Below are 60,948 nucleotides of genomic sequence, written 5' to 3' on the forward strand. Positions count from 1 at the left end.
TCAACTCCTAAGAATGCCTGAGAATTTACATGGTGAGGGGTCCTAAAATGGAATATGTGGTCAGGAAAGAACAGATTTCAAGAGATCAACTAGCCATTTTTTGGCTTTCAGGTAGGCCAATGGTCTAGAAGCTGAGTGTTAGTTAGGAAAGTACTTGAATTTGGAGTCAAAAGACCTCAGATGTAAGTCCTGGGTCTGCCATTTACTGAATGGATGATTTGGAGCAAGTCACCTAACACTTAGCCTTCTATAAGATAGGGACAAGAAGTCTGTGGGCTTTTTGTTTTTTGTTTTTTGTTTTTACTTTACATGCCTATTGTGAAAATTAAGTGAGATGATGTATGTGAAGCTATAAAGTTCTAGGCAAGTGTTAATTTTAATGTCAGCTGAATTTGCATCTTTGGAGACTGTTTATGTAAAATATAAATAGTAATATCTGTGTTCATAACAAAGTTTTATAAAAATAGGAGTTCTGGTCTGGTGTCAGGCTGCCTGAATAACCTTGGGCATGCTATTTCTTTCTGATACCTCATTAAAGTGGAATAATACCCATCTCATAGATGTGGTCATGAGCATTAAATAAATGAATGTATAAACAGTACTTAACATGTAGTTGGCATAGAGAAAGAAACTCAATGAATGTTAGCTGCTACCATTACCGATTTTATTAATGGAGAGGTGAGGCAGGGCAGTCCAGTAAGATCCGATAGAGATCTGAGCTAGAAATCGAAAGGACTCACCTTTTTGGGTCTCAGTTTTTCTACTTGCTCTATAACAAAAATCTATGGTTTTCTTCTTCCAGATTGTCATGAGAATTAAAAAAAAAAGTATATGAAGACTTTGAACTAATTGGACTTGAGGAACATTATAAATTGCAAGATTTTTTGTTTTAAGAAACTAAGTTTGTAAAGACTCTGGACTTTTTTTTTTTTTAAGATGTTATTTATTTATTTGAGAGAGAGAGCATGAGCAAAGAGAGAGGCAGAGGGAGAGGGAGAAGCGGGCTCTCTGCTGAGCAGGAAGCCCGACTCAGGGCTTGATCCCAGGACCCCAGGATCATGCCCTGAGCCTAAGGCAGACCCTCAACCAAATGAGCCACCCAACTGCCCCAAGACTCTGACTTCTTATCAGTTCATCAGTTTTTGTTCATCCCTGTCTGTCTGTGGTAAAGTTGTCCTCTTCATGAAAAAGGAATATAGCATTTCCCAGCCAATAAAAAATATTTCAAATTCAGATCTTTTTTCTTTTTAGAAGATTTTATTTATTTATCTGATAGAGCACGAATGCACAAGCAGGAGGAGTGGCAGAGGGAGAGGGGGAAGCAGTCTTCCCACTGAGCAGGATCCCAGGACCCTGGCATCATGACCTGAGTGGAAGGCAGACACTTAACCAACTGAGCCACCCAGGCCCCCCTCAAATGTTAGATCTTGACCTAAATCCCTCAAATATGCTAGAGTACACACACTCTTTGCAAAGAAAACCATTCTTTAGGATGTTCCATTGCCTCAATTTGTTCTGTGTATGTAGGGTGATTTTAATATTCAACCAACTCTTGAATTTCCACTTTGGGTATTATCTGCTTTCAATACGTAATCACAGAATGACCTCTCTTAGCCTTGGAGGATGCTCCCAGATTGCCTCCTTTTCTCTGATTAGCTAGTATGGCTTCAGGGAATACCTTCATTTTAACATTAAAGTGGGCAAAAACAGAAATAGAAAGATAAATCTGAAGCAAGATCAAAAATAGAATTCATAGCTAAATATAAATCTGGAGGGAATTATCCAATTATTTGTATGGTCCCTTATCGCAGACAATCCAGGGTTGATTGCCTTCTGCTTTTTCCTTATATGGAACAAAATGGTTAATAAATACCAAGTAATAATTTTTTTCTTTTGAAGAGTAATAGTTTTTAATAGTAACTTAAATGCTGTTTTCCTTCCCTAATGTTAGCATGTGATTTTTACAACTACATGTATTTTCTTTGGGGACCATCTCATCTCATTTTGACTTATATGTCAGAGAGCATTGAATTGGGAAGACCAGGATTTGCTAATGGAATTACTGTACAAATTTGGGCAAGTTTCTCAGTCACTTTGTTCCTTCCACTCTGCTGAGCTAGACTTGGAATGGACGGCTCTGAAGGGAAATTCCCTGCTCCTTTTCAGTCTCAATATAATTTACAGGCTAGCAGCTGGGTGGTTTTTTTTTTGGGGGGGGGGGGGGTTGGACCCACACCAGCTAGGGACTTGGAAACGTGGATAAAGACAAACGTGGGTGTCACATGAGGCACGGTAGCCATTAACTGCACGAATATAATGCAAATCGCATGCAAATATATGCAAACTTTGCATTAATTTATAGAATCTTAACTTTGGAGCTTGCAAACAGCACTGAGATCCTATGAAGATTCACAACTAATATTTTTAGGTTAAACCAAAAGTAATGCTTTATGAAGTTATCGCTTTCTCGGTGCTCGCCGGGTTCAACTATTGAAAGTTTGATACTCCTCCCTACCCCCCACAATGATTTCACTAGTGCTTGATTCCATCTTACTCCCGGCCCCACCCCCGCTTAGCCTGACGTCACGTGACAGCGTATTTGCATACTACCTGGGACTGGGTGTGACGCTCCCCTTTTCCGTGTCATCTCATTGGCGACACCGAAGAACCAGCCCCCTTCCAGGCAGACCAATCAGCGGCCCCTCGGACGGAGGAAAGCGGGAGGGGGCGGGATGAGGGCGGAGTCTTGGGTTGGATCGCTAGGCATCTAGACCAATCATCCTCTGGAATGGGAAGAACAAGCCACGGATTGGTTGGGGGGAGGGGTCTGGGGCTCTGTAGGCCAATGAGAGTTCTGGGCTGAGGGGGCCGGTCTCCGCCCCGCAGAGCAGATAAGCAGCCGCAGCGGGGGTTGGGGGGCTGTGTGGGGCTCGCTGTGGGGCCGAGGCGGGCAGGCGGTCGGGCGGGCGATGGCGGGGGCCGCAGCGGGCGGCAGAGGCGGAGGTCCCTGGGGGCCGGGGCGCGGAGGGGCCGGAGGGCTCCGGCGGGGCTGCTCTCCCCCAGCCCCCGCCGGCTCCCCCCGGGCTGGGCTGCAGCCGCTCAGGGCCACGGTCCCCTTCCAGCTGCAGCAGCCGCACCAGCGCCGGGACGGGGGTGGCCGTGCAGGTGAGCCGGGCCTGGAGCGGGTACCGGGGGGAGGGGGGAGAGGAGCCGTTGGGGGAGGGGGGGCGCGTGACGGGGGGAGGGGTAGGGGGAGAAGCGTGAGGGGGAAGTGGATGGGGGCGAAGGGAGAGAAAGGGGGTCGCGCAGAGTCAGCGAGGGCGGAGGGGGAGAGAGCGAGGAGCGGTGAGCGCTGCGTGCGCCGCTGGGACAGTGTGCAGGGAGTCGGGGCCGGGAGGTGAGGGGAGGGACATGGCAGATGGAGGCTGGCTTTGGGGGCGTAACCGAAAAGTGGGCAGAGGTGTCGTATGGGGGTGAGTGGAAGATGCAGGGGTGGCAGCGAGGTGTGAGGAAGGAGTGAGTGTCGCATGATGGGGGCGCCCTGTGCAGGCTGGCGCTGGAGTGGGGAGCCGGTGGGCGCTGGACGCCTGCACGGGGAGGGGGAGGGGCATGGAGGAGAGCCCCGTAGAGCCATGTGTTACTTCTCCAACTTGAGTTTGGCCCCAGCATCCCGCTCTCCGGCTCAGGAGTTCCTCCCCCCACCCTCCACCCCACTTCACGTGCACTTCCCTTTATGCCACATCCCGGAGCTGATTTCATCCGAACCGAGCCGTTGGAATAAGTTAGTTTAACGGCTTTTACTACGGTACAAACGCTCCGCTCTGATTCCCTACATTCCTCTTGGTGCAGCGCAGAAGTTGTATGTTCCCAGATCATTGACCTGCTTAATATGGCTGTCTCATTCCAACCATCGTGTGCGTGTGTGTATAGTGCCCGGGCAGTTTGCCCCCTGCCTTTCCCTTCTACCCCCACCAAGGCTTTTTGTCCATGGCCTTGCCAGCCAACGTGGCAGTGGGGTGAGGGCCACAATCAAGTACACTGTGGCAAATACCCCCACTTTCTGAACAGCACTGAAGCCGTGTCTTAATAGCAGCTTGATGTAGTGGGTGTGGGGAAACTAGGGAGGAGCAAGATTAACCTTGCTTTCACACTCAAAGCTCTGATAGATCCCCCACAAAGGCAGGCAGTTCAGAATGGGAAAAAGAACCTACTTGCATGAGGAGGTTGGCAATAAGTTGAAAGTGAGGCTTGCATTTGATTCACACCAGATGTGAAAAAGATCATTGCACACTTCCAAAGCCTCAGAGTCTACCAAATGTACAAAAGTCATGGTCCCCGCCGTCTAATGGTTAACGACGTTCTCTGCATCAGAGTTGCTTGAGCTTTTTGCAATTACCAGGCTTGGTTGCTGCATACTCCCCTCCTGAAGTTAGAGCAGCTAAAGTGCCTTTCTAGGTAGGAGAGTCCCTGAAGCAGAAGGTCCAAGTCTATCTGGATGGACCTCATTGTAAATGTTAACATTGCATCTTGGAACACAGAAATGGCCAAATCTGGTAGCAAGATGGAGACCAACTAGGAAAAGTATGCCTAGAATCTGGTGGTATAGAGCAGAGCAGTGCCCAGGCTCGTGCCTATCATGAGCTATAAAGCAAACCACAAGATTATAAACCTGTTGGTTTTGTTTGGACTTCCTTGGAGTCCAGGGAAGTTAATAGAACAGCAAGCACCAGGACCTTAGTCACTTTAAGTAGAAATCAGCAGAAAGCCTGCCTATGCAGTAGCTGGAAATCTATTACTAGTCATCTTTTAAGAGCAGTTATTTTAGGTCTACTATAGAACTAAGTGATGGGTGCTGTGGAATGGAGAAACCTGTAGGTTTGGATAACTGGGTTCTCTACATGGCCTCTTCCTTTTTTATAGGATCAGGGGCCCGAGGATAACTGGTAAAAACCATAGGATGCTAGAGGTCTGCATACCTTGTTGGATGATTTAGGGCAAGTGGAGTGGTCTCTTGTAGGGATTGGTCTGATGGGTCATCCCTCCACATTTTAGTATCCTAGAGGCATTAGTGAGGTCCTTCTCTGGTGTATAGTGGGATTATCTATAGCTTTTCAGTGAGGCAGGAGAGAGGAAAGACAGAAGGAAAGAGTGGTCTGAGCCTGTGGGCTTCCTTGTGAGCAGACATTAAGGGAATGTACCTGGCCTTTGGTTTGGGAGCATGTTGGCTCTTCTGTGTGTTAACTTTACCGTCTACGTGTGTTCAGATTGTTTCCATTCTTTGCACTTGAGAAGTGGCAGAAGTGGTTTCCTCTAAACCAGTGGGGTATGTGCCGTAGGAGGAAACACCTTGGGTTCATAAACCCTTAAGAGAATCCTCCTGGCTTTGGGTGCCAGGATTCCTGAATTTTGAATCCAGGCCCTGCCATTTACTAGCAGTGTGGTGTGGAGGAGGTTTCTTAACTTCTGTGCCTCAGTTTCCTATCTGTTAAAATGTGAATCATAACTATATCATGAGTGAGCAGATAGAAAGTGTCGAGGCACCTAGTAGGTGCCATCAGTGTTTGCCACTGCTTATATCATTACTTTTCCTCCACCTAGCCAAGATGAGAGCACTGTTGGCCAAAACCCATTGCCTTTCAGGCTTCAAAGAGCAAACCTATATTGGTCTGAAACCAGTACTGCAGGTTTCAGAATCTCAAGGCCTCCTCTTGCAGTTTTATTCCCTCATCTTTTAAAATGAGCTTTTCTAAACAGGGCTCCAGAACCCAGCTGTTTAAAAAGGCATGTGAGCTGGGACTGGGTTTCAGGGACAATTAGGTGTCATCACTGTTTCTTTCCCATCCCGAAGTGACATGATGCTCAGGGCTATGCAGTTATTTCTCTACTCCACACCCTTTTGTGTTCCTGACAAGATATATTAGACCTTGTAAAAACAGGGTGATGGTGTAAAGAACAGGATTTACTTTCTGTGGCCATTCATCCATGAGGGGTGTCTTCATAAAGTGAGGAATGGCTTCATTTTTCTGAGCCGGGGCTAGGGGTGTGGAAAGCAATGAGAAAAATAAAGGTCAAGTCTAAGAAAGCTGAGATCCACCCATGGGGAATAGCAACCCAAGATAAATTTCTTATGGCAGGTCCCTTTTTAATTAAATTCTCATTTGTGTCTTATGTCAGTATGTCAATTGGAGGCTGCTAATTTTTATGTTCTTCCAGAACTACTGATGGACAAAATGGGACTAGGAGGTGAATTGTTCTGGGTTCCAGTCTTACCTATCCTGTTTAGTGTCTCTGTCTTCACATCTCTAGAATGAAGATAATGTTTAATACAACTTTACAGATTCCCCTCTAGTGGACCAGCCCCACTGGGGTCAGCTGGGTGCTGGGGGGAGCCACATGTTGCCTCTGTACCTCCTCTGTTCACTAGAACCTTCTTTTTTTTTTTTTTTTTAAATATTTTTTTATTATTTATTTACAATAGTCACAGAGAGAGAGAGAGAGGGAGAGGCAGAGACACAGGCAGAGAGAGAAGCAGGCTCCATGCACCGGGAGCCCGATGTGGGATTCGATCCCGGGTCTCCAGGATCGCGCCCTGAGCCAAAGGCAGGCGCCAAACCGCTGCGCCACCCAGGGATCCCTACTAGAACCTTCTTAAACCAAGGGTTGGCAATTATGGCCTGCAGGCCAAATCTAAGCCTCTCCCTGCTTTTATAAATAAAGTTTTATTGGAACACAGCCATGCTCCTTCATTTAGTATTATCTGTGGCTGCTTTTGCACTACAGTAACAGAGTTGAGTAGTTGTAATAGAGACTGTGAGGCCCACAAAGCTTAAAATATCTAGTAACATGGCACTTTACAGGAAAAGTTAGCCTACCCTTCCTTGTCTTAAACAACGTTCCTTACCATTCATTATTCCTGTATAAAGATCAGTTTTATTTTTTTATTTTTATTTATTTATTTATTTTTTTAAAGATCAGTTTTAATGCATGTGGTGTACATCTCCTCAGAACATCCTAACAGGGTAAAGAAAAGTAACAAGCCTGTATCCCCACTCATGTTTTAGGTGAAAAAAAAAGAGGGGGGTCATCAGCTTCCAGGCAGTTCTCAGTATTTGTGGAAGACCAGCACATGTGAGTGGAGGTGCCCCCCCTCCCTGCCCCCACCCTGGCGGGCCGTTGTCAGGTGGCATGTGTTCAGTAGACAAACTAATTTGGATTTACATAAAAGCTTGACTGTTAGGCAAATGTGCATCCCCTCCCCTTAAGCCCCCTCCCAAACCACCCACAACTGCAGTGAACACATCTCAAATCAGTTGGAAATGGCTTTAGGTTTATCCCCTGTTTGGGATTTTTCTCGCTACCTTTTATTTTTTCAAACAGATCACTGACAGCTGGCAGTAGTTGTGGCTGCCTTAAAATACTAGCTTCCCCACAGGGACATAGGATAGGTTTATTTCATACATAAATTCGGTTCTCCAGGATAGCTGTTTTAGTGAATATAAGGCAGCATTGTTATTAACAATGCTATTGGTAATTATTAAACTTCTTTCCTTGCAATGGTTTGAAAACTTAGTTCTTGGGGGATGGGTGTTTAGATAGGTCTGGAACCACATAAAGGAGGTCCCTTATTGTAGAGACCTTGAAAAAAAGTCCTCATTAAATCATGGTCCCCCTGGACCCTGATGCCAGGAGCAGTCCAACTTCTCAACACCAAGGAGCCATCTTGCTGTAATGAAGCCAGGGTAGGGCAGTTAAAATCCTTTTAAGAGCTACAATCATTTTTGAAAACTCTGTGATTGAGGCAGCTTCTGTTTGGGAAGCATTAAACACTGCTTAGCCTGATGTTGCCAATTTGCTTTTGACAGCTTTGCTTGTGCCAGGCACATGGTCCCCAAAATGCACTGCTGAAGTCCATCTTAAATGTTACCACCAGTGACCACATCCTTGAAATTTCCGGGCCAAAGGAGTGTGGGTCCACATGTTCTTTCATGTTTTGGATAGCAAAGGATTATATATATATGGGAAGTTCTCCACTCATGTAACCCAGAGCTAGGATATTTTAAACCATTTGAGGTCAGCGGAGGAGGGGTGAGAACAAAAGTGGGTGTGGTGGTAAGAGAACATCATTCTCTCTGGTTCCAAATATAGTTATATCTCCAAAAAATTGGGGGCAGGATCGCAAAACTTCCAGTTATGGTGGCCATGTGAGTGTTGCCAAAGTGGTTGGTGGGCTTTAATGGCAGAGAATGCTTTATTTATATTTTTGGCTAGTTTAGAACTGAATGGTGTGATGGCCAGCAAGGCCACACTATTCTTGGTCTTGTTCTCTTTTTAATTAAAGTGTAATTAACATACAGTGTTTTTTTTTTTATTATTTATTTATGATAGTCATACAGAGAGAGAGAGAGAGGCAGAGACACAGGCAGAGAGAGAAGCAGGCTCCATGCACCAGGAGCCTGACGTGGGATTCGATCCCGGGTCTCCAGGATCGTGCCCTGGGCCAAAGGCAGGCGCCAAACCGCTGCGCCACCCAGGGATCCCGCATACAGTGTTATATTAGTTTCAGTTGTACCACATAATGATTCAACAGTTCTGTACATTACTGTGTATTCCTCGATCTTGTTGAAACTGTAAGAAATCAAACGTCCTTGGGGTGCCTGGCTGGCTCAGTTGGGAGAGCACGCGAGTCTTGATCTCTAGGTTGTGAGTTCAAGCCCCATGTTGGGTGTAGAGATTACTTAAAAAAAAAAAAAAAGAAATCAAGCATCATCCTCTGGATTTTTATACCTCTCCCACAGAGCCTTTGTGCCATAAGATTTCACACTTTAGGATGTGACATGTTCTGGAGGCAGGTCTGGTTTTGAAATCTTACACTATCACATTTAATCAAACTATTTGACACTAGCTCCAGTGCTTTCCTAGTCTTGCCTGGGCTTACCCTTATTCTACAGGCAGTTTGGAGCCCTTTCAAGGGATTGGGAGGAAAACCTTGCATTTCCTTCCCAGTTCAGAGTGAAGGTGGGTGCCCACTAGCATTTAATTGAGTGCGAGTGGACAATCTCTTCGTGGGTTAATACGTTTTGCCCCACCTGGAAGTGGATAGAAGAGGAGCCAGGGAGAGTGGAAGCAGACAAAAGATGAGTAAGAAATCTGGCCAAACCTGCGTGTGTGTCGTCTCCCTGCCTCCCCTTCCCCCCCTCGGGCTGAGGGCTGAGTTGAGTCTTCATAGAGGGCTCCATTATTTGGTTTGCAGGGTTATGAATTAACCAAACACAAGCCGAATCTATTCACATTGTTAGGTCAAAACCAAATCCTGATCTCTGAGAGAAAAGAGTTTTGGATTATATTCGAAGTTATAAATTATCTGTGCTCCAGTTCCTCTCCAGCGGTGTAGAGCTTGTGAAGGGGCCGTTGTTCTTAGGAACAGCTGGATGGAGGGAGTTTCTCTACAGCTGGCTGCCCACACTCAGGCCTTCAGCTCTGGGTCCCCACCAAACCTCCTGGTTTTGAAAACTCTTCCTGGCACTTTGCTCTTCTCCCCCATGATTTTTTTCTCAGGGTCACTACAAAGCTGCATGCTCAGCTTGGAGTCATTTAAATGTTTATCCTCAGGCCCAAATAAGCCTCAGTTGACTTTTACTGTGTCAGAAAACCACAGCCAATCAAGGGTGACTTTAATGAACTTAAGAGAATGCTATCAAAGTATTTCATAACGGGGAATCTCTTAGCTCCAGCCCTTGGGGAACCTGGAACTGAAGTTGGGGCTCTGGACACCTACCCTGCCCTGCTCATGAGCCCCAGCCAGCTGACACTGGGGGTGGATGGAGTGCCTTGGGCTCAGCACTGCCTGCACATGAGCAGTTTCTGTTTCCAACTCCCTAATAAAAAGGGGTGGAGGTTGGGGGAGGCCTGGGAAGATTCCTCTGAGGGCTTTGGTTGATCTGAAGCAGCAGGCCTGTGATCAGGGATGATGAAGTTTTCTCTGAGGGTGCCTGAACGTGGCTCCTTAGAGGGTGGATAGTTATTTGGCAGGGCAGAACTGTAAGTCTGGGATGCCTCTTCTCAGACCCTGAGCTCCCTATCTCGTGAATGGAGGGTGGCTTTTCAAGGTGGAGAGAACTATGTTAATAAGCATAGGTCTAGTCTGTCCCCAGCCCTGTCACCTGAATCCCCTGTCATCTGATCCTCAATGAAACCATGTAGGGGAGCACTGAGGTCTCACCTCCTTAAGAGGGAAAGGTAGGATTAAACATAGGACTCTTAAAAGCAAATGTCTAACTCGTCCACAAGAGAATAAAATATAAAATCAAACGGGAGGAGGCATAGAATAAAGGAACATTGGAGAATTAACAGGGATGTTTGCAGTAAGCTTTTTTTTTTTTTTTTTAATTGGCCAATGTATCATTCTTCCTAAAGCTTAAATTAAGGTTTTGCTCTTCTCTTTTCCCTTCCCTTTCAAAAGTGGCATTGGCATGGCCCTGTCTGGTCAGCTGTGTATCTTCACTTTCTCAGATTTGTTTAGCCCCTTCAGCTCCATGCTGCAAATTGTGTGCCTGCCTTTTTAAAAGGTAGGCACCTCATGTTTCAAGTTCAAGTGCAATGGAACTCACCCTGCAGCTTGAACAGATTTGAGTGTTTTTGCAGAGGGAGGGCCAGGGCAGATGGGGAGTGTCGTGCTCAATAAATACTTGTTGGATTGAGTTGCTGGAAAGGCAGCCAGGGTGGGGAGAGTGAGCCACACTTCCCCCAGGCTCACTTGAAATGGTTTTTCCCACTTCTGGTCCCCACACACTGTGCCCCCTTTATAATACCTCTCTGCAGCTACTTCCAAGGCAACCTACCCCCCTCCCCCGCTGAAGTGTTAGTGTTCTCTCTCTCTTTAAATCACTGGTCTCCTATTCATCCTGGTCATTGGGCTTGAAGCCCAGCTGGTGGCAAAGACGTGGCATTTCCATGGATGTCATTGCTAGGCCTGTAGGTTCCCTTCCTCTCGCTTAAAGCCAGAGGGTGAGCTTGGGCAGTTAGTTACCAGGTTGATCCATGGAAACAGCCAACATTTAGGATTTTGTTAGGCTTTTGTTAAACAAACAAACAAAAAAGTCAGACTACCTGGCTTTTAGGCTTAGAAGCAGGTATGGGTGACAGGCCAAGGAAACTGAGAGGAGTAGTGGGTATCCTTTCACTCCAGGTAGATTTACACCAAATTCCTCATAGTGTTATAATGGCAGAAAAATCAAATCTGAATCAGTGACTTTTCTAGACTGGGGGTGCTTCAGGCTTCACCTAGAGGTGTGATCAGGCTGGAAGCCCCCCCTCCCAAGCCAGGCACCATCTTGTTCTCCTTCTCTCCCCAACCCTGCCACGAGTTGGGAAATGCTACCAAGAAATGCTCTCATTCCCCACACCCTGGCCGCATACATTGTCATCCATGGAGCCCATGTTCCCCAGCTGTTCAAGTTGTCAACCATGGACCTGGTGGCTTAGGCAAATGATTTTATAAACCTGCCCAGCTGTGGGTAACTTTGAACAGAGTAAAATTGCAATTGAGAGGAAACAAAGACAGCATCTTTTACCTCGCCCTCCCTTCTCCTTTTCCCTACCCCACACTGCTGTTCCTGTATGAGTTTTCTGTGCTAGGTGCATGTTTGATCGCCCACATGGCTTTGAGAGAACCACCGCTGATAACACGTGCGCTCCCTGCCCCACACCTGCAAGCTGGCTGAAAACCTGCTGCCTCCATTTGGGGATTGTCTTTGTAACTCATACCCATCAGATATGACAGACAAACTGGGGTTGAGGGTGGAGCTGGATGGCATTTGGCGAGACGGAGGGGATGCAGGCAGAGAGCCTTTGCAGCATGACATAGCCTGATGCTAAGATTGGGAAGAAGGTGGGGCAAGTCACACCCATATGGTATGTGCACTTCCTACTGCCCAGAGCAGTCCCTGGACTGTCTACTGGAACTGCAGTCCTGGGTAGTTCTGTGTTCACACGAGAAGGCAAAAACAGCTGCTTCTGTGGAAGAGTCTGGGAATCTCAAATCAATTTTTGTATTTTTCATGGAAGTTGAGTGTCTAGATGGCTCTAGTTTTAACCGTGTGTTCCGTTCATTTAGCTCTTTGTTGCTCCTGGTCAGTACTCTAGAATGTTTCCCATTCATCCTCATGATACTCCTGCAGGTGCAGGTGGCATTGACTTGTTTTCGCAGATAAGTTAAATGAGGCCCGGAAAGGAAGTGACTTGCCCAAGACCATGTGACTATAAAGCCGTTTTGCTCCTGATCCCAGGGTTCTTCCCACATGTGTGTGGTGAGTCCATTGTGAATTTCCTTGCAAGTTGGCATCCTCTCTGCTGCCTGCCTAGCACACGCCCAGCCTGTGTTTCCCTTCTGCTTGTATGCCTGTATTCCAGGAGCAAACATTCATATGTTCAGTTGGCCCAAAGTGAATTGGAAAGGAAAGTGGGCTGGAAAGAAGTCTCTTGTTCCTTCAGCACCCCATAAGTGACTATTCACTTGGTGTGGCTATTTGGAAGGTGATGGCTATTACATTAAATGTGTGATACTTGTGTGGCTTTTGGGTGTCTCCGACTGGTTTGAGATAAGCAATTTCCATGTAGCATGAGAAGCTAACCAGGGACAGTTAGGCCTAGGAGGCAGGCAGGCTTTTCTTGTTCTTGTGGGGTCATGGTCATAGTAACTGAGCTTGGGGCTGTGTCAGGGAGACACCTCTAAGATGGAGCTTACAGGAAAGAGGGTGTCTTTCTTATGTGTGACTACATGAAACCCCGAGAAGCACTTGGGAATAGATGTGGGTGGTGCATTCTTCTGATGGGGCGTAGGTTCAGGTGTCATTACGTCACAATGACAACTTAGTCTTCCATGTAGGGAACTCCTGGTGCAAACCATCCCTGTGGTCTATTTGAGTATGTTCCCTTCTTCTGGCTTTAGGTTAAGTGGGAGTGGTGTCATTGCAATACATGATAGTGCCTTTATGAGACAAGTGTGTGCCCAGTAAAGGAGAATAGCAGGGACTTGACTTCAGGAGAAAGCTCCATCTAGGGACTTGGTATCATGAATTGCCCAGCCTGCTTCATGGAGGTTACCTAGCCCTCCTGACAGGGCAGGGTAGGTCTTATCCCCTTACCTCTTACGAAACCAGATTTTGTATGGAATTCTTGAATGTCCTGATAACCATATACTTATGTGCAACCTTTCTTTGCCTGTTACTTCTCAACTTCATAAGATAAAATCTCCTTATAATGAACATTCTAAAAAATAATTCTGTATAATAAAGTTATATCCATGGTTCATATAAATGCTTTGTTGTTTTTTTGTGTGGTTTTTGTTGTTTAAAGAAAAGAGTACACAGCCTCTTCTTCTGTATCAGGTACTTTTTCTGGTCCCTGTCCATGTAATGGTTCGTCCCTAAGCCAGGGCCCCTGAGTACTAGCTGTCCGCCTTGGCTGCAGGGAGGAGAGAGAAGAGCAATGGAGCCATCACCAAGTACCAAGGCCCTCTTGTTTTCATTTCATCTCGAACCTCTCACCCTCCTATACTCCCTGTTTTCGAGCAGGACAAGCGTACAAAAACCCAACAGTGTTTTATCTGAGTGTGTGTGAGTCTTGAGCATGTAGGTGCTGAGTGTAAGCATGTGTGTGTGTGCAAATGTGTGAAAAAGTACATGTGAAAGAAAGCAAATGACAAAGCAGGTGGGGCAAATGCTTCCCTGAGGGAGAACATGGGTGAAGGTTATACGGATGTTGTATGTACTGCTCTTGTTCTACTTGTATCTGTAAGTTTGAAATTACTTCCAAATAAAAAGTTAAAAAAATGAGTACATGCTAGACTAATTTGACGGTACCAGGAGTTCTTGAGAGTGGAAGTTTTCTTCATCTTACAACATCTCTTATTCTCCCCATTTAACAGACAGCAAAACTGAAGCCCAGAGAAGTCAAGTGACCTGAATTCACATAGCATACTGGGCCCGGGGCAGGATGTGGGCCTAAGTATTGACCACTGTAGTAGGCCACTCAGGAGACTAGACTGCGGCTTGTCCTTACTACCTGAGCTGGACAAGGCAGGCATCAGATTCCAGGAATGATCAGGTGCCTGCTGCGGTGTGCCCACGCCCTGTCCATGCCCCTAGCAGGGCCTCCGCGGGGTTGCTGCAGTCTGCTCAAGTGCACTGAGCACACTCAGGATGTCCAGGTACCTTCTCGGGACAACTGCTTACTTTTTCTAAGAAACACTCTTTCTCTGCTCTTAACTGTTTATGTTTCTTAAAGAGCCTGAGATCAGAAGCCATGGAGTAATTCTTGTGCCGGAGCCATGGAGTAATTCTACTTCGAGTTTTTATGTCAGAGATCTGAGGGTAAAAGCAGTCGGCTTCAGCATGGAGAGCAATGCCAGAGCATGGGCCTGGGCCAGACAGCTTTCTCAGCTGTGCACCCTAGTCGGTTTGTGAAGGCATAGGAGCCCAAGGGAGGACATTTGTGTGGTTTGTGCAGCATGTCTGACCAAGTGGACAGGAATTACAACTCTGTACACAAATTGGGGGCTCACTGTCCATCAGTGAGAACCTACCGACCACAGGGCCCAAGGAGGGGTATATCTGATCATCTTAGGGAGCCAGGTGGAGGGAGAGGTTCAGACACTGCTGTTTGCTTCCTGGCTCCTCTAACACCAAACCACATACTCTACATCCCTCTGTGCTCCTTGAAGGCACTAGAATCATTCCTGACTGTTTTGCTTACTGATTATTTCCTGTATTCTCCCTCCACCCCCAGCAGCTTCCAGAATTAGGATAAGTGAATGAGATATACTCCAGTTCATAACATTAGAACAGTTTTGAAAATCTTTAGTTTTAGCATGTGTCCTTCATCTGCAGTGCCTCCTGGCAGCCACCCTAGAGCCATGAGATTGAGGTTAAGTTGGCATCAAAAGATTTTTTTTTCATGGGCTCCAGCCAGTTATGTGAAATAGACCTGTGAACATTTACTATATTATTACCCCAGCTTATATATACTTAGATTGCTGGTCTTTAGGCAGTTATAGTTATCCCCGCTATTCTCTGATTCTTCTTGGCTCTGTCCTACCCCAAAATAAGTGCTGGGTGAATGACATCCCTGGTCAGAACAAAATGTAGGAGGATGAGGAAAGGCTGCCGCCTGCTCCGATTCCTGTTGAGTTGTGTGCAGCATGGAGGTGTGCAAATGGCCAAAGGGTCTCCTTAAGACAGCAGTAATGGATGGAGCCTTTGTGTTTCAATTCTTAAATGTATAGATAGGATGTCTTGGTAATTAACATCCCGAACTATTTTCCTGGATCAAATTCTCCTTTATTTCGGGAAGCTAAGCCTTTTCTTTGCCTGACTTATAAAAGAAGACACTAGACCTTGATTCTAAGAGCAGACACAAAGCTCTTCGGGGGTGGGGTGGGGGTGGTGGTTGATCACCAGTGCTGTGTTGCCCTGTCCATCTCTGCCTCTGGAAGCACATGTAGCGAGGTGACCTGACAAGTGTCCTTCTGCTCTGAAGTCATCAGTGGTCTCGGGCATACACTGATGGTAGAGAAAATCTTCCCAATATTATACCTTTCAAGGCTGTTTCTGGAGGGGCCATCTGATCTTGCTTTTCAGACTAGGTTTACCCTGGAGGCACTGCCTAACCTTTGAGCCTCCCTTAGGAGATCTGAACAACTGGCAAGACAAAAGCTGCAGCACAGGGGTTGCCCTGGAATGTTGCCCAGCACACTTTGGGGTTTTTCCACCAGTAGGGCAACAACCTGGGAATTTGCCTGGGACTTGGGGTCAGGCTGGATTAGGTCCAAGATGTCAGAGTCCAGGGGGGGAACCACTGGGTGGGATATAGTGGACTCTTGGGTATCTCCCCTTTGCAGCTGGGGACACAGTAGAACTTGCAGAAGGAGATGGAGGTAACCAGAGAAGACTTTCTGCAAGTGGGACAGTGTGGTCCATGCAGTTTTGTGAGGCTGCCAGGGACAGGCAGAGTGACCCTAGTAGGATTTCAGACCCTGAAGGCAAAGCAAATCCTGTGACTGGAACTTCCTGGTCCTGAATAATTGAGCAATTGCTTTTTAGGAGCCCCCCTCCCCACTCTTCAGCCCCAAGCAAAATGAGCCTGACAGGTTCCAACCTAGTGAGGTGTAGCCAGTGAGCAAACCTGCCCTCTGAGCTCTGATGTTGGCTTGCCTCGTCATGTGATCAGACTTTCTGCCTGTGGCTAGCCACAGGTAAATTGAGTGCTGTTTATACCCTCTTGCTTGGTCTGGGAGCCTGGAGCACAGCTGTCTGATCAGGCTAGGTAAGGCAAATCTCCCTTTGAATGTGCGCCTCCCCCGCTTCCCCCTTAACTTATCTCGCCCCAGATAATAGCATGGGCTCTGAGCTTTCCATTTAGCTGAATTGGTCAGTGCCATCTCTTATTTACCCTTTAATAGTTGGGGAATTCTAGAACTAGTCAGGCTCAGACTCCTCTGCTGTACTTCCCTGCCTTCCAGGGAGAGAGGGGTGCTGGGGGGAACTACTGAGATGTCTGGGGGCATGTAATTCTCTCTTCTCAGAGCTGTTCAGGGGCAGACTCCATAGTCTTCCTCCTCCAACTGTGATGAGCAAGGTCTTCCTTTCACCTAGCTGGACTCTTTCCTATTCTCACTCAAGTCTGTTGACTTCCCTTCATTTTTGCATCCACATAGAAGAAGACTGATAAATTCTAAATCTTTTTGCCATTCCCTGGGACCTACCTACCTTCCTGTCAGCCATTTTTATCCTCCCATAAGATCTCCCTGGTTTCAGTGTTCCCGTGGAGGAGCAATAATGGCAGATGGATGCCCAGCACTAACATTGCTGGGCATAGCCGAGGTTCTGTCCAATTCCAGCTGTGTTTCTGGACCAGTAGGAGCCCCTTCATTCTGCCCACAGTCTTGGCCTTGCTCCTGGGATGATGTGACCTTTCTTAATTTAACATTGCCTCCTTCACTCAGTATCTTTATTCTACTTTGTATGATTTACATCTTTCAATTCCTTGCTACAGATTAAGCCTCATTCAGTGTTTTGTTTCTTCTTGCCCACCTTCCCGTTCCCCAAATTAGAAGTCCAGAGCAGTGACCCAATTGAATTTGACTACAGCCTGCCAAGATGGAAATGCTGAAGGGTTTAGATCCTTGCTGAGGAGTGAATTGAATTTCCGTTTTCCCAAATTAAGCCAGTTCTTCCCCTCCTCCCCGACTTTATTTTGGAAGAATTTCAAACCTACAGAAAAGTTATAAGCACAATGTTCACCCACTTATCTTTCACCTAGACTCACTGAAAATTTTTTGCTACAATTGTCAAATCTCTCTTCTCTCCTGTGTATTACATCTGTGTGTCTAGATTTATATGTACATCTGTATGTGTTTGTTTTGAACTGTCTGAAAATAAGTTGTAAATATGACACATTTTGCCCTTAACTGCAGTGGTATCTCCTGAGAATAAGGCCATTCTTCTATGTAATCACGATATCATTATTACCCTTAAAGAGATTATCTATAATCCTGTATATCTAGTATCCAGTCCATTTTCAAATTTCACCTCTGATTGCTCTTCTTCTTTTTTTTTTTTTTTTAATTTTTTAAGTAATCTCTACACCCAACATGGGGCTGGAACTTACAACCTTGAAATCAAGAGTCCCATGCTCTACCAATTGAGTCAGCCAGGCGCCCCTTGTTTTGTCTTTGGGCCAGAATCCAGTCAAGATTCTTATTTGGTTAAAAAAAAAAAAAAAGAAAAAAAGAAAGAAAGAAAAAAGAATAAGAAAAAATTCTTACTTGTTTTTTTAAAGAGTTTATCTAGAATTCCTCTCCCACTCATGTTTTTGGTTTTTGGTTTTGAGTGACTTTGAAAAATGTGGACCAGTTCTGCCTTCTAGTTATCTCACATTCTGGATTTTTTCTGTTTTTTCATGGTGGCAATGAACTTGTTCCTCTATCCTCTCTATTTCCTGCAAATGGAAAGTTAGGTCCTAGGGCCTGATTTGATTCAGGTAAAACACTTTTAGTAAAAACATTTCATGAGTGAAGTTGTATACTTTATAATATATCACTTTAGGAGGCATATAAGGTCAGAGCATCCATTACTAGTAATGGCTAAATGATCACTTGAGGTGGTGGCCACCAGACTCCTCACTGTAAAAATACATTATTCTTTTAATAAGTGGTTTATGGGGTGATACTTTGGCATTAGTTAAATATTCTGTTCCCCACAATATTTCTTCCAGTGGTTTGGCACCCACTAATGACTCTTCTAAGAGATTACTTTGGGAGTTTCATAAAGCTAATTCTGAATGAACACTTATGGATGTGAGTATGGACATGAGAAGCTCAAAGGAGATATAAAAATATTTTTCTTTTGGTTTTTGAAATCATCGGTGTGGGGGGAAAGCAACAAAATGGGGTCAAATTCTGTCAAAGACTAGGTATTTTGTATGAGTTGGTATTGATATTAAATTGAGTAGTAGTTGCTTACTCTGGCAGTTTGCTTCAGGTCAGGGGAAGGCAGGTTGGCTGGAGCTAAAAATAAGTCCTAATTGGTTCACAAAGCAGAAATTATTTTGATTGGAAGTTCTTCGTAATTCTGTTCCTATTTCCTTTTCTTTCTTTCAGACAGTTTCTGCTCTCCTTACTAGAAAAGGAATCTCTCATTTTTCATTTGTCTTCTCACCCTTGACCCACCCAAGATACCCAGTGAGTAAAACAGTGTTCCTGAGATCCAGGTATGATCACCCTGGTTCCTAGCAAGGGAAAAAAGTAGAACCCTTCCAACCTGTGGACTAGTTCCTGAACCAAAGCAGCCAGGCAGTCAAGACAGTTGAATCTGACGATGGAACACAGGGATCCAGGTCTTCTGGGGAGAAAAGATCTGAATCTCAGTTTCCTCTGTGACACTGCAGAAATCAGTTCACCTCACCTGTGACCCATCCCCGCACTCCCCCGCCCAGAAGCTCTGCATCCTTTTCCATAGATGAGTTCACGAGAGTATAGGGTGCACACCTTCAGAGCAGAAATCGGCAAGTTTCAATCACAGATGCGCTCTCACAGGGTTCATTATAGATGAACCTCCTCGATCTCTGGTTCTTCCTCTTCCTCACTTATCTTACAAGACTACCTGAGAGATGACTTGGATGTCATGATTTCTTCTTGACTTGATAGGAATCAAATTGTTATAAGAAGTGAAGATATAGAAGGGTTTATGCCTGTCCTCTGAGTTTATGGGCTACCCAGAGATTTGTCACTCCCAAATAACCATGGGTGGGGATTTTTTTCTTTTCTTTTTTTTAAGAAGAAGAGGGCAAGGCTATGTGCTATTTATGCTATTCTTTCAGAGGCCAAGTGGATCCCAAAGGAAAAAGCATGCTCCAATCACTAACTGCTAGTATTTTGTTTTGCTTTAAGAATGTTGAAATCCTACAGAAGTCTTCAGAGAATTCAGATAAAAGGTGAAAAGTTCACACCACTTCCTTTTCTTCTAACTGCAGCTTCTTGAGAATTGAACAACCGTCTAAATAACTGGTGTCTACTCTATTTAAATACACATACACACACGCACGCACACACTCACACTTGGGATCACCCTTTTTCCTCGCTGATACAAAGACGGTATTCCTTATTTTTTTCCCCCACAGTGACCTCTCTAGATGGGTTTCTCCTGGCGCTTCTTTCCAGCTTCCCATAGATGTGATCTGCGTGCTGGGAAGTCAGACACATAGCCAGAAAGAAATATTTTCATGTGAGCTGCACACTTAACCGTGGAATTAGTAATTAACAGAGGGCCTGGCCAGGTAGTTTTTTCATGCGTATACAAATATCATCACTTCTCCCTTTATTTTTTTTTTTTAATTTTTTTCTTATTTTATTTATTTATGATAGGCACACAGTGAGAGAGAGAGAGAGAGGCAGAGACACAGGCAGAGGGAGAAGCAGGCTCCATGAACCGGGAGCCCGACGTGGGATTCGATCCCGGGTCTCCAGGATCGCGCCCTGGGCCAAAGGCAGGCGCTAAACCACTGCGCCACCCAGGGATCCCACTTCTCCCTTTAGATATGCCTCCTTGGTAAGGGAAATGTGATGCTACTCTTCTTTCCTTCTTTCTTTTTTAAATTTTTATTTATTTATGATAGTCACACAGAGAGAGAGAGAGAGAGAGAGAGAGAGAGGCAGAGACACAGGCAGAGAGAGAAGCAGGCTCCATGAACCGGGAGCCCGACGTGGGATTCGATCCTGGGTCTCCAGGATCGCGCCCTGGGCCAAAGGCAGGCGCCAAACCGCTGCGCCACCCAGGGATCCCTCCTTCTTTCTTTTTCAATCTAGTTTCTGTAGCTTCTTCTCCCCATTGTGGCTGAAATGAGCTGCTTGCTTGGTATTGAATAAAGTGTTTTAAGCCCCAGCTTTATTCTTCCTGCCAGGATGGATGGGTTCTCCTTGGGCTTTCCAAGGAGGGCTTCTAACTCTTGTACAGTCATATTGGGAATTTCAGTTTGACCACAATTTCCCTCCAAAACCCACACACATCCCTGAGTTAAGCAGTTTAGCGGCGCTAGGCCACAGGTTGCTCAGAAGACTGCCTGCAGTGTTTAATCCCAACTCGCATACCGAAATGGAAAAAGAATCCCTATAAAGCTGCTGGAGGGGAACTTCCCCGACTTAACTGCCAATCTGTTATTGGGGAACTGTTTAGAAATTCTGATTCCCTGGTTTACTTTGCTCCTCTCCAGATTAGCATACTCCTCTCCTTCCCCACCCCCAGCAAAAGCGCTGTATCACAGCTGGTGGGGGGTGGGGGACAGGGCAGGACCTGCTCCCCTGATGGCCAGCCAGTCTGTGTGCCCGGCCTCACCTTCCTAGACTGCCTCACCCCTGCCTACTCCTCTTTCTGAAGGAGGATCAGTGAAGGAAATAAGCAGATTGTAGGAAAACGTGTCTAATATCTCATTAAAAAGACGCATACATGCATGCACGCAGAGAGATCAGGAAGGATGTGGATAGGTGGCAATCTCTGAGCCGGGGACCAGCACAGTTTTTATTTTTCAGTTTTTGCTCATCTGCATTTTCATGTTTCCTCTAAAAAGGTACAGCTTCTGCTATATTAAGCTATCTGTCTTTAAGAGGAGCAGTGAGAAGACTAGGGCTAATAATGCTTCAAAGCCCAACAACGTGAGAAAGTGTCTCATAGCTCATTTGTTAGACCAGCTAGTTGTTGAGTTTGGGCCACATGTATGATCTCATCGGCTGTCCTTCTGCCTTCTGCAGTCCTTCTTGGGTATTTTGGGATCACTGGGCCTCGTGTTAATGGAGGGTGGGGAGAATAGCCTTGTCTCACTCCCCAGGCTTCTCCTACATTGCTTCAAAGGTAGTAATGTGAGTGAAGCAGCTCCCCCTAGATGCCCAGCTGGGACCCTTTGGCCAGCCACTGGTTTCTCCTTGTGAGCTGCCAAACCTCCACCCCACACTATCTGGCCAAATTGAGAAAGGCAGCCACAAAAGCCTCACTTCCTGCATCATCTGCTGCCTTCCCCTGACCCCCTCTTGCTCTTCTTCTAAGTGCTGTCATCCTTCTCCTTTGGATTCCCAGGGTGGGGGGTTGCTGGTGTGGTCAGGCCTGAGCTGATTTCTAGCCAAGGAGAAGAGGGAGCTGCGGAGACAGTTTGGTGGTCCTTCTGAAGAGGCATTGGCTGGGGGGACCCCCAGGGGCTGTGCCTGGTAGCCTGGCCCTTAGGGATTATAGCAGCCTTGTGCACTTCACCCTTGTTGGTAGCTGCGTGCACTCCTCCCATATCACCGGTGCTCGTAGACTGGCTCATCATAGGCGCTCAAAATCTGCTCACTGGAGGAATTAGTCAGTATATGGTGGTGCACCAGGCCCCTCTTGGCTGTTCTCGGTCCAATGTCTTGTCTGCTCTCTGCTTTCTGCCCTCTGATCTAACCCTTAAGTGCTCAGACACCTGACTACTGGCGCTCTCTACTCAGAGCCCCTGTCCTCGAAGCCATACAAATGCAGCAGTTGGGAAACAGAACCAAGTGTCTCTGGAAGATAGCACCTAAGGCTTCTTATCTCCGGTGTGTGCTGTTTTGTTTTGTTTTTTCCATTTGCTGTTGCCCAAGAACGCAAGCATCCGCCACTGCTCAGCTGCATGGTGAAATGGCCTGGCCCTGTGCCAGGATGCTTCGCCAGGTGGTTGGGCTGTGGAGGCTGCTGCATGCGATGGGCCGATAATACCCCACTGCACTGTAAACAGGACACTCCACCCTCCTGCAGGCACCCAGCCGGTGCCCCGGCAGCCTGCTGCTTTGTCATGACCCGTCATGATATGGGCGTCCCTTCTCAGATAGGGGAGCCGATTGTCCTCTTGCCCTCCCCCTGTTTCCCAAATCTGAGAGGGTACTTTCCAGAAATGAAACAGTTCAGCTTCCAACCACAAGCAACTGTTGTAACTTCTCAATGCTTCTTCTTTGACCATAATCACACAATGGCAGGGCACAACCCAATCCCCAGATCTTTCCAGTGTATCCATGAGGGATGAGCCCATGAGGCTCCTATTTTGACTATATTGGCTTGTGAGATTTCTTTGGGACGTTCCCAACTGAGCAAGGGCTCCATGGGCAGCACAGCACATACAAGCAGCCTCTCCATTTCCTCAAGGTGGTGTCCATGCTGGCTCAGTCACTAGGCAAGGCTTTGACACTCTATAAAGAAGTGTGGGATAAGGAAGGGATAGTGTGGTCGGGACTCATTCTGTGTGTCTTTTCTGGGCTATCTTCTTTTTCTAGGCTCTTTTACCCCCACATTCTATCCTTAAGAATTGTGGAGGAGGGAGGGATTAAGTGACATTAACTGGTTCAACCTAATCAGTCTAATGAAGACTTTAAAGCAGTTTTGCATCTCACCTTCTGTTCTTGAGAGCGCTCCTAGGAAGTAATGTCGGCTGGGATTGAGCACCCACCTGCCAGATGAGAGAGTAGGCCCAGGGAGGTTGGGTTGTTGTTGACTGCTATAGCATCAGGAGAAGGTAGAGCCTTGGTCAGAACGGGGTCCCTCACATCTGAGCCTCTTCTGGATATTGGGGAGCCACGCCGCTCTAGCCTGTTGCCCCTTTGAGGATGGTATAACACCCATCACTGTCTGATTCTAGCTTTGGTTTGTGTTGTATTTGGGGGGAACTTGACACACTGGTTTAGCCCTTCATCAGTTTCAGCACCCAAATTAGCAGGAGCTCACCAAACCATTTAGGGCCAGGTTTTTGAAATAAGTGGTAAGTTTTCTTTACTTATCAAAATCTAATTTTTCAAAAAGTGCTCCCCTTCCTATTTTCTGGATGAGAAGGAAAACACGGCATTTTACTCTCTTCAGTGGTGTCAAGACATGCCAAGAATTGGGGGTTGGGGAGGGGAAGTGGGGACTTGCTGAGTCTGAGACAGAAGGTGGTTCTGTCACCATGTAACTGGTAGGAACTGTGCCAGTGATAGGATGTGGTCACCCTAGAAATAAGGCTGAGGCCGAGCTGTCTCCTAAAAGGAAAAGAAACAGAGTCAAGGCCTCCAATTTGACCTCAATGCAGTGAGATCCTCACAGATCTGGCAGAGAGGAGGGCATGCGTGGCCACTGGTTCTGGATTGGGTTGCTCGGTTTCTCTCCATTCCTATCTGTTCCCTCTATCTATCTTATCTATCTTTTTTCTTTTTCTTTTTCCCTTCCTTCCTTCCTTCCTTCCTTCCTTCCTTTTTTTTTTTTAAATTTTTTATTTTTTTTATTTATGATAGTCACAGAGAGAGAGAGAGAGAGAGAGAGGCAGAGACACAGGCAGAGGGAGAAGCAGGCTCCATGCACCGGGAGCCTGATGTGGGATTCGATCCCGGGTCTCCAGGATCGCGCCCTGAGCCAAAGGCAGGCGCTAAGCCGCTGCGCCATCCAGGGATCCCCCTTCCTTCCTTCCTTCCTTCCTTCCTTCCTTCCTTCCTTCCTTCCTTCCTTTCGTGTTTTTTTTTTTTTTCTTTGTATATGGAGAGCAAGTCAGGACCCATGATGCCCTCAGAGTCTTTGTGAATCACTTTGGTCAAAGGTAGCCAGAAAGCACGTAGAGTTGACCAGGGTGGGTGGGTGGATTCTCACAACAAATTCCAGGATTCTAGGTCCTCCCTTTGCCCGGGAGTACTGGGAGTACGATCCCATCTCTGATTACTGCCTTTGAAGTTGGATTTCTACTGTAGCTTGTGAGTGAGGTGGGATATGAGGGGTAATGTGAACTTATCGAATGGGTGTGGTTTAAATTGTCCCTGGGAGATAGTAGAATCCCAAGGTTTCAAAGACTTCAAAAAAACCCAAACCAACCAACCCGAGAAACAGAAAGTCAGTATAGACATCTGGGCAGTGCCTGCCATCAGAAGACTCCCTTCCCTGAAAAGGAACTAAAAGTCCTTTCTGCAGGTGTCTAGGCAGTTATCCCTGCAACCTCAGAGGGTGTTCCTGATGCCAAGGGGCTGGAAGCCCACGTGGGGTGATTGAGGAGGAAGGAGGCTTGGGTTTAGGCATAGGACCACATCGGACCTCATGGGCAACTGAGTCCAGTCTGAGGTAGGCTCTCCCTGGGCCTTGGTTCTCTAATAGTCCCCCCAAGCCCCTTTCAGGGCTGACCAGAGAGTAAAGACTCACATGAAAAGACTGTGGAGATGGGGCAAAACTTGAAGGCTCTATATAAATACCAGAGAGCCCTTGTGGTCTCAGTGAAAGAAAAATCTCAAGGAGGCTTTTGCAGCAGCTTTTGCTGAGGGGCTCAGGAGGCTGTTCTCAGAGATCCCCTTTCCTTGCTGCTTTCCCTGCCCAGAAGTCATGGCCCTCTTTCGCACAGTGATGAAGCAGCTATCAGGATCACCTTGTTCTGGCCTTTAAGCTAACCTCTTGCTCATCTGCTTCCCACCTGCCTCTCTGCTGTTCTGTTATATAATCCTGTAAACTTGTTTTCTGGGGCTACCACCTGCCTCATCCCTGGGTTCTCATGTATGGTTTTGGAGGACCATAGGGCAGCAGTGTTGTGTCTGACCTGCCTGCCAGCATGCATCAAAACCTCCCCAAAATACCTGGATTGTCACCTTTTGGTCTCAAACCCAGGACAGGAAAAAGAATGGTTGGTTGACATGCTAGTGTGGGAGATGAAGTTGGGGCTTGAGCCCAGCATGCCTATCACTGACTTACTGGGTGACAAGATACGGAGGAGAAGAGAGAGGTCAGACCTTCCTGAGTCAGAGAAAGGAAGAGACAGGCAGCCCTGGGGGCTTTACTCATGGGGAGTGGGTTGAGCATGGATGTACAAGGCAGACAAACTGAATTCATGATATAATTAGAGCAGTTGCTCCCTTTAGTAACAGTTTTTGATTTTACACGAAAACTCAGGTGTCTGCCAATCGCCAGCCCAATGTTTCATCACTGTATGGAGGTATAAAGATAAGTTAGAGACAATCTTTGGCTGCAGGTTGTTTATTACCTAGGAGTTAAAATACCCATAATCCAAGAGGGTGCTAAGTACTAGAAGAGTACAAAGTGCTGAGGAAAATCAGAAAATTCTGAGATATTCCTTCCAGAAAATCCAGAAGGCTTTGTGGAGGTGGAGGCAGTTAGGCTGTCCCTGACCCACAGGGCAGATTTCGACCCTGGGCACCTGTGCAAAACCTTAGAGGAAGGAAGTCACAGGACATAGGTAGGAAATGATGCATAGTACAGCTTGTTCAGGACATAGAGACCTTGAAGAGGAATGAAATGTACAGGAAAGGTAAGTGGGACCAGAACCTGAGGCCTTTGACTATTGAGCCTTTGAAGAGTTTTAACAGAAATGTTAAGATCTTTTAAAAGGATGTCTTGCGGATCAATATATACTGTTTGGAAAAGTGTTTATGGTATAAGGTGAAAACATATTGTAAAACAATTTGTACAGTATGATATCATTTTTCATTTTAAAGCACATACACAGCAGCAATCTGGCTGACAAGGATATATCTCCTAATCAGTGATTATCTCTGGATGTCAAGATTTGAGGTTTATCTTTGTTTATATATTTCCTGACTTTTCTGCAATTCACACTTACTACTTTTGTAGTATATCATTTTTCTTTTGTTTTAAATGAGCACGTATGATAGCTGAGGGAGAGGACTCGGAAAGATGCTGAATTAGATAAAAACAGACTGAAAGTTATCCATGCAGTAACATTTGTGATACCTAGATTGTGGGCAGGAAGACCCCTCAAATGCCCAATATATGGGAGCAGCTAAGCAAACGACTATACCAACCTAGTGGAATGTTATGTAGTTATTGGAAATAACAAATGTGTAGATTGTTGAGACTTGGAAATGGGTCTATGAAATGGATAGAACAAAGCAGAACATAATATACATTTCACATTGATTATAACTATGTCAAAATGTGTGTAAGTACGTAAATGGACTTGGAGGATATACATAGTGTGGTTAGCATCTCTTTTTCTTTTTTTTAAAAGATTTAATTTATTTATTCATGAGACAGAGAGAGAGAGAGAGAGAGAGAGAGAAACAGGCAGAGACACAGGCAGAGGGAGAAGCAGGCTCCATGCAGGGAGCCCGATGTGGGACTCCATCCCGGGTCTCCAGGATTAGGCCCTGGGCCAAAGGCGGCGCTAAACCACTGAGCCACCCGGGCTTCCCAGCATTTCTTTTTCTATTATGGTAGATGCTTACCATAAGATTTACCATTTAACCATTTTAAGTTCATAAATTCAGTGGCATTAAATACATTCACAATATTGTGCAACCATCACCACCATCCATTTCCAGAATATTATCATTATGCCAAGCAGAAACTCTGCCCATAAATAATACCTCCCCATTCCCTTTACCCCCTAAGTCCCTGGTAACCTCTATTCTACTTCCTGTCCATATGAGTTTGCTTCATAGAAGTAGAATCATATACTATTTGTCCTTCTGTGTCTGCTTTATTTCACTTAGCATAATGTTTTGAAGTTGTGTAGAATGTATCAGAATTCCGTCCCCTTTTGAGACTAATGAGCCATTGCTCAATGTATATACCACATTTGGTTTATCCATTCATTTGTTGACAGACATTTGGTTGCTTCCACTTTTCAGTTGTGAATAGCACTGCTATGAACCTGAGTGTGCAAATATCTCTTCAAGACCCTGCTTTCAATTCTTTTGTATATTTATCTACCAGGGCAACTGCTGGCTTGCATGGTAATCTTATGTTTAACTTTTTTGAGAAACTGCCAACCTGTTGGTGTCTTTTTAATATAAAACTCTTCAAGTTTATTTATACCTACGATCCCCAGCTCCTTTCACTGTGCTTAATGCACACATGAATTATCAAGGGATTACTACAGATGTGAAAATGTTTCTGCTCTGTTTAAAGGAAAGAGCCTTTATAGATCTTAAGATAGAATGTTTTGAATGTGGCCATGGAAAACAGGGTCAACCCGGATGATTGAAACTTACAGATGATTCCAGAACCTTTACATTTTATCAACAGTTTCGATTTTTACCTTCTTCCAAAAAGGCTTTAACCAAGGTAAAAATTAAATGGATGGATTTATAATTGCTTTATTTTTGTCCTGTATAGCCAGGAGTCAGAGACAGAGGAGGGAACCCAAAGACTGATTTTCCTTAGCTGGATTCCTCTATCCCGGATGGTTGAAAGGAGTTCTTTTGTTCTCTTTGTCTCAGTCACCTAGGTTCCCTGAGCTAACCAGTCTTGAAGGAAATATGAAGAGTTCTTCAGTTAATTGAGTTGAATTTGCGCAGTGCTTAGGAGCCCTGCAGGAGCCCTGCAGTGGGTGCCGGAGAGAGGCAGGCCAGGGGATAAAAGATTGCCACTTAGAGTTTCCTCATTAATGATGGGAAACGGTCCTGTTCTCAGGAACTAGTCTGAGACTTAGGAATTCAGGGCTCATAGTCCATTAGGAACAGGAAAAAGAAGGCATATATAAAATAATCCCTTGTCCAAAGTAAAATAATATAAATTGTTTCCAGTGATAAAGGCCAGCTGGTTAAATCAGGACAGCTCTGGTCAGACTATATCTGCTTTATGGGCCACTTTGAGTAATCTTTTAGGAGGGAGGTGGATACAAGTGAAGACGTGGCTGTCAGGTGAGACTTTCTTAGGAGAGAGAAGGTTGTTACCACGTCTCCTTCCTCCATGCTGATGTCAAGGTTTGCGGGCTGTGCTCTCTTCCAGCCAGCGTCCCATGCTCCGTGGCCCCAGAAAAGTCAGTGTGTAGGCCTCAGCCACCCCAAGTCCGACGTACATTCTCCCTGGACACCATCCTCAGCTCCTACCTTCTGGGCCAGTGGCCACGAGATGCCGATGGGGCCTTCACCTGCTGTACCAATGACAAGGCCACCCAGGTAATGACGCGCTCTCCTAATGGGTTAAGGATGGGGGGACGGGGCTGGCTGAGGAGGCCTTTGGTCTATTTACCAACTCTTAGTCACTGAAATGATCTGTCCTGAGTTTTGGCTGTACATCTTCGCCATGTGGCTTTTCAGCATCTGATATTTACTGGCTTGGTTTTCTCTGTAAACTTACGTGAAAATGAGTTTGCATTCCACCTGGCTAGTGGAAGAGAGAACTCAATCTGGGCTTTCCAGTCTGGCTTTGAGTATTCGTGTGTGGGTAAGCAAGAGTTGACTTTGGAATCTATTCTAGGTTTTCAAAAATGAGATTTACCTTTCTAAAATTAAGCAGGCCAACATTCAACCAAGTTCACATTCCCCAGACAACTGGAAGAAGGGGCCAGAAAGTGTGTCGAGCCAGGAGAGATCCCACTGGAGCAGTAGGAGTGGAAAGCTCTCAGATAATGAAGACTTGAGCCCTAGCCAGCAGCCCATGGGAGTCTGGTGGGCTCATTTGAGTCCTTTGGAGCCCAGGACTTGTCTGTCAGTATTTTCTTTCCTGGCAGTCTTCTCAGTAAGAATCCTAAACTTGGACGGAATCTCCACAGATCACCTGGCCCACTGGTTGGTTTTTGAATAAGATAGTGTTCACCTGAGCAAGCAGTTATCTTCCGTGTGAAATTATACAAAGATATTTGTTCCTTTTTTTTTTTTTTTAAGATTTATTTATTTATTTGAAAGAGAAAGTGTGAGAGTGTGTGCACAGGGTGGGGGGGGGGGTAGTGGGGGAAAGAGCTGAGCTGAACGCAGAGCCTGACATGGGGCTCAACCTCACAACCCAGAGATCATGACTTGAGCCAAAATGAAGAGTCTGGTGCTCAACTGACTGAGCTACCCAGGCGCTCCTATTCAAATATATTTCTTAGTCTCACTCAGAACTTCAATGTTCTTAGCAGTTGTTAAGAGTCAAATATTTTCCATTTTGATAGATTTAAACCCATTCCTGTTCAACTTCAGAACAAATGAGTTGTTCTCAGGAAAGAGGAAACGAGGTAGGAAGAACACCAGCTCAGAAGCAGGCCCCATCCTGGGGGGTCCTGGGCACATTGGCTCTTCCTTTGCCAGCCAGGGGCAGGTGGCCACTCTGCTTGCTCACAGGTGGGGTGATGGCCAAGTGTGAAAGTGTTTTGTGCACTTCTGTCCCCCTACCTCCTCTTCTGTGCACATCACATTGGTCCCTTTCTTTGATTTATTTTCCTTAACAAGATCTATTTTCAAATGTTGCTAGTGAATGTCTGAATGCCCAGTACTGTTCTCGGCATGTTGGAATGAAGAATAAGGAAATGAGAACAAGATTTGGCCTCTACAGGTCTGGATGCCAGTTCCATGAAGGCCAGTGAACAGACAGCCAAGGGATGAGATGGGGCCAAATGTTTGGCACAGTTTAGAGGAGAGGAATTCTCACGGGAATGCCCCACCTTGAACCAACAAGAATTTGCTGCAGCTAAGATCAGTGGCCCTCTTTAGATCTACAAACAGAATTTGAAGGGAGGACACACTCCAGTGGTGAACAGCGGGGGCCGCCTCCTTGGAGCTCTAGGCGCTTCTGTTCCCTGCATCCTTTGCAAAGGCTGAGTAAGATGACTTATGCTTTGCCCTCCCAGGCCTGGAGTGCATGCCCCCTTCTCTTTGGAAAGAAGTGTTTAATTCCAATAATGTACCAAGTCAAAGAGGACTTCCAGGAGGACAGGACTCAAGGCTGCTTCCGGGGTACAACCTCATGGGTGCAACCCCTTTTACCAGGTGCAGGCTTCCCACCTCTCCCTGTTTCTGTCACTTCCGGCCACCAACCTTCTAGGAAGCCTCTACCCCACTCCTTGGAGAGAGTTCTCTTTGTCAGCTCGAGGGGGGGTTGGCCTCAGATGTTCCCTGGCTGGATTTAGAGGCATAGGCTCTAGGCTATGTGTTTTTGCTTGGGCTCCAGCTGCAGGCCAGATCTTTTATATAACAAGTCTGGGCTTCTTGCCACAGCAAGGCAGAGGTCAGCGATGCGCCTCCTTGGGTCTGGCAAGGCCATGCTGTGCAGCTTTCCTCTTTTCCCGGGATGGGCTCCAGCCCTCGAGGAACTCTTAGCAACCTGTCAATATTGTGGCTGCAGTCAAGAGGTGAGAGAATTCTGATCAACGTAGGCATCCAAACCAAAATATGCACTTTGCCCATCTTTCATTCCTGGCCTGCTGGGAACTCTCTGCTTCTAGATTTTGCGTTTCCATTCAAATTCCTGCTCGAGCCCCCCTGGCCTGGCACAAGCTACGTCCTTCAACTCTGGCATTACACCAGAAAGACCTGAGGCTCCCCTGACATCTCCTGAAGTAATTGGTGTTCCTTCTCTACAGAGCATGGGCATATCCCCAGAAAGGACTAGAAATGAGGGAGGGCTTTTCCTGGGGAGATAAAGGGAGCTTGGACAGGGTAGAGCGAAGGTGGGGACGCAGGATTTACCAAAGCCCTTGAAAGCTTTAATGTTGTTAGAAAATAGATTGCTGCCAGCACCTTTTCGTTATTTCTCTGAGCCCTGCGGCTGCCGTCTGCCTCTTCTCTTCCTGACACACCAGCACTTCTACTGTGTCTGGCAGGCAGACCCTCACTTCTGCCCTCTGATTTGCCCCCCACCCCAGAGCCAGCAGCTAAAGTGTGTGTGCCTGGAGACCACATCAGTCCTGGCATTCCCAGGGACATGCCTTGTAGTGAGGGCAGCAGCCCTGTTCGGCTGAGCAGCTCGCCTCTCTGAACCTCCTAGAGGAAACAAGAACCTGGGCAGCAAGCACAGAGTACCTGCCTATTTAGATAGCCAAGCATACTGCATTCTTGAATCTTCTTTGCAGGGTGGTTACCCAAGTATGGGGGGCACGGGAGAAAGAGAGGTAGATGGGTTTTTGGGGGGAATGGTGGTTCTGTGAAGTCGTGCATGTTCTGAGCCAGGAAGAGCAATGGGGGAGAGCAGACCAGGTTTTCCAGAGATAAGCTTTGTGAGCCCAAGGAAGAGCTTGGGTACAATGGGAGTGGGGCACAGAGTGGCCACCCAGGGAGGACTGGCAAGGTTCCTGTATGCAATCACCATCATATGGAGGAGGTTCATTGTGTCTTAGAGGATTTTGTCAGGATTCTCCAAACTAATCTGAGTATGTTTTTCCCTCTCTGGACTACTGTCTTCCCAGGTCAGCTGGTAAATCAGAGCTGGCCACCAAGTGCTCTGGGCTGACACTCCCAGTGGCTGGGCCAGGGCGGGCAATGGCTGCACATGCCCATGGTTGTGGTCACTGCCTCCCTTCTTGCTGTGTGAGGCACTAGGATCTCTGTGCGTTCTCCTGGAGGGAAGAAGTGGTCTCACCGCAGCTGGAATGACTGTTTGAGCAAAGTTCCCCCGTTGGTCTCATCCTTTAGACAGATGGGTCCTGGGGCACCTGCCCTGCCTGGCCCCCTGTTCTGCTCATCCCAGCCCTGCTTCCTCTACATGCTCCAGGTGAGCAGTGGAAGCCTCTATGATAGACCTTTTTTTTTTTTTTCTTCTAGGCTTGATTTAGCCTGTGGGAGGAGAAAAATAGCTTAAGTCCTTAACAAATCTCAGGGAGTGTCTTGTAGGCCAGAGGCAGAGGCAGCATACTTTGGGAAGACTTCCCTTTCTATGACTTTTCCCTACTGTGTTTTCTTTCCTTTCATTACTCTTTTTCCCAAGCCAGCGCCTCGGTGTTTGGTAATGACACACAATTCAGTCTGCCCATCACGGGCTTTCTTTGTGGGTGTGGGGGCCTGGGCATGGCGCCTATTTTCCAAACTGGCGAGCGGGACCAGTTGTTCAGCATATGGTTTGACAGCAGCACAGAATATTTGAAAATGGGTCCATGATGGAAAATCTGAGGGTTATGTAGTCACTGTAGGGCCAGGGATGGTGTGGCCTTGGCCACCTGCAGCCAGAGTTCTTGGCATGGGCCAGCAGACCACCCTCAAAGAGCCTTTTCCTGCCTGTGTTTCACCAGAGTCCCCAGGGGGCTGATTCCCTGCCGAATTTCACTTCAATGCATAGTTACTGAGCATCTCTACCAGGCCAGGCACCACACTGTTCTCTGTCCCCTCTTAGATATATGGGCTTATGCTCCCAGGGCCCAGCTGGCTCTGCCAAGTTCCCTGGAGACGGCACAGCTGGGACTCCTGCCTTGGAATCCAGGTAGAAACTGAGTTGAGGTGGTGTCAGAGAAACAGGTTCCAATTCAGAGGGTTTCCAGCTCCATCCCATCCTTGCCTTGTCCTATCAGGCTGTTCTTTGGAAAGCTGCCCTCCACCCCCATCCCCAGTTATCCTTCCACATGTTGCTCTGGTTACTCAGAAGCCCAGGCAAGGCTTCCTTAGTTGGACCCACATGCAGTTTTATATAATCCAAGCATCATCTACACAGTTGGCTGATGTCACTCATGGCTAAAAAGTGGCCCTGCTTCTCCCTCAGCTGCTCCCCTTGGGCCAGAGTGTTAAAATAAATCTGTTCCAGTGCATGAATCCCTTTGACAAACAATGATGTTTTGGTCCTCTGAGCTCAAGCTCCACTCTGCTTCATCTGGAATGATTCCTTCCATTGTAGGCCTGCAGCATGGTTTGACCCTTGTGCCAGAAAGGGGCACTCTTTGAAGGGTGACCTTCCTTAGCTGTGACTTTTCTGTGCCCCAGGGTGACCTTGGCCCAGACCTCTGTGATGAGACCCAGAGAAGTGGCCTGTCTACCCAGATGTGCTGGAACTAAGCAGCAGGGCCTGGTCCCCAATCTTGACACCTCCAAGTCAGTGGGAGGGGCCAATGCCCACACTTGTGCAGATACTCAAAACCCGTCTTTAAACGGCTTCAAACACAGGATGACCTACCGTATTCGGTTCCTAGGGCTGCTATAACAGATTACCTCAAACTTAGTGGCTTAAAACAACAAAACTTTATTCTCTCACAGTTCTGGAGGCCAGAAGTCGAATTCTATTTCACTGAGCCAGGATCAAGGTGTTGGCAGGCCTGCATGCTCTGGAGGCTCTCTGGGAGATCCATTCCTTGCATCTTCCAGCTTCTGTGGCTGCCAGTGTCCCTTGGCTTGCAGCCACATCACTCCAGTGTCTGCCTTTGTGGTCACATCACCTTATCTTTCTCCATGTGTGTCTAATTGCCCTTTGTCTCTCTTATAAGGACACTTGTAATGGCCCATTTTATTTGAATAACCCAGGATAATATTCCCATCTCAAGATCTGTAACTTAAACACATCTGTAAAAACTTTACCATAGGAAGTAATTGGTTTCAGGGATTGGGACCTGGTATCTCTGAGGGCCATTTTTCAGGCTGTCACACCTACTTGACCTCATCTTCTACTGCTTTGCCTTTCGGTCGCTCTGCTCCAGCCACACTGGCCTCCGTATCATTCTCAAACCAAGCTTGCTCCTGCCTCAGGGCCTTTGCACTTGCTGTTCCCTTCATCTAAATCACTCTCACCTCAGATATCTGTGTGGCTCACACCCACATCCTCTTCACATTTTCCTTCAGATGTTACTTTTTCATTGAGGATATCCTTGACATTTAATATCATGTTCTCCCTCTCCACGTTCCTATCTTCTCTCATTGCTGTGTTTTTCTCTTAGTACTTATGACTGTTTAAACTATGTCCCCAACTAGAACATAAACTCAAAGGGTACAAGGATTTTTGTTGTTTTGTGAATTGCTGTGTCCCCCGCACCTGGAACGGTACCTGACACGCAGTATGCATTCAGTAACTATATGTTGAGTGTGTGGATGATATATACTCTGAGCCCATCTGTACAGGGGAGACGTGGAGCAAAGGAGCAGTCAGTACGGAGTAGACAAGTTAGGAGGGCTCGCTGAGGGGAAGGCTGGGAAGAGTTGGTAGGGCAGGCCCTCTTAGTTGGAGAGGCCAGGCTTGGAGGTCCAGGGTAAGGGGAGAAAGGAGGCAGAGCTAGGTTTGCCTGGGTGGGATGAGTGCCCAGTACAGAGGGCCCATGGAATGGAAGGTAAGATGGCAATATCCCTGACCAGGGAGTTGCTGGGTGTTGAGGCAAAGTGATGGCCTTAGCAACATAGTTTACACCGAGGCAGCAGCAGTTGCTGGAAGATGTGGGTGAGCAGAGAGCAGTGGAGTAAAACGGACCAAGAGAAATGATCCCAGTTTGGCAGGAATTTTCACATCTTTTCTAAACTCCAGTGCCAGCCCCCATTTCTCCTTCCACCCCCTCACGCATTTCGGAAGGAAGGAGGTAGTTAAAGATTCTGTAAGAGATGTTAGTAGAACTGTTGGCAGCCTGGATGGGGCTGTTGTGAGTGCAGTACCTTCCCGGTGGAAGGGAAATGGGCATCGCCACCTAGGCCTGTGCCATCTCTCCTCTGTGGCCTCTGCCACCTTCCAGGGACAGCAGGCTTGTGTGGCCCTCAGGTTTGCTGAGCAGAGCTGGAGATCTGTAGGGTTGGCTGTGGAGCCTTGGGAGGGGAGGCATGTTTGTGGGTCTGCTGGGCTGAGGAGGCTCTGGGAGGGGGGACCTCCTCCTCACTCTGTAGTATGTGCAGCGTTCCCCTGAGGCTCTGTCTGCCAAAACCCCAGTTTGGGGGAGACGCGGGCATTTGGAAGTAGACTAGCTGCTTGGCTGCCGTCTACTGTCACAGGCAGCTTTACCTTGAGGGCTTGGGCTGCAGCCCTCTTCCTGAAGGAGGAGGGGTGTGGAGGCCAGAGCCCTGGCTGGTCTTCCCTGCGGGGCTAGCATAGGGGAAGGAAGGTGGGGCAGCTGTCTCACCCTGGTTGTGTCGCATGGTCCGAGAAAGGTCCTGGTTCAGCAGCTGGGAGAAGGGAGAGCCAGGGAGACTCAGCCCCCTGTGGCCCCTCCATACAGCTGTCACACGGGGCAGTCTGCCTCCCACCCCGAGGCTCTTCTTCACAGCTGTTGGGTGGTGAGTGGTTGGGTTTTTTCCCCCCTCTAGCCTCCCCCTTTTCTGTTTGCAACAACCTCTCGGGGGAGGTCAGCAGATCTGTTGGAGGAGACGGTTCCCAGGCCCTCGTGGTTTGGCAGCTCATGCAAAGAAGTTAGAGCTGGTTCCTCTGGAGCATTCCCCCTTGGGCCCCTCCCTTGGAATAGAAGTAGGGGTGTTGGTGGTGGGAAGTGATCTAGTTGTCCTCTGCCTCATGCTTTTTAAGCCAACAGTTTCCTCCCTCAGGTTGGGGCACAGGAAGTGGGTTACACCTCCCCCTGCCTCATTCTTGGGTCCTTGGCCTTTGATGCAGCTGGTGGGTGGGCGGTGGGGTGGGACGTGGCCAATCTGAGAGGTCTGTTCTCAGGAAGGGCAGCACAGGGCTCAGGAGAAGGAGCTGTGATAAACCTGAGAGGGGTCAGGGTAAGGGTCAGGGCTGAGTTCAGGATTCTGGCTTCCTCCTTGCTGAGAATGTACCCTCCTGTGCATATTCAGGAGGACTTTGGGGCGCCCAACATTCACTCTGTGTGCAGGGAAAAATCGTGAAAAGGAGCTCGAGACCCGGCACTACATGGAAGTCTCCTGCTTCGGTTGAAGATGGAGGACGGGGGACCTCTACTGACATTTTTCCTGTTTTACCAAGTAATGATTGCTAAATGGAATCCTGTCTAGTAACTTGTTTTTCATTACGCTCCCAGGAACCTGAACCTGTGCTGGACCCATAAAGGGTCCAAGAATCGAGGATGCCAGTGGTTCCCTGAGCCTGTGTTCTTTTGGAGCTGGTTGGGAAAGATGGGGAGTGGGGGGTAGAACTTGCCCAATGGTGGGGCACCTGGAATAGCTGGGGCCCTAATCCATATGCAAAAGTCATAAGACAGTCAAAGAGCAAGTTAGCCTTGTTGGCTCATCAGGGAAGGCTTCCTGGAGGACGTGGATCCTGCAGGTGGAGAAGCCTCAAAGGATAAAAGAGGTGGGCAGTGTTTAGGAGGCAGATGACAAGACGACAGAGAAGGCTTCAAAGAGCCACCACTTCTGTCTGGAAGTGGCTGCTTCCCCAGAGCCCGACTGGGAAGCCACTCTGTCTCACGGGGTTTCTCTCCCTGCAGACCCCCCTGTCCTGGCAAGAGCTTGAAGGTGACCGGGCCAGCTCCTGTACACACAAGCGATCAGCATCCTGGGGCAGCACAGACCACCGAAAAGAGGTAACTGCTCCTTTGATTCCCTGGCCATGGTAGCTGCCTCCTGTCCACACGCAGCACCATGGATGCGTCTGCTCCAGAGTGGCCTCACATCTCCGATCTCACTTGCCTGGATCTAGCCTTTTCCTAGTGAGATGGTTCCTTTGAAGCTGCCTATCAGCGTCCTGGTGGCTGGACTTAGGAGTCCAGGCCCTTCTGCCGGCAGGTAGGGGCTTTGCCAGTGACTGCTGGTGCCCTCCGCAGCCAAGTGCAGAGTGGGAGCCACCACTGTTCTCGCTTTACTTTGAGGTTCTATCCAGATAAGCCATCCCAATGCTGGAGAAAGATCGTGAGTTTCTAGAACCGAAAGCCCCCAACCTCACATCCTACTTAACTACGCAAACAGCCTTGTTTTTAAAAGAAGGGAAAAATAGTTGTGGGTTCGCAAATGCTTTTCCCTGGCCCTTCCCCTCTCTCAGGAGGACTCTAGTCACTAAGGTAGAGTAAAGAGAAGCACAGACTGGGATTCCCGGGCCAGGTGGCAGCCCCTGAGGGCCGACTCGCTGGAAGTCATCTCAAGCCCATCTTGGTTGCAAGAACAGAGTGAAAATGAGAAAGGAATGCTCTACAAATTAAAAACTAGTGGAAAATATGAAGTATGTAACGTTGGTATATCAGAGTAAGCAGGTTATTTATACTAAATGTGGAATCCTGGTGTGAATGGTGCCTGATAGCAAATCTAGAAACACTTTCTTCTTGGCAATGGTCATAACTTGTATGGCTATTGGCAGCAAATCTATTCTCTGAAGTCCTATTTAATTTGGGCCCATGTTTATTTTTTAAGGATTTTATTTATTAGAGAGAGAGAGAGGGAGGGAGGGAGGGAGAGTGCACAAGCAAGGAGCAGAGGCAGAGGGAAAAGCAGACTTCCTGCCAAGCAGGGAGCCCAACATGGGACTCCATCCCAGGACCTGAGATCATGACCTGAGCCAAAGGCAGTCGCTTGCCCAGCTGAGCCACCCAGGCGCCCCTGGGCCCATATTTAAATAGATCTGCATCTCCTGAGCATTTGCCAGCTGAGGACAAGTAGGTGCAGAATTATAGATGTGACAGGGATAATAGCCCAGCCTATTGATTATAATACATAATTGTTACAAGATCTGGAAGTCAGGACAAAATCTGATATTCCTCCTTGAGAGTCTGCTCCTTGCTCAGCTCAGTCTACTTTAAAATGGTGGTGGGGCGGGGGGATCCTTCCATCCTTCCTGGTTCCAGGGCCTTTGAGATAGCTGTGAATATACTTTGAAGAGTGAATTCAAAAACATCATTTCCTATTTCTATTAATAGAGTAGTAGTCCACGACTTTGGAATCCGTGAAAGACAAAAATGGGTTCAGCATTGCATATTTTGAAGTTTTTGGAAACTGATCCATCTGATTCATTTTTCCAACTGATCTATGAACTACATGATCATTCAGAGACACCACATATCTAGTTAGTAAGGTCTCCAGCTTGCCCGATGAACGTATCATCAGTTCTGAATTCACCAAGGTTTCCTGAGAAATTTTCCATCTTCCTTTTATGCATTTTCATGGGCCTCGGGCAGGAGCCACGCCTGGGAGGAGGGATCCTGTGCCCTTTAGCTTTGCTTCACCTGCTTCTCCCTCTTTCTCCCTACCCCCACCCCCACCCGATCTCTGGGCTGCTAGATTACCAAGTTGAAGCAACAACTGCAGAGGACAAAGCTGAGCCGCAGTGGGAAAGAGAAGGAGCGGGGCTCCCCACTCCAAGGGGACCATGCGGTACGCGGAGCACTGAGGGTATGTTTCTGCCCCCTCCCCAGGCCGCTCCCCTTGTAGTCACTGGTGGTGGTCCTCGTGTGGGCAGGTTCTCTCGGGGCTTCCTGCTGCTGACTGAGCTGGCCACGCTGCACACCCTGTGGCCCCATGGCTGCCCAGGTGGCTTGGGCGCAACCTCAGGCTTGCTGGGTGAGGCTGGAAGGGCTCCTTGTCCTCGCAAATGGCTCTCCCCTCAACCCCCGCACCCCTCTCCGATTGAGTGGCCATGAGCCTGCAGACTCTAAAAGCCCCTCAGGACCTCTCAAAGTGCTGACTTCCAGAGAAAAGCCCACTGAGCTTTCCCATTGCAGTCTGTCTCTGTCCCCAGATCCCCCTTTACTCGCTTGGTTCTGCTGTATAGACGGGACATGACTCCCTGTTCAGAACTAGTCACTGGATGGGGCTTTGGGGAGGTGGGGGGGGTCTGTGATCGCTGCATCTGCCTCCTCCTCAGGCGTCCCCTCCCAGCTTTCCCTCAGGGTCACCTGTCCTGCGGCTCAGCCCCTGCCTGCACCGGAGCCTGGAAGGGCTTAACCAAGAGCTGGAGGAGGTGTTTGTGAAGGAGCAGGGTGACGAGGAGCTGTTGCGGGTGAGTGGGGGCGTGCTCTCACTGTGTAACAGCAGAGTCGGGGTGCGGGCCAGTGGGACTCTTGCTTTCTGGGGGCTCCACGCTGCAGCCATGTCCTTGGTACAGGGCAGACCCCAGCCTGCATGAGGAACACAGATCGAGTTTGTTAGATTCACATGGACTCAGCCACCAGGCCAGCAGAGCCAGCAGTGGGGCCGGGGACACGCTTTTGTGGTGCTGAGTGGAAAGAGAGGGAGCCATGCTGGGTGGAGGGAAGGTTCCCCAGCTAGAAGGAAGGGGCTTCGCATCACTCTTCTGCCAAGGCAATGGCTCCCTGCTCCCTGTGTCCTCATCCCCATTGCCCTCACTGGCCTCAGTTGTCAGTGTCACCACTTCTCCCCCATGTCCACCTAGTGACCTGCATTTATTCTTCATGCCCAGTTGCCCCTGTGCATCCTCCCCCAACCCCTAGCCACCCCCTACCAGGCACAATTATTTGCTATGTTTTCTGCAGTCTCAGGCACATTTTTATACTGACACAGTATAATCGGAGAATGCCAGTTGGACAGTATTTATATAATTCTAATGGGCACACTCCTTAGTTTATGAGTTACTTGCTAGTTGATTTTTAATTTACGTATATGTAGGATTTTATACCCACCCAGATATCCACACAGGTGAGCTGCAGGTACAAGTAGCATTGATGGTTAAGAAGCAGGGAGGGGGTATTTCACACGTGATGATGATGGGCACACCTGTCCTACAGGGGCTTACGTGGTTAGCGTCCTGGGGGTTTGACCCCTATTGTGCTTCCCACAGGTTCCTGGAGAAGGTCCCTGTTCTCTTGGCCCACAGCCTGCTGTTGGCATCACCTTGATGAAGCAAGACAAATAAACATGCAATTTCAGATTGGGTTGCAAATGCTAGGAGAGAAATAGGGAGGGCTTTCCCTTAAATCAGTGACTTGAGAAAGCCAGGTCCAGTTACTGCTGTGTGTTAGGGATAGAGGCCAGAAGAACAGCAAGGGGAGGAGCTTAAGGGTCACTGGTGCTCTGCTGGCCTGAAGAGAAGGGCCTGAGAATCCTTCCCCACCCTCTTTCCTGGCAGATCCTTGATGTTCCTGATGGCCACCGTGCCCCAGCTCCCCCTCAGAGTGGCAGCTGTGACCACCCCCTCCTCCTGCTGGAGCTTGGCAACCTTGCCAGCTCTCCCTCCGTGCCCCTGGCATCCCCCCAGCCTTCAGGCCAGGCCAGCCGTGAGGAACACCGGGGTGCAGTCGAGGAGTTGGCATTCATCCCCAATGACAAAGGTAAGCTGAGGGGGCTGGGGCAGCAGGGGGCCCTCCCACCCTTTCCACCTCTAATCAATTTCAAGCTTGGGAGCCCTCCTTGCCTAACCAACTGAAATATCTTCATGGGTCATCTTTATTCTATATGTGATGCCAGTAGTAGCAATGATCTTTTGCATAGATTCTGATTTATAACTTACATAAAGTCTCTGTGCCTACACTTCTGTTCTTACTGTGACCCAAGCAGTGCCTCTCACCCTCCTGCTTTGGCTAAGGTTCAGCATGCTGAGTAGAAAGCCCGTGGGTCTGTCCAGGTGTCCACTGCACACATTACCAGCAACAGGTCTCAAGGTGGTTGTGAAAGATACAAAATAAGCGAATGTGGCCTCTTGCCCCAGGGTCACACTGTTTGACTCGGATTGAAACCCAAGCTTTCCGACTCCAAAATTTCTACCTAGTCCTGTGCCTGGCTCCTTTACAGGAGGACGAGACCCAAGCCCTTCCTCCCCACAATAATGATCCTCCTGTCCTAAAGCACTGTGGCCTGCCTCACCGAATTGGATTCTCATAGAGCCCTGTGAGGTAGGCTGGTCAAGGGCATGATCTCACAATACACAGAGGCAAACAGAGCATAGAGTAATAAGGAATAAATGTGAGATAAATACAGATAAAGTCAATATTTGCAGCCTAGGCAAAGTACATTTGCTGTGTGGAAAGGGAGAGCGATTTTCTCCCACAAGTGGGATTGAGTAAAGACTGCTTCTCTGAGTCAGTACAAGAGCTCTTCCTGGAAGAAGGGATAGCTTTTTTTAAGACTGTGGAGAGGATGAGGCTGTGGTATGCTGGCAGAGCAGGGTGGTGCAGGAAGGGTTTGGAAGAAAGCAGGGAGACAGAAGTTAGGATTTCTGTAAGTCAGACTTAGAATCCCGATTGCAGTCTTCCTCCTGGGAATATAGCATTGCTGTTAGACCTGATTTTCCCACCAATTTAACTGTATTTAAAAAAAACATTTACTTATTTATTTGAGAGATAGAGAGTGGGCATAGGGGGAGAGGGGCAGAAGGAGAGAGAGTCTTAAGCAGACTCCCCACTTAGCATGGAGCCTGATGCAGGGCTCAATCTCACGACCTTGAGACCATGACCTGAGCCGAAACCAAGAGTCAGATGCCCAACCGACTGAGCCAGCCAGGTGCCCCTCAACTATATTTTGTTATCCTGCACAAGATACGGATTTTTGTAAGCTGCCTCAAAGATATTTTAAGGTAGAGCGTGGACAAACAACCTGACTTAGCATAAGTGCCACCAGCCCTCTCACTGCATGTCCCGGTCTCGCCCCTTTACACTGAAGCCTGAGCCCAGGAAAGCGGGTCAGCTCCACTGGCCTCTGCCTTGCTCTGTTTGCAGCCTCCTCTCCAGGCCGCCCAACCTGCCTGGAGGACAGCAGCCCATCTCCAGTCCTTGCCTTTGCCGCCTCTCCTCGGCCCAATCACAGCTACGTGTTCAAGCGGGAGCCCCCAGAAGGCTGTGAGAGAGTGCGCGTGTTCGAAGAGGCCACGTGAGTACTGTACTTTCCGCGGATGGGACGGGGCGGAGGGTGGGGGCAGGGGCAGGGATCAGGATGAGCCCTGGGCTGTCCTCTGAACTGCCCTTCTTCGGTCCTGGACTCTCTCGGCCTGGGGCCGTTGTCAACTTCAGAGATCTGGATTGCACTTTTTCCATGATCAAACTTGTTGACATTACCTACTCTGAGCCCTTCAATCTTTGCTTATCATGATCTCTATGGAAACCTGCTCTCTGCCCACATGCCAGCCACAAGTGCTGCAGGAGCTGGAAAGGAAAGAGATCTGAAACTCGAACCCTTTGTTTCTTCAATTTTTTTCTATCCCTGGGTAAGGTGTGAGTGTGCTAGACAGTAGTCGGAGAGAGAGAGAGAGAGAGAGAGAGAGAGAGAGAATATACTAGCAGAGATGGGAAGTGTCCCCACTAGAGTGGTGGGGGCACCAAACACAGCTTCCTCATTGCTTCTGAGTCAAGTCTTTACCCCATGCCTGCAGTGGTTCAAGTGTCATCAACTCCCAGACCTAAATTTCTAGTCCTTACAAGAAAGGACTATGGAATATCCCCAAAGCAGATAGGACAATTCAGAAGCCATTCTGATGATGATTGATCTCTTTACCACACCCCCCTCCCACGAGCAGAGAGAATCGAGGGCTGAACCTTCCCAAATGCCCACCCGGCCCCCTGTAACAGGTGCCCAAAGAGCTCACTTCCTTCCCCCCACCAGCTTGGTAGTCAGCGAGACAGATTCTCAGGCAGATTCTCAGGCAGATTCAGGCCAAATCTCAGATTTGGTCATAGTGTGTGAGCTGAGCTGCAGCTAAGACAGGATTTGAGCCTTGAGAGCTCTGTTCGCGTTGCAGATGAGGGAGGGGACAGTCCGTGGTACTGGCAGAGGGTTCAGCTAGAAGCCAGAGTGGGAGTTATGGAGAGAACCATGGTCCCCGGGGTTTTTGCTCCCAGCTTAGCTCTTGCCTGGTATAGCTCTCCCAAGAAACCTGGCTCCTCAGGGGTGGTATGGAGGCAAAACACCAGCTCCTGCAGCTTCAGCAGACTGGGCTCTTGTGTCTTTCCCCAGTCCATGTTATATTCAAGTAACTGCAACCTGGGATTGCTTGTGGAAATTAGGCTATTGCCTGTCCTGATTCTTCCACAGACTCATGGTGCCAGCAGAGGTCTTAAAGCCATCTCTTCTAGCTCCCTGTCCCTGTGTTAACCCTTTAAGAGAGGTAGTGACTCTTGGGGCACCTGGATGGCTCAGTTGGTAAAGCATCCACTCTTGATTTCAACTCAGGTCATGATCTCAGTGTTGTGGGATCCAGGTCTGTGTCGGGCTTTGAACTCAGCAGGGAGTCTGCTTGAGTTTCTCTCTCCCCCTCTCCCTCTGCCCCTCTCCCTGCTTGTGTATGCATGCTCTGACTGTGTCTCAAATGAATAAATAAACCTTAGAAAGGGTGGGGGGGAGCTGACTCACCGATTGCTTTCTAAGATGCCCTGGGAGAGAAATTCTCAGCTCATTGGGGCCTCGTCACTGGATCAACTTTCCCATTGAGAAGTTCTTATGTTTAGCAATTCCTCTGTCACGTTTCCTTTTCCTAGCTGCTGATCTTATAAGATGGCCTGGATTTCCCAGGGCAGGGAATCAAGCCATTCAGGGTCATGCCGTTTGCCCCCATGTCCTTAGAGTGGTGCTTGGTTTCCTGGGTAACCTTCCCCATGTGTGCATGCACACACTGAGAGCAGTCCCCTCTCCTGCCCATTTTCCACTGTCCATAAGGTGGGATTCTCGTAAAGCTTTCTTGGTCAGGTGAGATCCTGCTGCCCAGGCCTTCCCAAATACACCCAGCACATGGATCTTCACCTCTTCTTCACCTATCGCTCTCTGCTCACCCCTGCCCTCCTTGTGTCTCGCTCATCTTCCTGGGTTTGAAATTTTTTTAGAATTCTATAATTAAAGTGGTCATCAATTTACCGTACTATATGCTAAGTTAATCTTTCTGTCTATATAGTAAAGAGGAAGGCAGTCAAGGGATCTGCTGGCAACAGAGCTTCACCATCGTACCACACATTTGCCTTCTTCCCGCAACCCTCACAACCAGCAGCTTCTCAGCTGCTTCCCCCTCAAAGCATGGCCGAATCTTCTTTATCATAAGGATCCCTTACTCTACCTGACGTCACTCCTTTTATTCTTCCATTTCTTCCACATGATCAGAAGGGTGGGGATGGTTCTTTCCACATGAAAGGTAAGGCAGGTGGGTTGAGACCACAGTGTGAGTTAGAGCCCAGACCTCCTAATAAGGTCTGCCTGCCTTCTCCCAATGGTTGTTACCCTTGTGTCTCAGCAAGGCCTTTGAAAAGTCACACCTTTCAAAGGTGTGAATGAGACTCCTGAAGTTGGTAGATTTTAATGGGGGAAACACCCCCCGCCGGGGGCATTTGGCAATATTAGGAAACTTTTTTGGTTGTTACAACATCCAGGGTGCACAGGTGCTCCTGGCTTCTAGTGTGTAGGGGACCAGGGATGCTCTTAAGCATCCTACGATGCACAGGACAGCTCCCCACAACCAAGAATCATCCAGCTCAAGATGTCAATAGGGTTGATATTGAGAAACCCTGCTTTAGGCTACACAAAGTCTTAGAAAATAATGTTGCCTGGTCTCTGTTTCTAGGCAAGCTGTCTGCCCCCCAAACACTGTTTACTGATGACATACCTCCAATTAAAAGATCCTTTGGCTCCTCTTTTAAAAGTCACATTGTCAGGAATCTTCCTTTCTGCCTACCTTCAGGTCCTCCTGTTTCTAGCTGAAGTAGATTTCCTGTTGTTTAGCCATATTCCGAATAAATGGGTTGCTGGAGGCCTAAAGGCTGGTCAAGGCTCAGTCACCTGTCATTTTTTTTTGGTAGAGTCACCATCCTGTTCGAACAGAGACCCAGCTCCTTTGTCCCCTGATGCCGTGATGTCTCCCATCCCTTCTCACTGGCTCTTTCTCTACGTGTGTGTGTGTGTCTGTTTTTCTCTCACCATTCTCCAGGTCCCCAGGCCCTGACCTGGCCTTCCTGACTTCCTGTCCTGACAAGAACAAAGTCCATTTCAACCCGACCGGCTCGGCCTTCTGCCCCGTCAGCTTGATGAAGCCTCTCTTCCCCAGCATGGGCTTCATTTTCCGTAACTGCCCCTCAAGCCCGGGGTCCCCCCTGCCGCCCCCCAGCCCCAGGCCACCGCCTCGGAAGGATCCAGAGGCCTCCAAAGCCTCCTCGCTGCCGTTTGAGCCATGGCAGCGCACTCCGCCATCAGAAGAGCCCGTGCTCTTCCAGAGTTCCCTGGTGGTCTGAGGGCCCCAACCCTACCACTTCACCATGGAGACCAGTGCCTTGGTGGCAGGCCCCTCCCCAGCTCCCCTGAGGTTGGGGACAAAGGAGCCCTTCCCTCTCGGCCTTCGAGCACTTTCATTTATTGTGTCAAAGCCCCGGGTCCTCTTTCTGATGGACACCGGCCCCTCCAGATGTGAGGGGACCTGCCTTCTCCACTAGCAGCTGGGCAACTCACAAGTCACACCTGTGTTCTTGCCGCCTCTCTCACTTGGTGGAAAATTCACCCAGAAGGTCTTGGGTCCCCCACCTCTGGGTATGAGTCCAAAGGACTATATCTGGGCCCCTTGACCTTGTCATGGAACAAGCTGGCCATGATCAAAGGAGAGGGGACACAACAGATTTCCTTCCCTCTCCTCCACAGACATGGAAGAGGAGACCCGAAGATAGATACCCCCGTCCTCCCGGCCCCCATCCCCATGCCTCCCTCTGATTGGAGGAGCTGACCAAAGCAGCCCTAAAGGGCCATAACACTTGACCAATCCAGCTGCTGGCAGAGGGGGGAACCAAGCGTTTTCCCAAGTGGCATTTTCATCTCGCTTTCACCCTAAGATTGTCTTAAGCAGCAACCCAGCTTGCCCAGCCCCTGGTGGGTGGTGGGGGAGAAGGAGAGCTGGCATTCCTCTAGGTGGCAAGCGGCGACTCTACACCCTCCACCTGCCCCAGGACTGGGTTGGATTAGAAAAATGCCTATTTTTCTTGTATCGATGTAGAAACTCTATTTTCTCCCAAAGACACTATTTTTGCAGCTATTTGAAGTTTGTATATTTTCCGTACTGCAGAGCTTACACAAAATTGAAGAAGAATGTTAATGTTCAAGTTTTCTTATCCTGTGTTTAGAAGTTGTTTTTTGCAGATCTTGGTGTTAATAGACCAAATAAATAAATATTCCCAGCAGCTTGAGGTTCTGTTAAATGGTTTTTTTTTGGGGGGGGGGGGGGCGGAGAATGGGATGGAGATTGAGGGTTATTATATTGATCGCTTCATCCTTGTCTTAACACATAATGATGTGGATGTGGGTGTTGTATGGATGCCCAGAGTTTCTGTCCTCAGGTCACGAGGCTTGGATTCTTTAGATGGACATCTGAGCAGTAGGTCCATGGAGAGGCTGTCCAGAATGAATAGCATGGTGGAGGTGGGGTGAAGGAGTCAGTGGGGAAGTCACTTATTCTGGGTGAGTCTGGCAAAGCTCCCTAGGGAGAATGGTTTTGAGAGAGGAAGTGAGGGTGACCAAGTCTGACATTGTGGGTGCTCCTTGCACTGGCAAGGGGAACAAACCAGGGAATGGTGGTTGGGTTGCATCTCTTGGCACAGGTTTAGGGAAGCTTTAGCTCTTCTGGAGTATTCTATCTCATGAGTACCCATAGCACAGAGGGGTTTGCAGCCTCTCAGCTTTTTTTTTTTTAATTTTATTTTTTAAGATTTTATTTATTCATGAGAGACACACAGAGAGCGAAAGGCAGAGACACAGACACAGGCAGAGGGAGAAGCAGGCTCCATGCAGGGAGCCTGATGCGGGACTCGATCCTGGGTCTCCAGGATCACACCCTGGGCTGAAGATGGCGCTAAACCGCTGGGCCACCCAGGGATCCTGGCCTCTCAGCTTGGATCTGATAAAAGCTCAGAGGCTTTGGGGCGGGGGGGGGGGGGGGGGGGGGGGGGGGCTGCGAATGACCATCCCAACATTCTGATGGTGCTTTATGATTTACAAACATTTTCACTGGACATATTATCCCCAGTGTATGGGTGAAAAGTTGACTACCCCAAGGGAAGTCATAATAACTACCATTGTATCTATGTCCTAAGACCTTAAGACAAACTCCCAAAGGCGGCTATGCCAACTATCATTCTTTGGCTTGGTAAGCATCAGATCGTGTCATAGCACTTGGCATAAAATGTTACCGAAATACCACCACAACCCAATGAGAGAAATGTGATCAATCCCACTGTACTAAATGAGAGGACAGAAAAGATTGTATAACTTTACTCCAAAGACAGATGCAAAGTTGGGGAGCTAAGATGAAGCAGATCATTTGAATCCAGTGCCCATGCTTCTAACTACAGCGCTCTCCCGCTTGTTATTTTCCCATCGATTTCAGATGAGGAGACTTGACTCAGAGGTCAAGAGAATTGTTTGAAGTCCCAGTGGGTGAAGCCGGTGAGCTGGGACCGGAACCCAGGTCTTTCACCCCAGCTATTGTTCGGGCCCTGGAATCACAGGCTGGCTTGTGAATAAGCCACTGGGCAAGACAGCAAATGTGAGGGGCCCCCCCACCTCCACTGATATAAAGGAGACACGGGTTTGAGGACAGACCCTGTCTGCTATTTCTTACCCCTCCCCCTGAAAGATGTTTGGCCTACCCCCAAAGCCTCAGTGAGTCAGGCCTGGAGTGATGGGTGTGGTGCTGCCCCGAGTTTCCTTCCTTTGGCGGAGGCTGTGCCAAAGGACGGGGCTCTCAGAAGCAGAGAAGGAGCCTCTACCCAGATAGCAGCCCAGAGTCCATTGGCTAAGTGGGGCTTGGGGGTTGTAGTGCAATGTCCTGGGGTCTTGCCCTAGCCCTTGGTGCTAGCAGGTAGCAGGTGAGGAGGCCCAGCCTCGAATGAGGGAGGGGTAAAAAGAGAGGTGATGAATGGGAAATTTTGAACCTGGAGGGCCACCGGAGGGTTGTGTTCCATCATTGGTGAGGTGTAAGGCCCCAGGAGAAGATCCACTTCGGTAAGCTTCCATTTCCTTACAGGATGTGAGAAAATAAGATCAGAGTTGGGGAAAGTGTAATGACTAATGATACCTTAAGCTTGCTCACAGCACACTTGACAGTTTATCAAACACTTTCACAAATCTCAGCTCATGTGATCCTCGGAACAGTGAAGAGGCGACAAGGTGGCTTTTGCTAATTATCTATCCCTAGTTTCCAGGCTGGGAAAACTGTGGCTCGGATGGTAGGCGACACGTGTAGGTGACCCCCTTGGAAGCCTAGTGATGCGCCCTTGGAAGGAGGCCTTGAACACTCTGGCAGAAGGTGAGACGCTGACGCGGGGCAGCAGCTAGGGGGCGCTGAGGTTCCACTGAGACTTCCGGGAGTTAGGACCCAGCGGAAGCCTGACCGCCGACTGGGGAAGAAATCGTGGGATTAGCCCAGCCGGCCGCACCTCCTCCCCGCTCACCTGTCCGTCTCCGCAAAGCGCAGCCAATGGGTGAGCTCCACATCCTCATACGTCATCATTCCTCGCCTGCGTAGCTCCTAGGCCGCCCCGCCGAGTTCCGGGTAGCAGCTGTCCTCGGAATTGCCTGATCGGAAGAACCCGAGGGTACGGAATTGGTGCCCGAGCGGCTGACTCCCTTGGTCAGCAGGGACGAAACTAAGGTCCCAGGGCGGATCTCCTTTTCTTGGGGACGGCTTCTGGGTCCCAAGGCGTCTCCCCACGCGGAGGCCCTGAGCTGGCAGCTCTGGCGGTGGCTGCTGGGGCCTACTGCGCGGCGGTCTCATGCAGCTCCTATGAGGCCCCTGTCGCCGGTCGGCGATGTCCGGCTGGAGCTGTCGCCGCCGCCGCCGCTGCCACTGCCTGCTGTGAGCGGGTCTCCGGTCGGGTCGTCCGGGCGTCTCATGGCCGCTAGCAGCTCCCTGGTGCCCGACCGGCTGCGCCTGCCGCTCTGCTTCCTCGGCGTCTTTGTCTGCTATTTCTACTATGGGATCCTGCAGGAAAAGATGTGAGCGGATTCCTGGGGCCGGAGCGCACACCTGTCCCCCCGCCCCCGCCCCCGCCCCCGGCCCCGGCGCTCCCTCTTGCCCGCGCCCTCCCAGCACCCCCACACCTTTGCCGCCGCGGCTGAGCCTGCTCACATTTCCAAAATGCGAAAGTTGGTCTCCGGATTCTCGGGACCTGGCTATTTTTCTTCCCTTGTTTTTCTCCCTGTTGGTTCCAAGGGCTTGGGTTTTACAGGCTGAGCAGTCTCCCCACCCCCACCGAGTTTCCGTGCCTGTGCCACCTTCTCTTTGGGACTTCCGATGTTTGCAGACAGCGGGACGTTCCGACGTTTGGTTCTTTTGCCTTTGGCCTTACTGCTGTAGCCCAAATTCTTTCATCTGCTATTTGGGGGTACCTCGTTCCACCGTCTGTTTTTCCACATTTCCTCTAGCTCCATCCTTTACGGATATTCTTTCCCAGGGCTCCGAGATCAGCAGACTGGGATGTCTGCTTTCTAGATCCAATAAAAATCAGCCCCCCTTTTGTGAACGAGGCCAGTGAACCTTACCAAACTGTCCCGTCATCCGAAGAAGCAAGATCATTTTAAAGCTGTCAGTGAGGGGGTCCCTGGGTGCCGCAGCGGTTTGGCGCCTGCCTTTGGCCCAGGGCGTGATCCTGGAGACCCGGGATCAAATCCCACGTCGGGCTCCCGGTGCATGGAGCCTGCTTCTCCCTCTGCCTGTGTCTCTGCCTCTCTCTCTCTCTCTCTCTCTCTCTCTCTCTGTGACTATCATAAATAAAATAAAATAAAAAAAATAAAGCTGTCAGTGACTAGACATACTAGATGGCCCCGAACGAAAATATACTAATTCTTCTCCCTTTTTTTCTTATCGTTTCATTCTTAGAACAAGAGGAAAGTATGGGGAGGGAGCCAAGCAGGAAACATTCACTTTTGCCTTAACTTTGGTCTTCATCCAGTGTGTGATCAATGCTGTGTTTGCCAAGATCTGTGAGTACCTATGTAGTAAATCTGTTCTGTGCCCCCCTCCCTGTCCACCTATGAGGTCTTACTCTCAATATTCCCACCATCCTTAGGACGTTCTCTGTTCAGTCGACAAAACCAATGGGTTTGGAATGGGGTAAAACCCTATTTCCTTAAATTAGACCAACTTCTGAGTCAGAAATGTGCAGAGAATGGGTCTTCTGTGTTCCAGATCCCCACTGGGAATACTTAATTTTTTTTTTCTTCTTCCCTTTGAGTTTCCTTTATGTGCTGCACGCTTCAAACATGTTTTGAGCTTCTCTCTTTGTTGCCTGGGAGCTACAGCAGAGCTAACTCGTCCCTTGAACTGAATGAGCCCCCATTTCTGCTCTGCATGTGGTCTTGTGCTTAGTGTAGATGAGACTGGAGAGTTGAATAATCTTCAGAGGTTTTTCCAGTCTAAGAGGACAGAAATATCTTATGCTTCTCGTCTTATTTGACATATTCCTTTCATGTGGCTTCAGCTTTCGCTCAGTGGCCCATCCTGGGCTCACCAGGTTTCTCTTATATGTTTTCTTATCTTTTTCCAGTGATCCAGTTTTTTGACACTGCCAGGGTGGATCGTACTCGGAGCTGGCTCTATGCTGCCTGTTCTGTCTCCTATCTGGGTGCCATGGTCTCTAGCAACTCAGCACTACAGTTTGTCAACTATCCAACTCAGGTGAAACCTCAGGGTGTGACATGGGTTGGCTCAGAAGTTGTTTGATAAGAACTAAGAATTCCTCGCTCAGGTCTGTGACTTAAAAGAGAATGTGGTGGAGAAATTCAGAGAGCAAAGAACTGCAGATCTGAAGCATAGTGGTGGTGGGTTGCCCACAATAGGCTGTGGTTTCTGGTGCAGGCCCCACAATTACTCATCTTAGCATAGCACCTACCATGGTGCCTGGCACATCACAGAGGCTCAGATATTATTTGCTGAATTTCATTTCAGGTCCTTGGTAAATCCTGCAAGCCAATCCCAGGTAAGCAGAAGATGATCTCTCCCTCTACCATCGTCCCCTTCCTGGAGTAGGCTCTCTGTTCCTCTCCCAGAGCTGTGTATCCCTTTGGAGTGGTTATGCCAGCCCAGCTATCTCCAGTGCGGTCCCTTTGTCCTTTTCTCCTGTCATCCTGTCATTTCTATATCACTTCCGATGGTGTTGGGTATGTATGGGCTGGAAGGCTAGAAGCTAGAGGCTTACCTAGTGTTTCACATGCCAGTCATTTTGGTGTCTTGTGTGCTTACATCGTCATTAGACATCCTAAGTCGCATTTTGATCATCAGTTTCTTTCTCTCAATCTCTCACACGTTCAGTCCCCACCCTTGCCCCTGTTCCTTCTTGGATCTTTCACCTTTGTTCTCTGCCTTTTCCCTGCCTTATATCCTTTGTTCACCCTGTTGCTCAATCGTCTGTATCTAGGTGCCAGCCTTGTGCCTTCCTCTTAGCCTCTGCAGGCCTTCCTTCTCAGACATTGTTTTCTCCCAGGAGTCTCTTCTTGGCTCCTAAGAGGACAGTGTTGGGCTCATCAATGCCTGTGGGTACCCGAATTTTCCACTGTTTCTTCCCTGTAGTCATGCTCCTTGGAGTTACCCTCTTGAAGAAGAAGTACCCAATGGCCAAGTACCTGTGTGTGTTGCTAATTGTGGCTGGAGTGGCCCTTTTCATGTACAAACCCAAGAAAGTAGTTGGGATGGAAGAACACACAGTTGGCTACGGAGAGCTGCTTCTGGTATGTGATCCTGGTGGGAAAGGCAGCCTTTTCCAGTAATCACAACCAAGGAGCATCCCACCTGGGCATGTAAAAGGCCGGTTATATGTCAAGAGAGATTGTGATGCTCCTTGCCCCCATTTCTGGTCTTTGTCTCTTGCTGCGTGGTCTCTTGCTGCGTGGCCCCTGGCTCTGCTAAGGCCATAGTGGGAAGCCTGAAATATTTAACAACAGCTCAGCTCTCCTGGGGAAGTAACAACTCTGAGGCCTGCAGTTAAATGCTAGTGTGAGGCCAGAGAGACCTGAGAACAAATAGAGAAGGAATAGCGTGTCTCTCATTGTGGCTTTCTGAGAAACCTGTAAGCCAGGAGTTTAAAATAATACTATAGTAGCTCTTGCTTACTTTGGATTAGGTATTGTTCCCAGTGGTTCACCTATTCGTTGGTTAATTTTTACAACAGAAACCTTATAACGTATAAAATACTATCTGCATTTTCCTTGTAAAGACACTGAGATACTAAAGTACTATTTCCATTTTCATTGTGAAGACAGTGAGATACAGAGAAAATAAGTCACTTGTCATGGTCACATGGCTATTAATGGCAGAGGTAGTGGCTAACTTTGCCCAGCCTTCTAATCCTGGTAGTGTGACCACAGAATCCAGTCTGGATTACTACTCCAAGCCAGGAGCCTAATAGGCCAGGACTACATTTCCTTTCTCTACCATAATGGGAAAATATATGGCTCACCACAATGAGTTTCAGGCCCCTGCACGTGAGGCTTCGTGGCACTACGTTAGGAAGTGCTAGGTTTCCCATCCCACTCTGATTACGTTACGACTCTGTGGGTCAGATAGCTTGCTGTTCTAGTGCCTGGGCGGGGCAGGAGGCAGTGATCATGATCTCTCTTGACCCTTCACCCATGACCAAATGGTAGCATTTTGTTCTGAGGACCCTGTCTTAAGACAGCAGCTTTGTGAGGAGTCTCAGAGAAGTGAGTCCTATGTCCTGGGTTAGGGAGGGGCCCTGGTGGCCTCTTCACTGCTGGGTGCATTCTCTCTTTTTCAGTTATTATCTCTGACCCTGGATGGACTGACAGGCGTTTCCCAGGACCACATGCGGGCTCATTACCAAACAGGCTCCAACCACATGATGTTGAATATCAACCTTTGGTCGACATTATTGCTGGGAGCTGGTAAGGAGTGGTTCTGCTATTCTTTCTGTGTATCACCAGAGGGCAGACTGCCCCCCTCCAGTTGATCCCTAGCTCAGATGGTGGTTGCTAATTTTGCCAGGCCAAAGGCCTGTTTCAGCTCTAAGATGCCCCTCTGTCCAAACCCCTGCCAAACCTTCCTGGAGAAACCTTTCTTGGCGGGCTCTGCTTGCTTCTCATGACTGGCACAATCATGGTTAGACCTGTGCCAGCTACCGTGGGAGGACACGTGGTAGTGGGTCACAGCAGGACCTTGGGAGAACTTCCTTTCTAAGAGAGATGAGATATTGGTATTTCAAATGTAGTTCGAATATGAGTGCATTTGCTTTTATTTTTTTATTTTTTATTTTTTTTATTATTTTTTGCATTTGCTTTTAAATCGGTGTTTCCTAACCTTTTTTCAAATCTGGACACATGTGGGAAGTATCTTTTGAATAGCACAGTGGGGTTAACAGAAGAGACTGCTGATGGCTGGAGGTGACCAGTGCTTGGAGTTGCCTTAGGCTGGGGATGTGTGTAGTATCTCCCCAACATCTGACATTCTCTGCTTCCAGTGACTTTGGCAGAAGTAACGAATTGACTCTCAAGCCTCTCTTAGAAGAGTCTTTAGTTTTCTCTAATCAGGAAACTAGGAATAGGATGCCTGGTGGGGCAGTGTGAACTCAGTTCCTGCACTTCCCACACCTGGCTCTCCTGCAGAGTACTTTGCTGGGCTATGTACAAACACATGTGCTGGCACAGGCACACAAGGTGTGCCATTCATCTTTGGCATTTCTCCCCAGGAATCCTGTTCACTGGGGAGCTCTGGGAGTTCTTGAGCTTTGCCGAAAGGTACCCCAACATCATCTATAACATTCTGCTCTTTGGTCTGACCAGTGCCCTGGGTCAGGTGAGTACTTCGAGATGGGGTGGCTTGGCTCCTCAAGAGACACTGACCTGGCTGGGAGAAGGGGTGGCAAGGCTAGCCCTGATGTCCTAGTGCATACTTTAGATTTTGGGGTGGATCCCTAGGGCCAGCCTGATCTTGTTTTCTCGGTCTCTCTAGAGCTTCATCTTCATGACAGTTGTGTATTTTGGCCCCCTAACCTGCTCCATCATCACCACAACTCGAAAGTTCTTCACTATTTTGGCCTCTGTGATCCTCTTCGCCAATCCCATCAGCCCCTTGCAGTGGGTGGGCACCGTGCTTGTGTTCTTGGGTAAGTTTCCTGCAGAGCATCTCCAGGCACGTGAAGCAATAGTCACAGAGCTTTATTTCTTTTTATTCTAATTAGTTTATTTTTTTGAGAGAGAGGGGGAGTGGGGAGCAGGAGAAGGAGAAAGAGAATCCCATGCAGCCTCCCAACTCCACACATAGCCCGATGCTGAGCTTGATCTCATGACCTGAGCCAAAATCAAGAGTCAGACACTTAACTGACTGAGACCCCCAGGCAACCTGTGATTGATTTAAAATGATACTTTTTTCTGAGGTTATATTTATGAAATTGATTTAGTTATTTTATTTTTAAGATTTTTATTTATTTATTCATGAGAGACACAGAGAGGAGGGGGAGGCTGGGCAGAGACACAGGCAGAGGGAGAAGCAGGCTCCATGCAGGGAGCCTGATGTGGGACTCGATCCTGGGTCTCCAGGATCAGGCCCTGGGCTAAAGGCGTCGCTTAAACCGCTGAGCCACCTGGGCTGCCTGATTTAGTTATTTTAGAGAAAATGTTTTTAAAAGAGAAAAGGAAGGGACTAGGGGGTTCAGCAGTTGAGTGTCTGCCTTTGGCTTAGGGTGTGATCTCGGAGTTTCAGGATCAAGTCCCATATTGGGCTCCCTACAGGGATCATGCTTCTCCCTCTGCCTGGGTCTCTGTTTTCACTTTCTGTATCTCTCATGAATAAATAAATAAAATCTTCAAAAATAAATAAAAGGAAAGGAAATATTGCCTCTAATGCACCCTTCCTAATGAGCATTTCATTTTAGTGATTTTCCTCCAGTGACTTGGGTTCCTCAAACACTGAACAGGATAAAACTATTATAGTTAGATTTGTGCTGCTGTGGATGAGCTAAGAGAACTACCTAAAAAGTTTTGACATTTTTTCTTCTAGTTTCACTGTACTTTATTATTTATATGTAATTGCCTGTATCTTGGTGATTTTTTTCATTTGATGCAATACTTTTTCTCTGAGGGAGTTCTATAAAACCAGTATTTGGAGTTAGTTTTATTTAAAGCTCCAATTTTGGAGAATCAAAACTGACCTCCCCCCCCCCCCCCCCCCCCCCCCCCCCACTCAGAATCATTGGTGGGTTTCATTTCTCCTCATAAACCTAAGCCCATCTTCTCCCTTTCCATAGGTCTCGGTCTCGATGCCAAGTTTGGGAAAGGAGCCAAGAAGACATCCCACTAGGAAGAGAGAGACTACCTCCACTTCGAGAGTATTTAAGTTATTGTCTCAAATATGGACATCTCTTGGGCAAATGGACACAATAGGGATAAAGGACTGGGTTCCAGTCTGTTTTTGTTTTTTTGTGGGGTTTTTTTTGTTGTTGTTTTTTAAGAAAAGGAAACAAAAATCACATATTCTTAAAAAAGTGCTTGGATTTTAACAAGACAGAGTTGCCAGTTTCTGTACTAGATGACCTGGAGCCCAGCCTAATGCAAACAGAAGAGAGAGGAAAGAGGCAGAGCTTGATACTCTTTGCCCAAGCTCCCTCTCGGATGTGGGTAACCTGGTTGGGTGGCTAATCCCTTCCCACCTCCCCTGCCACGAGCCCAGGCATTGTAGGGAGAAGCTTTAATAGATTTGCAGTTGGGCTTGTGGCCTCAGTTTCCACAGGTGGAGGTCCAAATCTGCCAGGACAGGTGGCTGGCTGCTGAGCCAGAGAATGTAAAAATCACTGTATCTCTTCAAGCTCTGGTGGGCAAATATTTCTTTAAAAACTCCAGATACAGTCTTTCCTCAAGAAACCTCCCTTGAGGTTGGGGGGAAATGAGCCCAGAGCCTCCAAGTCTGCTGTGCTTTCACATTTCCCAATGGCCTCCTCTTCAGCCAGAGCTCCAGCAAGCGCAGAGTGGAGACCCAGTTGTATATATCATGAACAGCTTGGGAAGGTCAGTTCCCTCCCTCCATCCCTGCATCTGTTCTCAGTCCATGCAGTCCCCTCCTGGGGAGGCTGTATTAATCCTATTCCCTTGTCCCCTTCAGCTGCTAAAGCATTGCAGTCCTCTGCTGTCGTGGCTGTGCCAAGGTGTCCCCAGGCCAGCTTCTGCCTGTTGAAAGGGATGCTGGGGGAAGGCATGGTGGCTGGGTGCTGGCACAGAGCCTCTGTCAAGTTTCCTGGGTGGCATCGGGGGGAAAAGGCGGAGCATGGAGCAGAGCCACCTGCCCACAGCCGCCTTCAGAGCTGGAAATCGCAATCCTCCATGGACCAAACTTTACACATGAAAGTGCATTTCCACCAGCTGCAACTTGCACTCCATCTGTTCAGCAGCCCCAGCCCCTTGGCTCTCCAGCTGGGAGCCCAGCCTCCTTCCTGAGCGGCTGCCTCGCCATCCCTCCCCAGGCTTTCAAGCCAGCCTCACTTGCACTCGTTTTGCTCTCTAGGGCCTCTGGTGTTGCTGCAGCTCTGCCCTCAAGGCCCCCACTCTTTTCGAACTCCTCCTTGAGAGAAGAGGCTTTAAGTACATCTGACTGAACTTCCTTCCTTCTCCACCCCTTTCCCCTTTCTGTTTTTTATATCCCAAAGTTTACAGCAATTAGCTCCTTCTCTTCTGGACTGATAGTTCTTCCAAACTGTCTTCTGTGGATTGGATAGGAGGTTAGAGGGTGTGACCAGTGCTGGGGACAGGCCTGCTCTCCTGGCCATCGGACGATCCCATCCACCTCACCCTTCCCAACGAGCTGTCTCAGAGGTGCCTAATTGTAGGCACCAAGAGCAAGACAAAATCTTCAACAGCCCAGCATGGCTGTCACCTGATAGCAGAGCTAGTATATCCTACCTACTGTGTGCTGAGAGCCTGGCACTGGTGTATCTGTCCACCCCCCCCCCCCCCCCCGTCTGCCCACCTAACCCATCCCTCCTGTGTGCCATGTACTGTGAACTTGCTGGGAGTTCAAAGCTAACTAGGACCAGTACTTCCCCTCTGGGGGGTTCATAGTCTAAGAGGGAGACAGGTAAACAAATCCTTGCATCTCAGATGCGCAGAGCTAACAACCAAGTGTCTGGGCAAGGCGAGGCTTGAGCTGGAGCGTGTGGGAAGATGAAAGGAGGAGGAAGTGGAGCCAAGTGGGAAATGGGCTTTTCAACTGCCCGGCTCCCCCCCCCACCCCACACCCCATGCTCCTGCCCTCAGTCAGGTCAGATGAGAGCAGTGGCTCTGCACTGAGGCAGTTGTTCAGCTCAAATGGGGGACAGGTGAAGATGTGGCATGAGCTGCCCGTGTGCTCAGGTGGCACACTTACCTATAGGATCTCAGGAACCCAGTGTGCCAAGTTAGACCCAAGTCCATGGTGCTCTGTCATGGCATAAGGGCTGATAAATGTGAAATACCAGGCAAGTCCCAACAGAAGTAGTGTTGATCGCTAACCTTGGGCGGCCCAATGCCTCCGGTTTCTTAAGATCAAAGGACTTTTCATCTGTAGTTAATTCTCAGCTATGTGTACAAGGGAAGGAGCCGGCACACAAGTTTCCCCAAACACTATGTTTTTAGTTAGGGGTGTACTGTATTTAATGCCTATTTTGGTCACACCATCAGGTCAACCTCCTGAGCTGTTGGTCTCAGGCTTATGGTAAAGCAGTTTGTCCATATCCTGGACCCCTAGCAGCCTCGTGTAAGGGGAGTGGCCCACCAGTGTGATTTGGAGTAAAAACGTGGCGAAAGCTATTCTGGAATTAAATATTAAAAGAAAGAAAGAGTCTACTTGTAATTCCTATCCCTTTCAAAACATTTCCTGTGTCAGTCTTTCAGGCGACACATTGAGGAATCAATGCCCTTTAACACCCTCGCAAGGAGGGCGGAGCAAGCACCTGTCCCTTGCAGAAATGGAAAAACAAGTTAGGGAAGGTTAAGTGACCTGCGGTAGGTCCTTGGGTATGTGCAGAAGAGATTCGCTAGAACGCAGGGTTCCTGGAGTCCTAGTTACACCTTGGACTGTGCCCTCAGGCGGGGAGAAGCAAAGCTCCTCAGGAGGCCCACTGCCTGTGCTGTCTGCTCCCTCTTGTCAGTGGAACAGTTTGCACATTTTATGAGTGGTGGTGCTGGTCACTTTCTCCAGATGCCGTGGCAGAGAAATTATCCTGGGTCTCTGTGGGATCATTCAACCCTTCCCACTGAAAACACACCAGCTGTCTTCAGGAGCCACAGTCTCATATCTATTGAACTCCCTTCCCAAAGCTCTTTAGTTTCTGAAAATTTGTCCTTACAATACTCCTGGCGGGAGAGCCTAGGCCAGGACAAGTCTCCCCACATTTGGGATAGGGAGACTGAAACCCACCAAAGTGGATCAGCTGAAGTCCCATGGCTGTGGGAAGACAGGGCCCAGAAGTGAATCTTCACTTACCCCATGTCAGAAAGTCAGTGAGCTAAGCCACTGGTTCCCAGCAATTAAGATTTCCTGGTCCAGTAGAATTTCCAAATAATTGGGGTGGGGGGCTGGCTTTTTGTTACTTTTTTAAGTAAGGACATTAAAAAAAAAAAGACAACCTATTACCAATATGGCTTACAACAAAACATTTTAACTCCAAAAAATTTTAGGAAGAGCTCTCCACCTCAAAATAAAGCACCCTTCTTCCAAAGAAATTATAGTTTAAATCACACCACAATGTAGATGAGGTAATTTTTTAATTACAGAAAATGTTCAACATAAAATGTTATTCCACGATAATGCATTGTAGGCTGTATCCTTATGATTGCTCGCTCAATACAACTTGGTCCACCGACGCTGGAATGTCACATAAACATGCTGACAAAGATGGAAGCACCCTGCAATGAGGTCTCACATCATTTAGAACATTCTGAGGGAGTGTGTAAACAACATCCCCCTCACCTGGGCCACTTCTGTGTTCGCTCTATAGGGTTAGAAGGAGAGCAGGCCATGGGGGTCAGAGAGCTTTCCAGTAAGGGCTGTAGGAGGGAGACTTAGAGATCTGGAGCGCCCTGCTCCAAGATCTACTCCCAAAATGTTCCAGCCGTGGCTTTGATCACCTAGCTCAGAGTGGCCAGATTTTGCTCTGGAAGGTTTTCACCTACCAATTAAAGCCAAGTTCTGACAGATTAGTTCTCAGACTCAGAACCAGTAGGCCCTGCCTGCCAAGGTGTGAAGGGCAGGAATGGCAACAGAGAGGGTCTTGGAATAGGGAGTGCCTTCCACTCCACTGAGGTAGAGGTCCACAGGGCTGGTGGGCTTTCTGTCCAAATATGCCTGATTCCCTGTTATTTCTGGGAAAAGTGGAAGAGGAAGGAGGTTCAAAGCATTGATGGAGGGGAGGGACCGAATGTTTCTTCCCGCCCACTTCTGCGTTTTGTCATGGTGTGTGGGTGGCCAGAGCTAGCAGAAGCACCATGTTTCAGTTTAGGTTCTGACTGGTCACCATTTCCTCCTACTCAGTGTCTAGAATGGCCACATTAGAGACCACAGCCCTAGAAGGAATGTGTCACTCTTGTGTGAAGGCTTGGAACTCCCTCAAACTTTAAGTAAAAGTGTCTGTGCATGAAAAAATAAAAGTGTCTCCGTGTGTGTGTGCGCGTGCGTGCAGGCATAATGGCACAAATGCTCACACATATGTCAGCTGGTAGGTTCATTTTTCTGTAATGAGTCCACAGCTCTCTTCAGATTCTCAAAGGGGTTCATACATGATATCTGCCATAATCCTGAGGCTCATTTAATGAAAAGCAATTTCCCAAATACAGTAGTGTACCTGGGCACCACTGCAAAATATGAGAAAGCACCATCCCCAGCTCTGCTTAGAGGAGGGAGTGGGGTTGAGGTTGCAGAGATATGCCAGGAGTGTAACACAACCAAGTTCATTTCTGGTTTTCTCCTGGCCCCTCCACACGCTTCGTAAGCTGGAACTGTCCAATTTAGCAAATAAAAACACAGGATGCCTGGCTACATTTGAATCGCAGATAAACAACACATAATTTTTTTTTTTTTAGTATAAGTATGTGTCATCTAATGTCATACTTGGGACAGTTAAAAATTATTTGTGCAATATTTGAGACATATGTGTTGTTTATCTGAAATTCAAGTTTAGCCAGTGTTGCGTATTTACTTACAAGACTGTGGCATTAGTCATTATTACACATGTTCTCACCGGTCTTTCTTTTCCTCTCTGATACATCACCCCTTGCAATCCCACGCCTAGGGATTCCAGGTACTTTTGTTCAGGGCCAAGCATTGTCGAATTCCCCCTTTTGGCCCAGGGGAGCTGCAAGCTTAGACCTCGTCAGCAGGGGGCACCATTTTCTTAAAATAGATCCCCAGTGGTGTTTCAAGGGCCTCAGAAAGAGGCCGTGGGGCATTGAATTGAATTCTATTTGCTGCTCCTCTTTCCCCTCCTGGAGCTTCTCCCTACCTCACACCTTGCCAGACTCCTCTCTGAAGCAAGACTCTGATCCTGTTACTTCACTCCTTAAATCACTTCTAAGGGTCCATGGTTACCATCAGAACGTGGCATAAAAAGTGCTTCAGGATCCCACTGGAGTCTCTTTTCCCTGCTTCAACTCCTGCTGCTTCTACCCTACGTGATCCCACCCACCTCACACTTCCAGCATCTCCATTCACCAGGAACTATTTGCAGTTTCCCTGTACACTCTCCTCTGTGACTACGGTTTCCTCTGCTTGGAATCCCTTTTTCCACCTGGTGCTTCTAGCATTTCTATTCATTCAACACATTGCACAACAGGTACTGAGGCTAACTGGGTACCAGGCACTCAGCCTTGCGCCAGGAGAGACAGTGCAGGTGCAGAAAGGCAGCCAACCTACAGCCCCTCCCTTGTGCATCTCACCACAGGAGGGGAGAAACAATACACAAGTAATCAAATCAACAAGATACATAAAATTAGTTCCGGAGTTCACCAGTCTGACTTCTTCCAGCAGAGTTGAGGGCTTTTTGTTTTAAGGGTTCCGA

General features: G+C 48.2%; 2 protein-coding genes across 2 annotated transcripts; both read left to right on the plus strand.

Moving 5' to 3' along the window:
- Window positions 1–2,923: 2,923 nt before the first annotated feature.
- On the plus strand, window positions 2,924–46,101 carry FAM117A (family with sequence similarity 117 member A). The gene is made up of 8 exons (XM_041725584.1): window positions 2,924–3,165; window positions 28,254–28,423; window positions 36,514–36,609; window positions 38,294–38,404; window positions 38,877–39,011; window positions 40,098–40,299; window positions 41,683–41,833; window positions 44,868–46,101. The coding sequence occupies exons 1-8, from the start codon at window positions 2,970–2,972 to the stop codon at window positions 45,166–45,168; spliced, it is 1,362 nt and encodes a 453-aa protein (XP_041581518.1). The 5' UTR covers window positions 2,924–2,969; the 3' UTR covers window positions 45,169–46,101.
- Window positions 46,102–48,501: 2,400 nt separating this feature from the next.
- On the plus strand, window positions 48,502–57,732 carry SLC35B1 (solute carrier family 35 member B1). Its single transcript, XM_041726575.1, has 9 exons — window positions 48,502–48,913; window positions 49,797–49,900; window positions 50,464–50,594; window positions 50,865–50,895; window positions 51,486–51,643; window positions 52,690–52,816; window positions 53,617–53,723; window positions 53,880–54,033; window positions 55,174–57,732. The coding sequence occupies exons 1-9, from the start codon at window positions 48,702–48,704 to the stop codon at window positions 55,224–55,226; spliced, it is 1,077 nt and encodes a 358-aa protein (XP_041582509.1). The 5' UTR covers window positions 48,502–48,701; the 3' UTR covers window positions 55,227–57,732.
- The last annotated feature ends 3,216 nt before the right edge of the window (window positions 57,733–60,948 follow it).

The sequence above is a fragment of the Vulpes lagopus genome, chromosome 12 (genome assembly GCF_018345385.1).
Source record: "Vulpes lagopus strain Blue_001 chromosome 12, ASM1834538v1, whole genome shotgun sequence".
Classification (NCBI taxonomy): Eukaryota; Metazoa; Chordata; class Mammalia; order Carnivora; family Canidae; genus Vulpes; species Vulpes lagopus.

Bases quoted from the DNA above. Each gene is read 5' to 3' on its own strand.
- FAM117A (XM_041725584.1), top strand. From the start codon at position 2,970: ATGGCGGGGGCCGCAGCGGGCGGCAGAGGCGGAGGTCCCTGGGGGCCG. The intron at 3,166-28,253 runs GTGAGCCGGGCC...GCTCTCTTCCAG, and splicing joins GGACGGGGGTGGCCGTGCAG to CCAGCGTCCCATGCTCCGTG. The intron at 28,424-36,513 runs GTAATGACGCGC...CTCTCCCTGCAG, and splicing joins CCAATGACAAGGCCACCCAG to ACCCCCCTGTCCTGGCAAGA.
- SLC35B1 (XM_041726575.1), top strand. From the start codon at position 48,702: ATGAGGCCCCTGTCGCCGGTCGGCGATGTCCGGCTGGAGCTGTCGCCG. The intron at 51,644-52,689 runs GTATGTGATCCT...TCTCTTTTTCAG, and splicing joins GCTACGGAGAGCTGCTTCTG to TTATTATCTCTGACCCTGGA. The intron at 52,817-53,616 runs GTAAGGAGTGGT...ATTTCTCCCCAG, and splicing joins GACATTATTGCTGGGAGCTG to GAATCCTGTTCACTGGGGAG.